Raw genomic sequence first — 72,089 nt, 5'->3', positions numbered from 1 at the left:
AGCTGAGAGGATGCTTTAAGTTTTAGACTGTAGAGAGGAGGGTTTGTATGTCTTAAAAAGAAAAAAAAGGAAACCCTCCTTTTAAGGTTAGATCAAGTAATACAAAGTCAAAATCCAAAATCTGATAGAGAATTAATGCCCCTTCATGGGTCTCTACAACTGTAAGCTTCATAGAAGGAGGTGCATGGAAATGTACTGATGCATTAATTTACTGACCACACCATCCATCTAAACATGAGCTAAGGGAAATACATTTAAAAAATTATGCTGGTAGAAAAAGCAGGAAACACTCTGGCTTTACAGACAGCTGCTGTGCCAGTGGATATAGTGCTTCTGTTTTAACTCTACAACTCTCAACAAACTAAATCATCAGAAACAGTGGTTGTAACTTCATTACATGAATGAATAGAGGGTATTTACACTTGTTATCAGTTTCAATTAGACTCTTCCAGTCTTTTGATTTAGCTCATTAAAGGTGTTCTTAAGATAGGAAGAAGACTGCAATGTCTTGTACTTAAGGTCATGAGTGGTGCCATATGTACCAGTGGAAGCTGTTCCCCATGGATCTCACTATTGGTTCTTTGTGGCTTACCATATGGATAAAATTACTTTATTCTATGCCATTCAAAATACCCAAATGGATTATGTGGATCCTTCTATGTATACTAGTAGTTTTCTGAGTACCTCTCCTGTGGAGAAAGAAGTCCATGTGCTCATGGCTATTGTGCTTTCGGTTCCTCCTAGGATTTAACCAACATAACTCAACCCAACTTCACCAACCTACCCATAGCCTACAAATGGGTGGCTTCCCAATCATCCCACTAGATCAATAGTACCCAAACTTGGGTCTCCAGATGTTCTTGTTCTTGGTCTCCCAGAAATCCTAGCCAGCACAGTGTTGAAGACTTCTGGGAATTTTATCCCAAGAACACTTGGGGATCCAAGCTTGGGAACTACTGCACCAGGTAGAAAAAAGCTAAGTGTGATGCTTATATATTGCCCTCTAGTACTTAAAGCACTATCTGGATAGTTTACAATTTAATTATGCAGACTACACTTTCTCTATCCCCATCCCCAGCATTCTGAGTACTCAATTTACAGACCTGAGAATGATGGGCGGCTGAGTCATCCTTGAGATAGCTATCTGGGTTTGAACCTGGGTCATCATGGGCAGAATTTTAGCTGCAGTACCAAAGTCTGAGCACTGAACCATGAGCCAATGAGAACATATTAGGTGGAACAATTGCCAACCTCATTGGCTTCTTTGTGGGATCATAAAGCTAAGTCAAACCAAAAGTGGTGAACATTGCTTTTACAAAGACAAGTCAAACTGACAGCATTATTACCCTCATTCTGGTTTACCTTTGTGGAAGTACTGGAAAGCCAATGAAATGGGACTGCCTGATGACAACTGAAGTCAAATCAGAAAGCAGACTATGCTTCCTTCCCTAGCCCTGCTGTCTTATGAGTGAAAGGATGCAAAGCAAATTATGTCTAATAAGAGTGAAAAACATGTTTGGATACCTCTGTACCACCACCATCTCCAGGACTATCAGAAAATGTGTGAGCAAACTAGGATTTTACAACTCTTCTCTCTCCAAAGCCTCCCTTTCAGACCAAAACAGTTTGACTAAGAACTTACAGTCCTTGCTTTTCTCTCTGTTTTTAACTTCTCCATTTTGAAGCTATGAAATTTAAGGGTGTTTGAAGATCTGGACTTCACTGAATAGATAAGAGCCAAACAGTATAATCATGCTAGCTAAGGATGATGGGAGTTGCAATTCAACATCTGGAGTGCCACATAAGTCCAACTCCTGCTGTAACATCTACATTCCTGTTAAGTGATCAAACACAAGCCTTCAATGGTTTGTGGCTGGAGGGACAACAGAGATAAAAGCTTTGTGGATGTCCACAAGTCATATCTTCCATTGTATTTAAACACTAAGTCCACTGCTTTAAAAAAGTTACCCAGGAAGTTTGGCCTCTGTTATGCAAACCAATATGGTGTCTTTTTCTCCCCCAAACATATGTACTGATTCACTCCAGTTTTCCAGGAACAATGCCTACATTTGCTTCAGCAGCTGAGTCCAGTTGTACCAGGAGGACTCACATATCTCATAGTTTTGCTTCCTTTTCTGAAGTCATTCTCAAGAGCCAAGATATGAAAGATTTGCCTAAATATCCAACGTTGGCTGCCTTTTATCTGGAAATACCTGGAAAGGGTCCAAAATAGGTGTTCTTCATTTTCCTTTGTGAATAAGGTGATTGGAGGTCTGGCTCTGCAGTAAACCTCAGGACATTAAGAATCCAATTTGGACATTTGCACCTGTTCCCATCAGAAAATCTGGCCCTCACTGTATTTTTAGAGACTAGCTGATGAGCTTGTGACTCATCCTCTTCAAGAAAACACTTCTTGAAAGGTCCTTGTGCAAAATGCAGTTAAAGGGAGGTAAGGATCAATTGCTAAACACTTGACCAGTGCAGAGGGTAAGGCAAAGAAGAAATAGAGCTTTAATTGCAGAAATAAAAGCAAAGGTAGGGTCATTGGTCCTTAATAGTGCCATCGTTTGTTTCAATTAAGACAGTTGTTCTACGGCCCTTCTAAAAAGGAAGCCGGTTGTAATCTGGTGACTCCAATATTCATTTTTCAGAGTTAGTGCAAAGGTGGCATCCAATACAGTTTTTGGAGGGCAATCAACTATGTAAAGGATTACATAAGGGGTTGTGCCACATCTTGCATAAACATTTGTGCGGTAGTGTAATCCAGGACAACTAAGCTAACACAAATTTCTACTTTGCTGTGTGTGCGTGCAAATGTGTAGAATTTTCCTTACTTAGAGGGGTTCGAAGAAATATAACAAGCAACTTGATATTGAATCAGACCAGTTCTCTATCTAACTCAGTATTATCTACACCAGAGGGCAATCTCCAGAGGTGTGGGGTCACATCTGCCCATCTGTAGACTTTAGAGGGTCACATTTCCTCCTACCATGCCCTCTCCATTTTTATTACAGAAGGTTTTTGAAAAAGAGAAAAAGTCCCTTCTACATTCTAGTGCCTTTGTTGCTCTCTGTGGTTTCTAGGGCAATTTTTGAATTTCCATTTTTTAAAAAAGCATTATTTTGGAATTTATTGAGGCGTATGTAGGGCTGAGGAGTGCTGGGGGTCCCACATGTGATCCCGAATTGCATTAACAGCAGTGCTCTTCATAATTTTAGTTAGGAGTCTTTATCAGTTCTACGCCACAGAACTCTTTCCCCATTATACAGGTGGGACATCACCACTCACATGTGAAGAACAGTGGATCTTCATACATATTCATGACTTTTCCCTGCAAGCCTTGAAATTTTAGGCACTTCAAAAACAGGTTACAGTTAGATTAGAAACTGGCTCAACGAGTACAGAATTTTAAAGCTGTCAAATACAGTCCAAGGGCTGAGTGGCTATGGGTGCGAATTCAGATCTAAATGACAACACAGAAAAGACGGTGTGTGTGTAGGGGGGAAGCATTAATTTCCCCCTTGCTGAAGAACAAGACCCCTTATCAGAATTCCTCTCCACACCCACGGGTCCTGATAAAGTTGAAGTCTCAGTTGCGGTTAACAGCAGTAGAGCGATACAGTGAACATGTCTCTGCAACAGGGCGGCCAGGTTTCTCACCACTGGCTGAAATCTCAGAGAATTACTGTGCCTCTCCAGGCAAGCAGACAAACCTCAGCTCCAGCGGCCTTGGATGAGGATACAGTTGGGTTTATTTGTGTTTAGGTGTGAGGCAGTCATCTCTACCCTTTCCTATCTGATGCCTGGGCTCACTGGCATAGGATGAAAATGTCTGCAATGCCCAAGATGGCTCAATGGACCCAAGTGCAAGCACCCACCAACTCTCTTCCCAGACCCTTCACCTAATTCTTGGCTTTTTAGTATGTCAACATAAGACCTAGAGCAGGATCATAGGCATCCTTCAGTCTCGAGAGGCTATGGTAATGTGTTCTGTATGGAGGACTTGGAACAGTGCCTAGTGTTTTGACGCTGTACGCGAAGCTGGAGTGTCCTATCCAGAGCACGGAGCCTGGGTAAAATAATATGGAGGATAGGCTGCTACCCAAGCAGCAAATCCCCCCTCTCCACGTCACTGAAATAGTCCAATGGAAGGGCAAGAGCCAATTCAAATGGTTTCAGCAACGTCGCAGGAGTTGCCAGAACGACACGAACTGCCTCCAGGACTCCGGCTCTGGATTTTGCCTCGAGGTTAGCTCCTGAAGCCTTTTCCATAAGTGGATATAGCCACAAGACAGTGGAGGTTTGAAGTCAGAGTTTTCCTTCTCCTAGATGGGCTGCCTTCCAGGGCTGAATGAGCAGGATAAGGAGTGAAGCTTAAGAATAGAGATCCAGAAGACTTATCCAGGGCCTGGGAAACTCTCCTCCAGCCCTTTGCCATCCTGCCTGCCTGATTTCACAGCTGTCCACCCCTTCACCTCAGGTTTAGGCCTTGAAATCATAGGGAATGGGATACTGCTAATCTGGTAACTTAATCTGCAGGCTCTGTAAAGCCAGGTTTTAAGGTCATTATAGATTTTAAGGAACCTTACTTCACTTCTAGAAATACAAATACAGTATTTTCTGGTGACATTTCACCCCCAAATTCACATCACTCAGACCTTCTTGTAACATATATATCATTTACTTTTCAGTTTTAAAGTAGAGTGCATTGGGAAACATTAGAGCAGAAATTATGAAGGCCACTTGATGACTCATTAGCTCAAGAGAAGTGCATACTTTACTGAATATAATGAGAGATAAAGTCACAAATTGGTTGTTTTAATTAATTTCTTTGACTGATCATTCTGTGTTGAGCATTAAGTTATTCTCCATAGTTAAAAAAACAGAATAAAAACTAATTTCTTTGATATTTTGAATTATTTAAATGTGTAAAGCTATGATAAAGCTATGCTTAATTTCATTTCACTTGTTAATAGTATTTTCAGATTTGTCTATAATGAACCTCTCTTGTCATAGCTGATAAAAAAAGGGAGCAATTAAAATTTCTATAACTATTAAATATAATACAGTATAAAATGCCTTAAAGTTGAGATAAATCAAGCAGCCTAGTATTATTTCCCTAGTGCCACAATGACACCAAAGAAGGTGTCTGAGGGCATCCCATAGCTCAGGTGCCACCACAGAGAAGGCCTCCTCTCATCTATAGGCTCTGCAGCTTTGTCCCCTGCCCAGAACTCTTGTAGATGTTCTTGTTTGACAGTATTAAGTTGTTTGCTGTTCTATATCACTGTTTTAACTTTCCTTTAATGTTTATCTAATGTTTGAATGCTATTCAAAATCCATAACATACTAGTCATTACTGATGTCAACATTACTTCTTATTATGCAAATGCCATGCTAGTGATGCATTTTATTGGTTGTTGTTACTTCTTTTAAAGCCTTAAAGAAATGGCCAGCCTCAATGACCCCAAAAAGGAACATGGTTTGCCCTTCAAACATGGAAAAAAGACAATAGCTAGAATCCTATTGTGTATTTATGCTAGCAGAATTGAATTGGTATAACTTTCAGTGGTGAATTGCTCCTAGTAAAAAAATCAAGACAGGATTTTCCTGCCCCATTCCAAGTCACATGACTGGTCTCTGATAGGTAATTTTGCACAAATTTCTTAATTTGTGACAATTCCCCACTGAAAATTTTGCTGACTGAGTTGTTACCAGTGAGCAGAACTCACATGATTTTGGCCGTCACTTATGCACCAATAAGTAAAGTATGGTAAATATCATCTCTACTTGTGTTACTTCAAAGTTCTGATGGACATCTAGTTACCCCTTCCTCAGAATTTAATTAATCTAGAGCATCTCATTTACAAGTTCTACAATATGCCTAGAACATTATTTATCTATGAGGGTCTCCTCTGTACACACACACAAGTCAAATGTGAAGAACAAAACATTAAAATTTATTAAATAGTGTATTTTTCCCCACAGAATCACCTATGGACATAGAAAGATTTCTTGGTAGACTATCCTATCTGGATATAGTCATTCCAGACAACAGTGGTCATATTCTATGCTTTTTATTTATCTTCATACACAAATTTCCATAATGTACATATTTTGTATGTGACATACCCTAATATGTGTATTTTGTATGGACCTTTTCATGATATGCACCTTTCTGTATGCATTTCCCTTTAAAAATATACATTTTTTGTGCAAAACTTTCCCTAAAATACTCATTTTATATGTAATTTTTGAGCAGAGGGCTGCCATGGAAAAGGGAGGAAGTTGAAGGATAATCACATTCCAATCTATCTTTTTTTTTTATCTAGGAAGTACAAATCAAGTCAGTGCACTTAAAAATCCTTAACCAAATTGCATACTCAGTCCTGTCATAAGGAAGTTCTCATGTCCCTTTTGCTTACCTTTGGTGGCCTCTTCCTTCTAGCTTCCTGCTCAGCAGTCCTCACTGCCCCCTGCCAATGAGGCAGAACATGATTGGTGACAGTGAGGCCTGAGAGAGGAGATAATGCAGGAAATAATGGGGAAGTTAACAGAGAAGAAGTTGTACGTGACACTTCCAAAAGACAGAAGGTAGAGAAAGATTACAAGAGTTATGGATGTTAGTGGCATATGCAAGAAAGCCAAAAGGTGGAAAGTGGCTTCTGAGCTGGTGGATTACCCACCCCTACTCTATCTGCTCCATTGGCTAGTGTAGCCAGAATCATCTTGCCCTGCATATGTATATCACAATTAGAAGTTACGGAATGTAGCTGTCTTATTTAGTAGGATTCCAAACAGAAGAAATGGTCATAAATAAACTGCAAAATGGCCTAAATATTAGGAGAAACTTCCTGTCTGTGCATATAGATCCCATAACTATGTGAAGCTACAGCAGCTTGACTGATATTGAGCATTATGTTACAGCCTGCACTTTGGAGGAAGTACTGCCACTTATTAAAATGTATTCTTTGGTTTAGTCATAGCTTTGGAGTTAATAGTGAATTAATCATCCATGCACCAGGGGAGAGTGTTTTGATCAATACTCAAAATATATTCCCACTAACACATTTGATGGGTATCTGTTGAGTACAATGGTTTCATGCATCAAGTCATTAAAAAACTGCTTGATGCACCAAGTCTTAAAAGAACAAACCAAGAAGCATTAGAATCTTAGATGATATAAGAGTAGCCTCAGCAACACCTTTGACTGGTCTAACCAAAGTGTGCCCACCTATTCCATCCACACCAATGCAGTATGTACAGCTAATCCATTATTAACACGGTGCGCAAATAATAATGGATCTAGGATTAAATTTTCATGAGCTGTGTGAAGCTCTGAAAGCGTGCCTACCACAAACAAACAACTGCATTTATGTAAATTAGTAAAGAGAACGAAAAGAGAACAACACCCTTAGTAAATCAGATGAAAAGAAGAAAAAGCAACACAGCATCTCAGCATGTTTAAATTGTGACATTTAACTCTATGGATGGGTTTTTCCCCCATCTTTCAGTCTCCTACAATCACAGAGAACATAATTTCAGTGCAGATAACTCTCATATGGTTTATTACTGGGTTCTGGTTCTCAGAAAGAATTATTTCACAGGATTCAGATGAACAGTGATTCCAGGACACTCCTGACATGCTTTTGTGAAGGCCAAGGTCTGTCTAAACAGGGCCTGAGATTCAGTTTCACTCGTGTAAAAATCTTTAGGAATTGTTGAATGACTTTCTTAGAGGAACTGTGTTTACATTTCATGCTTCGCTTGTGATATCAAAAATAAGGTGGGTCAGAGGGTCATGGCTGGCTGGATAGCTCAGTGGTTTAGGCATCTGGCTGCAGAGGCAAAGGGTGAGAGTTTGATTGCCCATTGTGCCTCCTGAAAAGCCAGCCTGTGTAGCCTTGGACAAAGTGCACAGTCTCAGGGCATCCCCAGAAGAAAGGGATGGTAATCCACTTCTGTAAATTCTCTACCTTGAAAACCTTGGAAAGGGTCACCTTAAGTCAGAACCAATTTGATGGCATGCTATTATTTATTATTATTGAACGGGACATATGTCTTATTTTGTAACCTCTATTTGACCAGCTGTCTTTTCCCAATGAAATGGGAAATCTCTCTTTGGGGTGGTATTTTCAAAAATTAATCTTTGTTATGTTATGTGTCCACCTTATCAATTCTCCTTCTTGAAGCCTATGCTTAAGCCTTGTCTTTATAATCAGGTTCCAAGGTCCAATACCCAACCAGTTTCTCAGTTTTTCAATATTTGCCAGTTCTTAAAGCAGTTACGGTACACTCTAATAGCATTCACCTCATCTCTTATACCTGTTTGTCCTGCTCATAACTTGGCATTGTACTAACAGCATCTTTAATAGGCAGATACTCTACTTGCTTCCCATCTTGCTTCTATTCTGCACTGATATACACAAAAAAACTTCACATGGGAAACACACACCACACAAGCTGTACATCCTTGAAAGTGAACACCATCAAATAAACTTGAGAGTGTTGATGTGAAATATGCCACTACTTTGTTTTCCAGAAATCTAGCATGTGGACAGAGCTCTGCTAAGCTTCCCTCACAAAATGCTCTTTCCTTCTTCTTTGTTCCTTCCCCAACATTCAGTCACTGCCTTCACAGCCCCATTATCAGTTCCATGTCATGTCTTAGGTTCATAAAAACAAGGACAATCAGGCCTTGTTCAAACAGTTTTTGCATTTGAAATATTGAACAGGGAGAGCTTTGGTTTCCTCACAGAGAAGGACTGTCTGAAGAGGAAACCTGTTGCACATGTAGAGTCTCCTTGTGACTGAAGATCTTGAACACTAGCATTCCCAATCACATGGAGAACCTCCATGTCTAGCAGACGGTCTCATCTTCCACCTGGCCTTTCTTAGGAGATAACAACTGGCAGAGAGGCAAAAACTATGTGCTCAAGCTTTTTTAAAAGTTTGAGTAGGGATTGCTTTCCTTTGGGCTTCCAGGAGCCATGTTCCCTTGGCCCACTAGATTCCTTTGGCCCACTAGTTTCAGACTTCAATTCCCAGAAGCCCCAACAAGCATGGCCAATGTCAAAGGATTACAGGAGTTGCAGGTTAAAACATCTAGAGACTGAGAGGTTCCTTACCCCAACCTAAGAGTATGACAGAAACCCATGTCTAGGAATTGTCCTTTGTTTTCAAAGACAAGTTACACCATACATTCTCATTCAGACTCTATATTTGGGATTTTGTTTTAAGGCTGTATTGGGAAGTTAGGTTTTGATTGCAAGGCAGAGTGGGGTGCAGATGAATGGTGTAATGTGGCTCTGAGCCTGATGTGTCATCTGTTTGTTTAAGAGCCTTTGTGGAAGTAATTGAGTGTTGCTATGCCAAAACTGTGCTGAAACAGAGGGAGACAGTAATTGTAAACTTGTAGAGATCAATTGTCAGAATTCTGTCAAACACAAGAGTGAAAAACGATCATTCATCACAGAATTTTAAGCTGCAACTTATCATTTAAGATGGTGTAAAATTATCTTAACATGATAGGAGCTGTTCATAGTGGCGAGGGCCAAGAGGGTTGGAGGGGGGGAAGGCAAGTTTATGGCTTCACATCCTGCTTTACCCTACCATAAGCTTTGGTCTGCTTGTTTCCTGTATTTTTACTGCTTGTGTGCCCCTTAGTAAAGTGAAACAATTGTTGGAGCACTCGGCTTTCTTTTTACTTAAAAGAACCGTCTATGGTTATTGGCTAGAGAGGAGCTATGGCTCCATAGCAGACAACATTCTTTGTTTGCAGAAGGCCCAGGTTGAATCCTGTCATTCTAAGAAAGAAATGGGAAGTATTACCATCAAAAACCCTGGGGATCCACTGTCAGCTATTGTAGACAATACCATGATAGGTAGATTGCTAGTCCAATTTTCTAAGGCAGTTTCTCATGCTCCTAGCATGTGGAAGCAAAACTATTCCACACTAGCATCAACAGACTACTCTCAGTTTACCCCTGCCAGTCTACCCAGGGGTACAGGATATGATGTTGGAGTTAGCAGGAACAATTGTTTTTGCAATTATCTGGAAAAGAACACATTCTGCTTGTTATACTCCCAATTTTTCTTTAAACCTCAGTTAGGACGACAAGCAGGTTCCCATTCTAATAATTCATTTTGAGTCCTTTTATAACAGCTGCTGGAACCTTGTTGATTGCCACCTTCTACTGAATGGCATGGGTCAGGCCTGCCCTATCATTCATTAGGCATAGTGAGGCAGCTGCCTCAGGCAGCAGGTGCCAGGAGAAAGCAGTGGCTTGTCTGCATTTGCACCTCTTGGAATCCTGAACAGGAAGCAAAAAGCATTCCAGGAAGGTTGCCTTTTCCCACCGTTGACTTTCTGAGTGTGTACTTCCTGTAGCAGATCAATGTCTCTTGGAGTTCAGCCAACCTTGATAGTCTTGTGTACATGTCACCCTCATCTGCCAGCTGAATTTGGTGGGACTATTAGAAAGTCTGCAAGGGCACTCACGTACATGTGTGCTTAATGAGCTCCAAGAAAACATCACCTGTAATTTCTTTGTATACTCAGAACCTTGACATTGCGGATCTGCAGAGAGTTCCATTACACCAGGGCAGAGAGTGGGAGGAGAGAAAAAGAGGTTGAGGGAATTTCCAGTATCACTTAGTAAAGTATATCCAAGCCTCATCCTCTGTATCAGTAGGTAATAAGACAGATAATTTAACTGTACAAGCTTTAATTGGTCTAATTCACTAACTGACCTCTCACCACTTGATTCACTAGTACAATTGAGCTCTGATAAAGCCTTTAATTGTAAATTGCACACAGCTGTGAGCTGCTTCTCATGCTGGCACAAAAACACTATCATCGACTGTTTCATCTCTGCGACCTGCTAATTTGGAGCATATGTAACTGTTTTTAATGCTGAAGGCTTGACATACCACAAACAGCAGCTGTTGCAGCTGCCCCAGAGACGCTTTATTTAATTCAATTACGTCTTTTGGAGATATGTAAAAAAAAAGGCTTGGGCGAGAAGCAAGAGGGCAAGAGAATGTTTCAAAAACAAAACAAAACAAAAACCCAAAAAATCCCAGGGAGCCCCTGGTTGAGGCCCAGGTGGCTCGATAGGCAAATGATTGGGTGAATGTCTAAATGATCTTTTTAATTGAGTAGACTGACGGCTAATCAGGGTCATGAAGTGTTATCACACTGATGAGCCGAGTGGAGCCCTGGGCTGCTCTGCAATTAATGCTGCTTTTGTGAAAGAAGGAGCGGGGTGGGGTGGGGGAAAGGAAAGATAATGTAATACCATCTGGCAATTGTTTATGATAAAAGCAGCCGTTTGCTACAAATGCAGGCTAAATGCTATTCATAACACTTTATTTTTCTGCTGCAAATGCTACTGCTGTGGGGCTCGGAGCCAAGTGGCAGAAGTTCGGTCTTTGTCTACGGGTCATGCTCAATATTTAGGTCCCATGCAGGTTCACTGTGACCTTCCTAATTGAGAAGAATATATTGCCCAACCAGTCAAGAAAATGTAGTCTGACCTCAACTTTAAGGCTAAATGCCGAATCCGATTGCTAGGCTTAATTAGAGTAGACCCAATGGCTCAAACCCTCCTCCGCAGCAATTTTACACACCCTCCAAAATACCAAAAGAAGAGGCATGAGAGGCATGAACTGCAAGTTTTTTTTTTTTTTTTTTTTTTTTTTTTTTTTTTTTTTTTTGCCAAACAGATATTTGGTGCTTCCCAGGCTCGCCTCCTCTGGCGGGCGCCCACTCAGAGCCCATGCCCTGGCTTCCCTGCCCTGCCTCCCCTGGCCTCTGCCTCTGAATGGGTGCCTGCCAGAGAAGGTGTGGCTGGGGGAACCACTGAACCCTGTTTGGCCCCCCAAAAATGAAACATCACAAAATAGTTAAGCCATCAAAAGGATATCAAGAGAGACAAAGAAGAGATAGAAAAAGAATGAGGAGGGTAACTAATACAATCAGACATAAGCAAAGAGAATAGGTCTGAAGATCTTTTTAAATTGTGGAAGAGATGGAACCAACAAGATCTGAAAGAGCAGAAAATTTTTAAAAATAAGGGTGGTGGTGAGAAAGCAAACCAATCTATGAGCTTTTATCTTGTATACCTAACTGTGCAGCAGAAAGGAAACAATGTAAACATCAACAGTGCTTGTGTCTCCTTTGCCCCATCACATGGTGGTTGCTATACTAGCTCCAAGCTAGTTAGCTTCAAAGAGCAAGGTCAGAATGGTTCCGTACCACAAGCAACCCAAAACATGAGTTTTATTGCTATCTAATTGCAACCTGAGCGAAGGCTTGCCTATGTACAGTTCTAAAGTCACTTAAAGGTGACTTCTTAGTAAAATTATGCATGTGTAATGCACAGCAGTTATAAGAGTGCAGTTACAAGGCAGGAGAGCACAATAAGTTTGTCTCATTAAAGATGTCCATTCATCAGTAAAAGGAACCTATAATGACTGCATAATACTGAAGGACAGGTGTGTGCTGTTGAATACATATGCAATGTATATTTCTACTGAGTTATAAGCTGTAACTACATGTTCTGATAAATTGCACAATACAGGTTCCTGGGACTGCATTGCATCACAGTGACATTGAGCTGGATCCAGATTTAGAGAAACCCATTGAAATCAGGGAGACTTAATCAGTGAGCTCTATTTGATTTCTTTTAACATCGGTTCCTGGTAGCCCAGGTGTTCCTGAGATATATCTCTACACGAGAACAGAACATGAAATTAAAAACCTAATATAAAAATTAGAGATGTAAGTTTTGGAAACACAGCTTTGTTGAATATTCTTTGAGAGCAAAACCATCCAATCAGAGATCAGAAGGCAATCCAGGCATAGTTTCTCAATAAGACCATAGAGTTAGGGAGAAGATTCACACCTAACACCCATGCTTTATGAGATAACACAAAATAATACCAGCAGATACTTTCTGTATCTTGTTAAAATCACAGTATTAAGCCCAGGCTTGTACATGAAGGTGGAGAGACTTTATTTTAATGAAATATGACTCTTAGAATACTAATAAAAAACAAACATATTTCTTCAAGTTCTAATGTTACTTTGGTTCTCTTTCAGGATTCACCTTACAATACCAAGGTATAGAAATAAATTTTGAGGTATAGAAGTGACTGACCTAGTAACTGTGCCCCCCCAACAAATACGTAGCCACATCTCTCTGTCCTTCCCCTACTTCATATTACTTTTCTTCTCTTTTATGCTCAAATGCAAACAGGAGCTGGCAATATCTTTATTATTTAGCACACTTCTGGAGATTTTGTATAAGGAATATTACAGCCAGTACAGTGTAGTAAACAGAGTGTCGAGCTTGGAGTCAGGAGACCTGAGTTCAAATCCCTGCTCGGCTATGGAAATTCCTTGGGAGGTAGTAGTAGTATAATCACTCCTTAAATATCTCATGTATCTCGAAAACTCTAGACTCACCAGAAGCCAGAATAGACTTGACAGCACATTACATAAAAAGTTCAGGGTTCCCTCTTTTTGTTAACTTAGAGAAAACTCTGTTTTTAACTCTGGCCCAAACCATGGACAGCTCAGTGAGTTTGGCATCTAACTGTGGAGCCATAATTTGGAAGTTCAATTCCCCACTGCATGTCCGAGGGGAAGAGTCAATCTGTGTCGCCTTAGGCGAGCTACACAGCCCCCTGGGCACCTCCGAAAGAAAGGAATGTTACATGGCCTCTGTGTATTCTATACCTAGAAAACCTTGGAAAGGGTCGCCGTAAGTCAACTTGAAAACTTATAATAATTATTAGTTAAAACCTCATAATAGACAGCAAATAAAATCTCACAATTATGTTCATGGATCAATCTGCAATTCTAGGCCAGTTACCTGGGAGTAAACGCTACTGGACTCAGTGGTGCTAACTTCTCTGTGTGTGTCTGAAAGTTGCCAGACCAGCTGGTTTCAAGAGAATTCATTTCCAGGTCTGGATGTTTAGGACTTCAGGCATAATGCAACCTCCAGATGCACATTTAAAGCACATTACAATACATGTCTATTCAGAAGCTGATCTTATAATGTTGGAGACTTACTTCCAAATAAGTCAGCAGGCTCACAGGCTGGCAAGACATGTATATTGTTTCCTGTACAACACATTTGATCCCACCTTTTTTTCCCCTAGCCAAGGTTAAGAAATCTCATTCATAGGTAGGACAGCTTTTTAAATTCCGGCATCTTGTCTAAGTGCAGGTATTTCCTTTCCTGAAGTTTTCATCCATTTTAGTCTTCTTATAGCAAAATCACTCGTAGTTATAGGAAATGATATCCAGTTTTATTTGGACTTTATAATGTTATAAACATGTGAAAGAAGTAGGTAGGTTTGCATATGGAGGATGACTTTCGGAAGTGGAAACATACAGTATCTATGGAACCCTGGAATGCTATGATGCTCCCCTATACATGTTTTCACATTGTACAGTTCTGAAATTAGGGCCAAGCTATCTCAAGGCCCGCATCTCCCATTATAAGCCTTCTCGGGTGTTAAGATATCAGGTGAGGCTTTTCCCTCAGTCCCACCACTTTCACAGGTACATTTGGTGGAGATATGAGAGAGGATCTTCTCTGTTGCTCTCCCAGAATTTGGAACTCCTTCCACAGGAGGCAAGGTTGACCCCATATTCGCTGTCCTTCCACAAGCAGGCGAAGACCTTTCTTCTCAGTTGCTGGCTGCCTGAATAAGGTTTTTAAACAGATTGTTACGCATTCCCACTTTGAATATGTTTTTGGTATTGCATTTGTTTACTGGGTTTTTTTAGTAATATTTGTATATTTAATGTTTTTAGCTTTAAATGTTTTTAATGATGTATGTTGCCTTGGGTCTCAAATATAATAAATAAATAAGTAAATAAGTAAATAAGTAAATAAGTAAATAAGTAAATAAGTAAACAAACAAACAAACAAACAAACAAATAAATAAATAAATAAATAAATAAATAAATAAATAAATAAATAAATAAATAAATAAATAAATAAAGCAGAGGTTAGAATGTTATTTTCCAAAGGGAACTCATTGTATTACTGTGCATGCCCCTGGACACTCCCAAACCTCCCATGTAGCTACCTTCCATATCTGAATCCATCACTGGAGATGGAGTAGTAGTAATAACTTTATTACGGTCAAAGACCAGTAAGGAAGATGGAGTATGTTTATCAACAATTGTATTTATTAAACTTGAGCTTACCTGTAAAACAGGAACATTATGAATGGACAAATACAACATTTTTTTAAAAAAAATGGAACCAAACACAGTTTCTTTACAGGTCCCCCCCCATCCTTGTAAGTAAGTAAGTAAGGTCTGCTTACTTACTCTCCCCCCCCTCGTCCTTGTCAAACCATCTCTTGTGTCTCCACTACCTGGAAGGCCTGCTTGAGATACACTAAACAACGGGTGTCATAACAGGGATGGTTCTTATTTATGCTTGACTGTTTGGATGAGAGAACCTATCCATCTTTCCCTGGCCTTTTCGTAGAGGGTTTGACAGGCTATCTCCCAATAACTAGGCCAGGCTGAAGGCTCTCACTCCCCACTCCCACAGTGCCTTCCTTTTCTCTTGCTTCTCTTTTTCACCTCCAAAGGAGGGCTTATGGGGTGGTCTCAGTCCTGGGAACTCTAAATGTGATCCATCCCCAGTCCAAGGGTCCTCATGTTTCAGCCCTCTTGAAGATCTGTTACCTTCAGGACTCATTGCAGTCTGGCAAGCCTCAACTTCTATTTTGCATACCTATTCCATCTCTTCAATATTTCTGTTCTGCCCCTTCTTTCCGTCTTGCTCCTCCTCCTCATTTCTTTCCCATCCTCCTCATTCTATGGAAACTTTTTCCCTCTTCCCTCCTCTCTTTTAACTTCCTTTTGTTCCTCCTTTCCTGGGGTCGTCCCTCTCCCTTTGCCCTCTTTCCTGCCTTTTCTATCTCTTCTCCCTGTTCTGTGTCTGATGCAGTTCCTGCTATGCCTATAGGTGTGTCTGTGTGTGTGTGTGTGTGTGTGTGTGTGTGTGTGAAATCTTCCATGGCCATTGGGATGCAAGACGGAGTGTCCTTGCCCTCATGCCTCACAGTTACTAATTATTTTGCTAGGGCATCAGGCTGCTACCATTAGTGTTACCACCATTTAGGATTTTGCATTGTGTGTAATTAACGTCTTATTACCATTGCACCATTCCAAACAAACCAACAGAGACTGTTCTCTCATTATTCCAAGAAAATTCCTCAAGCATCTCTTCCCATCTTGAACAGAAAAAGAACAAACAAAACATTAGCAAATTAACTACTCAGATATCTGCTGCCCTTTCATGACACTGGTTTATCTTGCAAACATCTAGAAGCTTCCTGCAAGAGAATAATGTTGCCTAAGTTAAGCACTTGAATTTACTTCACACAGCTTCATATGACAGACAGCCTGTTGGGTGTATTCCATATTACAGAGTCTACACTGAAATAAATCCCATTACGTTCTGTGGGAGTATAACCTATTTTACCCAATACGTACAACAGGATTTGTCTGCAGCCTTAAATAACAGCCCATCCTTCTAATTCTGAAGGATTAGATGTTTCTGTTAATTCTACTCAGCCCACTCCTTTTTTTTTCTGCTGCAGATGGGGAAAGAGACAAAGAGGAAAGGTCAAAGCCTAAATGATCCTTCCACATAAGCCAGAGAAAAGACCTTGGCGCCTGCCATCTTGTTTTCTCCTTAGTGGCTGTAAAACAACTTATTCATAAAGAGAGACAGGGAAGCAAGGAAGCACCACAAAACCAGCCACCTCTCATGCTTTCTCCTTTCTCAGACCAAACACCCTCTCCCCTCTCCCGACCTGCAACAAGCCAGTAAAGAGCAGGGCACCTATTACTTATCAGCTCTCAGCTGAATCAACTATGCATCAACATTTGTAATAACTCAATTTGAGTACTTCTTTCTCACAATGTTACCTGGAAGAGACAAATCATTCTAGGAATGGATTCTGTTATTAAAGTATGGCTTTAGAATTTATCTAAAGCAAGTAAGCAAAGCAATCACTTTTCTGTGGCTTTTCTGTCCATTCTTATCTACTCATTCACACACACACACACACACACACACACACAAACAAACAAACAAACATACAATTAGCTACCTATAATATCATGGGAATCATGTTTTGAAAGCTTTTGGCCCTTTGGATGAATGCAGGGCTCTTCTACGTTTTTGACAAAGCTGTCCACAAGAAAAGGTGATTGTCAAATAATAAAAAAGCAGCTATGTCACACATGGCCATATAAGGCATGGCACTGAAATAAATCTTCCAGTACAACAGTCCAGATGTGAACAACGTAATACCAAATGGTTTGGCTCAATACTTTGCAATAATTTTTCATAGTTTTTGGAAAGTTCAGTCTAAGATATATGTACATTCTGTCACAGTGATAAAAAGCACACATACAGAGGCATGCATCTTCTAAACTAGCATTTTAAGTTTACCTCAAAGTGAATGACAAAAATGGTCATTTACACAACAGGAATCATCAAAATGAAAAAGGATGCTTCCAAAATTCACCACTGACTGAAAGGGCAAAGGTGTCCTTTTTAATGTATACTCACAAAATTATCTTTATTCATAAATCTCCATTATACATTAATGTATGTGGTGACACTGTGGGTTAAACGACAAAAGCTTCTATGCTGCAAGGTCAGAAGACCTGCAGTTGTAAGATCGAATCCATGCGATGGAGTGAGCTCCCGTCACTTGTCCCAGCTCCTGCCAACCTAGCAGTTTGAAAGCATGCAAATGCAAGTGTAGATAAATAGGTACCACCATGGTGGGAAGGTAACGGCGTTCTGTGTCCAGTCGCACTGGCCATGTGACCACGGAAACTGTCTTCGATCAAACACTGGCTGCATGTATAGTATGCTATAGAAATATTCCAGAATCATTACAGATTTGGTTTTCAAGATACACTGATCTTGCGATCTGTTTTTTGAACCTTGATAGGAGACACACACTTTGTTTTTGTGCTCCAATGAATGTTGGGACTAATAGGAAGAAGTGTGCATAGGATCTGTAGAAGTCCTGAACCAATACATACAGATCTGATAAACTTCCAGATTAAAGTAGGATTCCTCCATAGTAGATCAAAATCGAATTTGATTGTTCCTGATGATTTGGCAACAATTTGAATTTGGATGGACACCAAAACACAGATGCTGTGTCTCAACATTGATACAAGTTCTACTCCCTATACTCTCTATATAAGAACAAGACTGTAAGGCACAAAATGGGGTACACTTTTGTGATCAGACCTTTAACTGTTGATCACAGTGAAGTTTTATCAGGACTTTCATAATTCTTTGGAGGAAGGATGTTTTTTAAAAAAAAAATAGTAGAAAGCAAGGGTTGCCATGTGTCAGGATGGCAGCTGAACTTTCATGCTGAGCTCCCAGATCTCCAAGTAAGATTAGCTGCTAAGATCATCATGTAAAAGGTGTATTGAGCTTGTGAAGGCATGAAGATTATGATTCCAAAAGCATGATTTCGACTTTGACTCAAATTAAATTAGCAAGACTTCCAACTGGACGAATCAGAATTCATCTATTTTTAAAAATGCCAAATCAGCATCTGAGTTGAGTCTTTTGGTCAAAACATATACTTCCTGGGAAGAGAAGAAATGAATAGAAAACAGAGAATGTGGTGGGGTGGGGAAATCATTAGACTTCTGGCAATTTCTGTAATTGTCTCTCGATCTCATGCTCCTCTAAAAGGCAGTTGGCTGAAGACCTTGTGTTTGGAAATTTTAAAAAATGATTAAAATATGGTAGAAGTTAAATTCATTACAGGATTCTGACACATATACTGATTCCAACAACATTCCTGTCTAGCTATGTGTTCCAGGTGTTCTATTTTATAGAAGACAAACATCTGTTTGAAGGACTGTTCAATGAAATCTGCTGTTTAAGGCCCGTTTGTTCGCAGACTAGTGAGAAAATAAAAAACCAAAAGAAAGAAGGGCCTTGAAGCTTCCCACGGGCACTTAGAAGACAGAGATAGTACAATGTTAGTCAACTGGATGCAATTTTCTCCACTATGGTTAGAGCTATTGTTTTTCCATTAAAAGATAACAATTATCTCTGAATGTGTGTGTGTGTGCGCGCACACACACACACACACACACACACACACACACACACACACACATATACAAATTAATACTACTACTATGATTTATCATCATCATCATCCATCAAGTCAATTCTGACTTATGGCGACCCTTTTCAGCATTTTCCTGGTAGAGAATATTTAGAAGTGGTTTCCCATTCCCTTCTTCTGGGGGCACCCTGGGACTGTACAGTTTGCCCAAGGCTGCCAAGGCTGGCTCTGCTTACAGGAGGCACAGTGGGGAATCAAACTCCCAACCTCTGGCTCCACAGCCAGATACCGAAACAACGGAGCTATTCATATCCAGCTAGCTATATATGAATTAGCATATGTAAATGTTATACAAAAACTATCTGTTTTGCCCTCTTTGCTGGTGACATGCAGGTAAGTACAGTACAGAACGTCCGATGCAATTTCATGTAGTTGAACTCTGGCTGATTTTTAGCGAGCCCTTTTAGTCTGAACTTTTGTATCCCTTGCTGTCAACTTTGTTGCAATGTGAGCTTTCGATTAAAGCACCATTTTAAAAAGACTGCAAGGTCTTTTCATCTGTGTTAATCCACCACTTGCAATTCAGCAAAAGGTCACAGAGGAAACAGACCTCCGTTCTGTTGCTGCTTAGCCAAGTTGGCAGAGAAGCTTGGCTGGGCACCAGGTCTCCTTTACTCTTTGGGTGAAGTGTATGTTGAGGGAATGTGTAGATCTCCAGTGGGAAAGAGTCTGTGTTATTAAGCCCACCTCATCATGCTGATTTTATGCCTAATTCATCAGGCACTTTCAAGCGCGATCAGATCATCAACAGTCCCACACTGAATTTTTTAGCTCCAGGCTTGCACATGTTATCTCCCCTGCCAGGCAGTGGCTACAGGAGTTCAGTTGCTTGAGTATATTTAGCAAATAAAATAGAAATCCCACTCCCACAACATCTAGGATCCATTGCTATTTTGTCTGGTTACAGTCCTTCAGTGTAAATGATATTAAGGTACATGTTGAAAATAATCCCCTTCAAAGGCTGACATAAGTGGTTTTTTAATTCACATTACAGTGGACCCTCAGCTTACAGATGGCTCGACTTACAGACTTTTCGAGTTACAGACTTCTCTGACCGCAAAATGTAGGTTCGACGTGCAGCCAGAGAATCGACCTACAGACCAGAAAAAAAAAACCAAAATGGAACAAAAATGGAACAAAAACGGCCGGTTATAGGATTAATCGGTTTTCAATGCATTGTAGGTCAATGGAGACTCGACCTACAGACTTTTTGACCTGCAGCCACTATTCGAATACGGATTAATTCCGTAAGTAGAGGGTTCACTGTACATGGCAGAATATTGCTTTTCTAAGATAATTTGAAATATTTATTTCAGAATATATATTCATCTATTCTGTAACTGGAATGTACATTTTCAGACAGAGACGTCATATATTCACACTGTAGTTCTCTGGTTTATGGCACTATATCCCAGGAGTCACAGGGTATATTAAATTCCCTGCCCCACCCTGAAGGAAGAGACATATGGCTTCACAGAAAGGGATCCAACCCTTGAGCTCCTCTCCCAATGACTTAGATGAATTCTTCTCTAGTCTTGAGGGTCTGATGTTAGCATGGCAAAGACAAAGGCACAGTAGGAGTGGCTTTGGACCTGCAGGACCCAAACGCATCAATTCTTGTGTTTTTATACAAATATGAAAGAAATTGCAAAGGGAAAAACAAAAACAAGACATTGGAGAAGGTGGGAAAATTCACAAGTTACTTCTTCCCTTCCAGCACAATCTGACAGGCTTTGGAATTCTTTGGTCCTCTGATAAATAGGGCTCCTTAAACCACAAGTAGGCTTGCTATGCCATTCCCATGACTTCTCTTTAATCGCAAAAGTTTAGTGTTAGTTTCGTTCTCACCAATTTCACTCCTAAAACATTCTATCCCCAAATCTTTTAAATCACAAATTTCAGGAGGCCAAACTAATGCTATGACTCCATTTTCTTTGTCTTCACAAGTCATTTAGGATTATCTCTATCAACAGAGAAGAACAGTAGGAGGTATGCTTTCTTCTGATTCCAGGTGGGCAAATTCCACTAGTGGCGACAGGCAACCCAAAGTCAACTTGGGAAAGTCATACACACACAACAAGCAAGTTAAGCAGAGAGTATCTACAGTCATGTCCAGAAAACAAAGCCAAGGTCACAACAGGTGAAGTCCTAATGAGCCACGTGTAGAGGAACCAAAGTCAAACTTGGGTGTCAGGCCATAATACAAGGTAATAGAGCAAACACAACAGGAATTGAGGTATTTCAGGAATGTCAGGGGACAAGAAGTGCTGAGAATGGATGTGTGACCTTCAGCAAGCAAACCCTTTAATGCAGAACTGCCAGCCCTACCAAAGTCCATCAGTAGCAGCATCCATGAATCTTAATCATGATTGCCCCCTACTTCTGAGATGTCATCGGCATGCAATGTAAGTGCTCTGCTACCCAGTTCCAGTAGATGTTCCCAGGTATGTAGGCTGTTTTAGAGTCTAAAAAGGCTTCTTTTAGGCCCTTTGTAATTAATATGAAGAGCTCACTTCTTGCCTTCCATGAAAAATGCTCGTTTGCTAAGCTGGCTACAGCAGAGGGCTCCCTAAATAGACTGTAAATTTTGCAGCTAACAAAACCATCATATTAAATAAATGAATTGAATTATGAACTGTCCCATTATATCTAGCTAAATATATATATATATATATATATATATATATATATATATATCAGTTCCTAAGATAATGGAAAATTCTATAAATGTGAGTTTCACTGACTGGGTTCATGATTTTTCAATTATGCCTTTAAGTGTCAGTACATCTTAAGATATCCTTATTTTATTGAGCTGCAATCAAGCACAGCTGTGCACAGTTTCGAGGGTGATGCTGAACCATTACTTCTTAAACTGGAACCTACAGGAACAGTAGCGAAGCAGTCCTATTCATAGGAATATGAATGTGCAAACTTTCTTATATTGGTAGCTTTCCAGCTTACAGTATGTGGCCAGGGTAAAGAACACAGGGTTAACCCTAGCTGTCTCCAATTTCTTTAGAAGACCTATTTCTATGTAGCATGCAATGGTTGGCCATTTTCCTTCCCCAGACTTTGTAAAAACAGAACATTAATAATCTATTTATATTAACATCAACCAGCCTCCCCAGCTTGAAGTGACTGTTCAACATAAGAGTTCTTTTGTCTACAAAATATGACTGATACATCTGCATTATATTGAAGTATACTTAGAACAAGAGTCACAGTTTAAGCACTTTCTGGTTAAAGGCTAAGGTCTAGTCTACAAAACAACAGAATGAGCTGAAGTATTGGATCTTGATTACACAATGAAGAAATTCATGCTGTGAGTGAAAGAGTGCTTTTTGCCTTGTCCTTCTTCATTCCACTCCAAAACAGGGAAGTGAACTTTGCAGCCTTTCACCTCCGAAGGGGTGGGAGTGGGGGGTGGCTTTCCTTTTTCCTGACAGAGATTTCTCTGCATGAGATTTTTTTCCCCTTGAGAAATCTTCAGGGATTTCTCAGAAGTTTTGAAAGTCTTTTTTTTTTCAGAAGAAAAATCAATCTGTGCAGAATTCTTATAATTCCTACACAGGATGTATCCTTCCTGCACAGGATTCTTCAGAGAGGGCACTAGGCTGGGCTGCATTCTTCAGAATCCTGCACTCAGTTCTCCAGAACATTACACTTTATATGCAGAATGGCATATTTCCTTCACAGAGTCCTCTACCACCATGCTTAGGATTCTCCAGGAAGGGTACTGAGCTACAAAGAATTTGGCACAGAATTTCCTGCTTGGAAGAAGCAGAGGAAAAAATGGCTATAGACAGAAGGAATGAGATTGAGGTCCCATTATTGCAGGAAGTCAGGAGATCTCTCTGGTGATGTGGAAGTTTCATCATGGTGAGAATTAGAAATCTGTTATGTGCTTGTCACATATCTGCTTCAGATCTTATGAAAATCACCATGCTGGATACTTAGCTCGGAGCAACTTACAAGAATATAAAGATGCTAAAAAAGATCAGAGATGTTTTACAAAAGAAATATTGTATATTCCTGTACATTATAAGGAGTATACAAGCTTCTTTCCAAAAGGACTGATATTTATCTGTTACACTGTCCTCTCAAATACAGTGGGGTCTTGACTTGAGAACTTAATCCATATTGGAAGGCGGTTCTCAAGTCAAAAAGTCTGTAAGTCAAGTCTCCATTGACCTACAGTGCATTGAAAACCGATTAATCCCGTAACAGGCCGTTTTTGTTCCATTTTGGTTTTTTTTCTGGTCTGTAAGTCAAATCTCAGTCTGCAAGTCAAACCTAAATTTTGCAGCCAGAGAAGTCTGTAACTCAAAAAGTCTGTAAGTCAAGCCGTCTGTAAGTCAAGGGTCCACTGTACCAGGGATGGGGACTTGAGTTGGACTTAAGTTGCACTAGTGACTTACTTGGATTCCCCCCCCCCCGATTCAGAATCAACTCACAACTCGGAACCCACCCACCTTCCTTTTTTCTGGGGGAAAAAGCTTGTTTTTAATAAAGATTCAGACGTGGGGCTTGGGATTCAGGACTTGGTGCCAAAGACTCAGAGACATGGACTTAGGACTTGGACACAAAGACCTGCCAACATGCCTGTCAAGTACTATTTCATTTACTGAAGATGATGCTGATCCAGCTTCACAGTTTCGTCTTCTTAGAAACAGATCCAACAGATTAAATGGGACATGTTCCCAAGTAAGTGTGAAGAAGATTACATTGTTAAGAATTTTGGCATGGGATTTTTCCAATGAAATTAAACTGGAAGAAAATGCATGAACTATAAACACTAGATTTTCACTTTGTAGAAACAAATTACTTATGAAGGAAAAGCATACACACACACACAGACAGACACACAAAGACACACAGAGATATGCATCTCCTTTCTCATTAAGAGTCTGTAAAATATTCTAAATGTCAGATTTCTTTGGAGAATTCTCCTTTGAGTCCCCTATATAATATTTTTTTTTCCTGTTTAGAGTTCTGAAGAAGAGTAAAGATCTCTCTGTTTAAAAGTGAATTGTCTCTATCAAGCACCACAAATTTCTGCTTAGAACTGTCAAGCCATACATAAAATATTGATGCCTCACATTGGCAGGGTTAATATAGTGTTATTTTAATTGCAAGCACACTGTGGGTGATTAGTCAAGCTTGGTGTGTCTTGAATTCTAAGATAAAAATTCCTTCTGGCTGGACCACCTATGTAATTACAGTTGTGACCCTTCTCCATTAAGAAGATTGGTCGAGCCAAGGTATTAGAAACCTTTCATTAACCTGTTCTGAACCATTCTGCAAACTGTTCTTGAAGAAAATACTCAGCCACTTGTCTTTTGCTGAACTGAACAAGAGAGTTTGAGGACACTTAAGACCTAAAAGAGAAGCTGTGAACAAGTATGTGTTGGACTACAAGCCCCAGAATCCCCATCAACAAGGGCAAATTTCCCAAGACCTTCCTACATTAGATGTCATGCTAAAATTTTAGATTAGGCATCCTTCAGTATTGAGAGACTATGGTAACGTTCTAAGAATAGAGGTCTTGGAACAGTGTCTAGTATGGCTGAGAAGGCCAATTCGAGAGTGAAAATTCCTTCCACACTGAAGACAAATACAGTCTGTCCCCTGTCCAGCTCCCTGATTTTGCTGGTTTTGGGGCTGCCTCTTTGCCTCGGCCTGCTGGACAGGTTCTCTTCAAAATGGGTGAGGCCTCCAGGCTGAATGCTTAGATGTCAAGGTTTCCCATCTGTTGAGGTCCATTCTAAGGCCTTCTAATCCCACTTGTGGATATCCTTGTATCACAGCTGTGGTCTCCCTCAGGGGCAATTTTCCTACACTAATTCTACATACAGGAGATCTTTTGGAATTCGACCATCAGCCATTCTCATGACATGCCCAAGCCAACGTTGACGTTGCTGTTTCAGTAATGTATACATGCTAACAATTCCAGCTCATTCTAGGACAACTCTGTTTGGAACTTTGTCCTGCCAGGTGATACCAGAAATGTGTCGGAGACAACACATATGGAACGTGTTCAGCTTCCTCTCCTGCCATGCACAAAGGGTCCAGGACTCACTGCAGTACAGGAGTGTGCTCAGGACACAGGCTACATAGACCTGTATCTTGGTATATGCCATAAGCTTCTTATTCAGCCATACTCTCTTTGTGAGTCTAGAGAACATGATAGCTGCTTTGCCAATGCGTTTATCCAGCTCGACATCTAGGGAGAGAGTGTCAGAAATCATTGAGCCAGAGTACACAAAGTCATGGACAACCTCCAATTCTTGCGTAGAGATGCTAATAGAGGGAGGTGAGTCCACGCCCTGGCCCATGACCTGTGTTTTCTTCAGCATGATTGTTAATCCAAAGTCTTGGCAGGCCTTGCTAAAACAATTCATGAGTTGTTGAAGGTCTTCAGCAGAATGGGCGACAATGGCTGCATCATCAGCGAAGAGGAAGCCCCACATGCATTTCAGCTGGACTTTGGTCTTCGCTCTCAATCTAGAGAGATAAAAGAGCTTTCCATCTGATCTAGTCTGGAGATAGACACTTTCTGTTGCAATTCCAAAGGCGTGCTTCAGCATGGCACCAAAAAAGATCCCAAACAGGGTCAGCACAAGGACACAGCCCTGTTTCACTCGGGTTCGGATGTCAAAGGGATCTGATGTTGAGCCATCAAAAACTACAGTACCCTTCATTTCCTCATGAAAGGACCTGATGATGTTAAGGAGTCTAAAATAGTGTTTTAAATATAGGACCATTGTTTGCTCTTAACAGTGTCCATTTTAGGATAATTTGGCTTCTTTTTCTAGGATGCAGTTCTATCTGCAGCTGGGAAGGAAAGAACTCATTGCAGTTCAGGATTTTGTTAACTGACACAGCTGGAAAACACAAGCAAAGTACATCTGGAAGTACTCTCTTGTCTTTTACAAAAAGACATTTTTCAGGGGGGAGTCTTTGAGATAGGAACCACAGTGGCGTGCTTACTATTCAAGCAAGTTTCACTTTCAGAGTAATCTTTCCAGATTTCTATGAATGAACAGAGAACAGTCTTTGTATTGCCAATGTACAGGAAATTTATCAACTCAGGGAGTTCATAACATCAGAAAGAGGAACATTTGTTATCTATTAACACACTTTAAACATCTTTATTACTCACACTATCAGGATGGTTAAAAAGTAGGTTGCTTTTTCAAAGAGTTTTTCTTTCCCTAAGGATGATGCAAATCGATGTTAATGATTGTGAGAGAACTCAAGATAAATGGGTCGAGTGGAGACTGGTTCCCTGTCTCATTCTTTCACTCTCCTCCTCCTCCTCCTCCTCCTCCTCCTCCTCCTCCTCCTCCTCCTCCTCCTTTGTTGACAGACATTCTACCCTGATGGTGACAGCCTAGCTGGGATTCCTGCCTGGGATTTTGAGGAATCCATAAAGGAATTTCTGTCCAAACTCTTGGAAATGGCTGTATAAAAACAGCCAAGTTAACCTGGGGTTTATGCAAAGGATAATTAGACGGGAAGGGGCTTTTGTCCCCTTAGCCCCCTCTGCCAGACACTCTTTTGACACACCCTCTCGGCAGTGGTAATTGGTGCCCATTGTAGAAGGTGGGTAGAGGTTACAGCAGTCAATAGTGAGTGGAGTCAAGGATAAGTGTGGATATCTGTACATACATAGTGAAAGAGAAAGGAAGAGAGGCATTGTCTACCTCCATCCACCAATGAACAAACACATAGAAGTCATGTAGGCCTTTGCTCATGCACTGCCTCATTCTCTCCACTTCATTTACAAGTCAGCTGAGGAGCAGAAAAATACACATTTCCTTCCTATTGGTAAGCTAGGCTGCCAGATCAGCAGCTTTCCTCATTCTGAAACTTCAGGGACAAAATCTGAGACTGGAGGCAGACACTTCCAATGTCCCTTGTGTGGCCTTGTGTAACAATTGTAGATTTGTGTGTGTGTGTGTGTGTGCGTGTGCGTATGCGTGTGTGTGTGTGAGAGAGCGAGAGCGAGAGAGATTTCCTATAATAATTTGTAGCTACAAATCAATTCCACCTTATGGTGAACTTTTCCACGGTTAGGTATAAAACAAAATGTCTTCTAGGGATATTTTATCCAGTCCTCTGATGAGTCGGCACGGGCTGCCATTATCCCATGCCCAGGATAGCGCGAGACATTCAGGTCTCACAGGAGCAATTGGAAACATGGGGGGGAGTGTATTTAAAGAAGAGCTCCTCCTACCTTGAGCCTCTTCCTCTTCAGCAGCCCACCCGCCTGCCCTGATTGCTAGTGTAAGTTTTACTGGTTGCCTATATGGGGGCCGGATAGGAATTTTTGACCCGCATCCTGATTGGCCTTTGGAAGCAGGGATTTTTCACCTATCCCACACTGGCTAAGGTGTGCTGACATAATGAGGTGGTCAAATTAGTCACACAGGCAGGTAGTGTGGATAAAACAGGTTTCGGTGAGTCCCATCACAAGCACAGGTAAAGTATAGCTCATCTGATCTCCTAGCGCTGCGGTTCATGCGATTACAGTGATTGGGAGAGAAGATCTGCTGGGGCCACGCCCGGACCAATAGTCAACAAGAAGAAAGGGACTTGAGGTCCGGGGGTGGTCAAATTTGGGATGGCTGGGTTCTTGCTGTCTTCACGACTGCAAAATCTTGGGGCTCAGGACTCACCCATAGTTTAGTAGGGTCCGTTGAGAACCCTCTGCAGAACCTGATTCCGTACTACTGCAGGACACCCCCCCCTTTCCTTTGAGGATAAATATGAATATTCAATAAAGTGTGGCCCATGTTTTATTCCATAACAATCTTCTCATGTCTTATTCCGGGGTAAGGGGATAATGCCACTGTGCACAGCTCACCCAAGGCTACACAAGCTGTCTCTACTTCCAGGAAAGGCAGAAGAGGGAACTGAAACCCTACTCATTGAACTATTCATCCTGCTCAGACTTCTTGTAATCCTTCCTAAACATTATGTACATAACATGCATATGAATGCCTTTGCATTAAGCCAGGGAACCAAGATGCCATTTGAGAGTGGGAAGAAGTGTATCAGCCGTGGCCACCACACACAAGAAAATCAAGCTTTGTCATCCTCCAGCAGTGCTTTCTTTGTGTCTTGCTTCAAGACTGAGGGAAGCACAGCACTTTAGATAGTACTCTGAGACCAGAGAGCCCAAGGAAGTAGTTGTTCTTTTTAAGTGAACAGCACCTGGTGTTTGAGGTCCATTCATGTTACAAATGGAATACTAAACTGTACAAAGACTTCCCATGTGCTCTCCTATCTAGGCATCAAGCAAAGAGTAGCAACAAGCTACATGTTTTGGTGGTTGTACAAACAAGCTCTATTACTACTAATTTTACTGAAGTAGCACTGCTAAAATTATAAAAACAGTGTCTCAGCAGTAGCTTTTCTTCCTTATCCTTCCCAATCCTCCTTTCCTTTTGTATAGTGCCTTTTAGATGATAAAGCTGCAAGGACTGCCTTGTTTTAATTATATATCACAGGATGCCTTCAGAAGAAGGGAATGGTAAGCCTCTTCTGAGTATTTTCTACTTAGAAAACCTTGAAAAGGGTCGTGGTAAGTCAGAACTGCAGGGATGTGGTGGCGCTGCGGGCTAAACCGCAGAAGCCTGTGCTGCAGGGTCAGAAGACCAAGCAGTCGTAAGATCGAATCCACGTGACGGAGTGAGCGCCCGTCACTTGTCCCAGCTCCCGCCAACCTAACGGTTTGAAAGCAAGCAAATGCAAGTAGATTAATAGGGACCACCTTGGTGGGAAGGTAACAGCGTTCTGTGTCTAAGTCGCACTGGCCATGTGACCACGGAAGATTGTCTTCGGACAAAACGCTGGCTCTATGGCTTGGAAACAGGGATGAGCACCGCCCCCTAGAGTTGAACACAACTGGACAAAAATTGTCAAGAGGAACCTTTACCTTTAAGTCAGAACTGACTTGATTGCACACAGTTAATTAGGCCACACTGTGGTTGTATAGATAAAACGTTTTTAAATGCCTTACATAAATAGATAAATGCCCAAGCCTAGCTCCATATTTGACCTAAATCTCATAATCGAACCTGTTGGTCTAAAGCAGGATAATGAAAGTTCTTCTCTTCTATATCCATCCTACTGTCTTGTTCTAAAATGATGGCTGACAGCAAAACAAGTTTCCACACTTCCAGATTTACAGGCCCTGTTTAATCAGATAGATGTTCTACTTCCTTATTAAGTAATCTGAGTGTACCTTACGTTACCTCCAGAGAGGTCAGTGAGTAAAGACTTAAAACAATTGTTAATCATCTCCTAATACCCCCAAAGGGCAATTCAATTGTTAGAAATTCTAAAGTTGTGATGATTACCATTGCCCTGAATTATTAACAGGCTTGTATCAAAGCATGAGCTTAAGTTGCTTTGGTCTTGTGTAAAAATTCCTCTGATCTTTGGCAATCATAATTTATTTATGGCTTCCATACGTCCCACTCTTTGCAAAGAAATAGGGGCATCTTTTAACTATGGCCAGAAGGCATTGCATTGTGATACGCAGCACTGTCTCAATATGGGAGCGTACAGCCAGCTTTCCGATGTGAAAGGCAGGTTATCTAAACATTTTCTTCCCTTGAGAGAGAGAGATTCATAATATTTATTCTAAAATACAAATATTGGGGCTCTTTGCTCCATGCGAATTGTCCTTAGGTATAGTAAATACAGTTCAGGTTAAAATGAAATCAGCGAATAGCAATAGCTAATGTTTACATTTGCAGGGAGGATGTGTGAGGGTGACTTCGGGAATATGTCATAGAATTAAATCACAGTTTCTCTCTCCGACTGGGAAAAAGAGCCTCTTGGCATTTGGATTGCAGCTAAAATTGGCTGTAAAGTTTTAGTGTAAGCTTATATGGAACACATGTGTGTTTATCATGGATCTTTGCCCAAAAGCCGAGCTTGATTCAGAAGAGCAAATTAATACCAAATGTCTTTTAAAAAATACATATCTGTGTCTATAAATTAAGAAGAAAAGAAATTGAGCAGAAAGGAGGACAGGAGAGAGAGATTCTGCTTACTTCAGTCAAACTGCACCTTGCTGGTCATTTTGTTTTTTTGGACATACAAGGTGGGGTGCTGAAAAATGATTTTGACTTCCTGGCTAGTAGAATAATTTGAATGATCAAATCTTGGCTTAGTATGAGACTTCAAACAACCATATCTCCATTTACAACTTTCTATTTTACTCACACATGTAGCCCCTTTGCATTATGAACAATCAAACCAGGAATGAATCTATGGTTAACAAACCAGGATATTAAGCTTACTTCAAACTTTGATATCTGGGTTTGTTAAACTACAGATTTTGGAGCAGTTGTTATTTCCAGGAATTACAATATAACAAATTCCCTTATGCAGCAGGAGTAAAGGATTTAATAGATGCTGTCTAAAAATACAGCTTCATCAGGTTTTAGTTAAGCATCATTTCCTGGTTTGACAACATGGGGCCCTGTAGCTAATGAAAGCCTTCCCAGTTTGCCTACAGCAAAATATAATCACAGTAAAATGAAAAATTTACCATTGCTGTGCCTTGATGACAGCTCAAATCTGTAGTCTGAGGTTGCCTAACAGTATGGCGAATGGTAGGGCCAGCCCTGCCTGTTTGGTTAACAAATGATACCAGTTTAATTCCAGTGGCCTTCGCCTTTGTCACACACACCCCAATACTGTGGCTAACTAAGCAACAGCCTATAATCAAGCTGTTCTTCTCCCATTTCATTTGGTAGTGTGCAGCCAGCTGCATTTCAGTCCCCTGACCCAAGCATTTTGCATACCAAGCTGTTATTGACTTCAACAAAAGTTCAAATGGTCTTTTAATGCAAAAAATAATCAACAGCATTGTGTAGCTCTGAAATGGTGCTCCTCTGTTAAGGATCACAGAAGGCATCTAAAGAGAAACGGATGCGGATGTGGATGAGATATATTTCACTTGCCAGGCAGAATGGTCGTCTCTTATCCACTTCATGAGATGCTCCTCATTTTGATAGATTTTAGATTAGGCATCCTTCAGTCTCGAGAGACTATGGTAACGTGCTCTGTATGGAGGACTTGGAACAGCATCTAGTGTGGCTGAGAAGGCGAATTCGAGAGTGACAATCCCTTCCACACTGAAGACAAATACAATTTGTCCCCTGTCCAGCTCCCTGATGTTGCTGCTTTTGTGACTGCCTCTTGCCTCAGCCTGCTGGACAAGGGTCTCTTCAAATTGGGAGAGGCCGATATGCAACGCCTGTCCCCAGGCTGAACACTCAGATGTCAAGGTTTCCCATCTGTTGAGGTCCATTCCTAAGCCCTTCAGATCCCGCTTACAGATATCCTTGTTTTGCAACTGTGGTCTCCCTCTGGGGCGATTTCCCAGCACTGATTCTCCATACAGGAGATCTTTTGGAATCCGACCATCAGCCATTCTCACAACATGCCCAAACCAATGTAGACGTCACTGTTTTAGCAATGTATACATGCTAAAAATTCCAGTTCATTCTGGGACAATACGTGGTCTTCCTTCCTTTTTCTTGTGATACAATCTGTTTGTTCGCAATTTTACTCTACTACACACCAGGGAGTGATCAGTATTGCAACCAGCACTCTGGTAACTGTGTGTGATCTTAATACTAGGAAGGCTAGAATGTCTAGTGAGGATCAAATCGAGCTGATGCCAATGCTTAGATCTTGGATGTCTCCAGGAAACTCTGTGTTGAAGCTTCGTCTTACGGCTGTTGCATTGTGCAGGGTTATCGATCTGCTTGTTGGCTTTCACCCCAAACCCCATGCACCTTGTGAGGTTAACAGACTGTGGCGAGGTAAACCTTACTGGCTGGGGGCAGCCCAGCTTAAGGCAGGTGGTAGCTACCTAGTGAGGTGCGATGACCTCTCCCACCATCAGAAGTAGCCCCTGACGTCATGCTCTACACCAATCGAACAAAGACTTATAACCAGTAACTGCTACTTCCTGTGTTGTTTCGATACTGTATGCAAAGCTGGAGTGTCCTCTCCAGAGCACGAAGCCTGGGTAAAATAATATGGAGGACAGGCTGTTACCCAAGCAGCAAATCCCTGCTCTCCACATTGCTGAAATAGTCCAATGGAAAGGCAAGAGCCAATACAACTGGTTCCAGCGACGTCGCAGAAGTTGCCAGAATGACACGAACTGCCTCCAGGACTCTGGCTCCGGATTTTGCCTCGAGATTAACTCCTGAAGCCTTTTCCATCAGTGGATATAGCCACAAGGCAGTGGAGGTTTGAAATCGGAGTTTTCCCTCTCCTAGATAGGCTGCCTTCCAAGGCTGATGAGCCCCACCTATACCACCAAGCTACAACACTACCACAATTCTTCTTCTGTTTGCTGCAACATGCTTGAACAGGGAGATGGCCTTGAAGAGTGTGCATAAACTTTGTTGGCTCAAAATAAGACAGTCTGAATGCTGTCTGTAGTTGGTTGTGGAGAGCAAATAACTCCATTTCCAAGCCTTTGTTTTAGATCTTTGGTGAAAACCCTTCTCTCAGCCCCACCACTTTCACAACAGGTTTGTGAGGACAGGAGAGAAAATTGCTCACAGGCTATGGGATGCTACCTCTTGTGACCTTCCAGTGACAGAGAAAAGCCTTCCTTTTTAGGTAGGCTTTTAGCACTTAAATTGGGCAGGAGAAAGGCAGAATACTGTACATTTATTGTTCTTTTCATGGACTGCTGCTGCTACTGCTACTAAGAATAAGAATCTATCAAGTCAATAGTGTTTTCATATTAAGATCTTAATTTATTGTGATGACAAACACATCTATTTTTAAGCTTTTGTACACTGCCTTGAATCCCTTTATTGGGAGAAATATGAGATATAAATAAAGTAAGTAAGCAAATAAGTATTTTTGCTCACCTTGGAACAAGGCGGTCTCAGTGGTAGTTGTGGCATATTTTACAAAACTAACATTCTGTGTTAATCTTCTGCTAATTACTTACAGAAATGTACTTTGCAGACAAAATGTTAGGAATCTCATTTGAGGTTTTATCAGTTCAAGTTCCCATGTTCCTGTGTAATGTGATTTTATCTATGTTGACACATGGCTGCGTGAAGTGGTATCTATGTGGGCTTGTTTTATAAATATGTCTGTGTTTATTCTAAACAGTTCTCAACTCATGCCCCCCACCTCCCCAGAAGAGTTCTTTGAAAAAAAAAACACAGAGTGTGTGATTATACTTTACCGGCGTCCTGGACTTTCATTGTTATGTCTGATTTCTAATCAGTTTGCAAGCTTTGGTATAACGAAATATGTGTGGAAGTCTCCGTTGGTATTGTGCAATGTAAAGATCCATGCAACCCGCACAGTCTTTCCCTAGCATTTCTGCTGCGTTTGCACGAACGCCATGTATCTGGACTAAAAACACTGGCACAGAACAAGTCGTTTTGTAATGCATAGTGAAGTTTCACAGGAGTTTGTTTCGAGGAACGCTGAACAGATGGCACTGGAGAGAGGACTTTGCTATTGCCTTGCTTTGCAGCTGTCATTGATAGGCTGCAAGCCACCAGTGAATGGCACACACCGAATGAAGAACCCACATTATTTCAGTTTCAGATCTCAGAATGGTCCCATTCTGTTCTCTCCTTGAGATTTGGGAAGGGTGAAAATATCATCTGATCTGATTCCAAGCCTATCAGTTCACTTAACAGTGCAATCCAGTGACTGGCTAATCGATTGCCAAGATGGTTTTTTTGAATGGCTAGTTTTAACAAGATAACTGGCACTGTCAGTATTTTCTGCATGTAAATTCACATTGACTTCATGCTCCCTCCCATTAATAAAGCCTCTTTCCACTGGTCCAGTGTACCCTGCCCTGTCTTAACCAACACCAGTGGAATTAGGGGTCAGGATTGCTTCATAGGTTACACTAAATTAGTGTCATATGTTACTACCCGACCACTGTTATGCCATCAAAATTAAATTGATTGCAACATTAGAAATCAAGGGTGACCAAGACATGAAAAAGGAGGTGGAAGTCTGGGATTGATTTACTATTTGCAACTTCAGGCCAGAGTACCTGTAGTGCTGTAGACTGAATGAGATTATACATTTCACTGATAAGGACAATCTGAGGCAGTCCTCAGATGAACCAGTACTCCCATTGAGAAATATGGGCTTGAAACTCATTCAGTTGATAATGGATAGAGTGCTTCTCAGACCTCTGTATCCAATGGGGCTGTTTAGCTCCGTAAAAGTGTAACTGATTGAACTTTATAAGAACATAAAAAGTGTCCTGCCAGCTCAGATTAAAAGCCCATAGAGTACACCCGTGACATTTTCCATCACACAGATGCCCGTGGGAATCCTACAAACATCACAAAGGAGATTACCAAGAAAGGGGGATGATGTTGAAATTTCTGAAGGGCCCATACTGAGATCAGTAACCAAGTACAGTGGTCCAATAAAACTCCTTTCCATGAGAAGTAGTTGAATTTATGTGATCAGGTAATATAACTGATGAACCAATAAGAGTACAATCTTGATTTTAGCCACTTGTGCATAACAGTTAAGAGTCCTAGATCTTACTCATGCCAGAACAAATGCAATGGTACACCGCTAGTTAGAGTCATCACTTACATTCTATGTCTCAGGCCAAGTCATGACAAAGAATACAAGCAGCAACGCTTTAACCAGTTGCAATTTACACCATTGCATTTACACCAGGGTAGTCAATATGATTCTGGCCATTGCTTTTCAATTGTAGTTAATGTTTCCCTGCCTGGGAAAAGGATAATAGCAACATTTACTTATTTTATTTATCTATTTGGCTTTGATATTAAAAATACATGTTTCTGGCCCTTATGAATGAAAGGAGCTTTCAATTCAAAGCACTGGAGCAACATCCTACCCTCAACCCCACTTCCCAGAGTTTGTAAGAATTACTTTTCTGGCTGCAGCTCACAGAAACACACAGTTAATATAGCTGTGACATTTGGAAATTATGGTCCAAAAAATAAGTATTGCAAGCCAGGGTATTTCCCAAGCATGTCCAGTTGCCAGTCCCCAATGAATGCCAAAAGGTTATTCTTATATTTTTGCATAACTGTGGGAATTTTAAAAAAGCTAATAGGTTTGTATGAAATTTTCTGGATTCATTAATTTGAAAGTGAGGTTTTTTTCTTTAAAAATCAAGGGAGACATGCACTTTGAAATATGCTAGTTGTTTAGGCTGTTTAAAGTGATTAAAACCACATTTGCAAATATATTCTGATTGTATAGCTTACTCAGAGGGAATCATCAGCTTGTCTGGTGAGATTCTAATCATTTCATTTTTAATGTAAATATTTGGCTAATAGATATAAAAGGTATTTATTCTCTCTACAGTTGGCTCTTCTTCCTGGGATTAGTATAACGTGACAGATGGCTGATGTCATCTTTGCTTGGAAGAACTCAGCTGGCAATAGGAACATGGTACATTTCTAGGGATTTGTGATGCTGTGTGCATAAAGCTAGCTTTTTAGCAACAACAACAAAAGTACCCAAAAGGGAATTCCCAAAAGTAAATATCTTCCTGTGCTAGTCTACTGTTCCTCATTCAGTGTTTCAAAAACAGAAAGATGACCTGCTAGAGAAATATGGAATCTAAATAAAACTCCATCAATATTGACATTATTGTTTATTATTCTATATTTTATCTATTGTTGTAAATTGCCTAGATTAGTGCTTTGCACTAATGGGGTGGTATATCAATCAATCAATCAATCAACCAATCTTCTGGAAGGTGCACTGTGAATGCTATAGATCGCAAATGCTGTGTGGGTCTTTTGGCTTCAGCAATTTGGATTTCAATGTTGAGTAAGAACAACAAAAGCAATGTTTATGTATTGATCAAAAATATGTTATGTATATAACAAAATATGTTATGTATGTTATGTATAGTTTGGAAGTCTCTCTCTCTCTCTCTCTCTCACACACACACACACACACACACACACACACACACACACACACACACACACACACACACACACACACACACACACACACACACACACACACACACTTCCCACCTTCCTACATGGAACACAAAGTAAAGTACACATCTCTCCATTTCTGGCTTTATTCTTGTGACACATTGCCAGATCAGGTTACTTTTAGAGAGAGTGATCACTCGAAGGTTATCCAATGAGCTTCAGGGCTGAGTGGGGTGAATCAGAATTTATTCCATGTGGATTGTTCATGTAAAGAATAAATGTTTAGGATGCTACTAACGGAGCTCGTGGCCTTACTTCAGAATAGAAGATGGAAATGTTATGTTTTTGGAATTAGGCTCTACGAATCTCCTAGCCAAGATGGCCACTGTTTATGCCAGCTGGGGGAATGGGGAGTTGTAGTTTGAACATGTAATTTTTCCAGGCTCTGCTTTTGCTTGATGCACAGTGATCTAGATCCTACTGCTGGTCCCAACTGAAACAGACCCATTGAATGACTAGGTTTACAATTATTAAGTGAGTCTGCTCTAGTTGGACTAGTAAGTTGAATTTAGTTAACTGTCATGAGGAGAATAATATCTGAGAATTTTTAAAGAAGAAAGACATCAATAAGGTGTTCCCATTAAGAAGTGACATCGGCATACTTGAGGGACATTGTGTCTCAACCACATGAAGTGCTGATTATAAACTGACAGTATGAGTAAGGGTCAAAAGCAGGCATTAAACAGAATGTTTATTTCCTGTAACTCATTCACCTTTCCTCTCACTACATGATCTCCTCTGAGCTACGTGCCTTGGCAATCATACCTGCAAATTAAGCCCATGATTACTCTCCAGTGATCAATCACAAACCAAAACATGGCTGAACACGGTACAGAGCTGAGTGAAAGTACACACTACATAAAACAGGTACCTTGCATTACATGAAAGAGCACCTCTTCTGAACATATTCTTCTGAGGATACTGTCTTCTATGACCTTACCTCAATCTCACCCAAAAGCTGTCATTCTTTGGCCTCTAGGAGAACTGATTCACTTTTCTTCCTCTTCATCTTGATGGTGGCAAAGCTAAGAGTGTTCCAAAGCTGAAATATTTCATGGTTCTTCTGAGAGCCTCAAAAATGGGGTCTCAAAAGAGATAATCCAAGTCATTCAGGCAACCATCACACTGTTCTGTGTCTGTCACAGATGTCAAGTCATGTGAGTCATGATAAACCTCAGGGTCCCTTTGCCCCCCAGTTCAATCTATGTTTCTAAACTCTAACTGCTCAAAAGAGTCTTCTTAAACCTGCCCTTCTGGCTACCTTCATATAATTCCTTCACATTAGTGTCCACATTTCTGTTTGGTTTTGTGCCTCTCAGATTTGTTTGCTCTTCCACATCAAAGACAGAAATATAAATATGGTGTATGTATTTTCTCACTGATTGAATACCTCATAAACTATGTGCTAGATTTACACTCTTCCATGTAAAAGCCGCTGATGAAAAGAAAGCTGTTTCAAAGTGGCCCACCATCAGAGAGACGCTGTCCATGTTTCCTACTTTATAGAGGCTAGTCTTCCATTTGAAGGGCTGTCCAGTTTAATTCTGATGTAGAAATACTTTCTCCTGAAACTTATGTTTTCGGGGCATTCTCCAGTTGTAAGGACTGGACATTTCAGGTAATGGGATGGCTAGATCTTGGGGTTCATTCTCATGGCTTTTGGGCATGCCATTTAGAAAGGATCGAAAGGACCTTGTGAGTTTTCATTATCTTGCATGCTCTCAAGCTGCTGCTACTGCTGTTTGAATTAACCCATTGGCCTTAAATTTTACTATAACCGCTGCATTATTAATCTTGCTCCCCTCCCTTTACACATAGCATTTTGCAACTGTTTTATAAGTACCTGCTCCTATGATATCACAAGGATCCATTCCTTTTGATACCATAAGGTTCTACTTCGAGGTCTCAGGCACTGGCCCTGAAAACGGCAGGAATATGGGATGCTGCTGACCTGGCAAAGCATCTCGTGGCACCATACGGCCTCCAAGGTTTATTGGGCAAAAGTTTTAATAAACAGTAGCCCATTTCATCAGATATATTGATTGTCCATGAAAGCTAGCCGTAAAGGCTCATGCCACATGCAATTTGGTAGTCTTTAAGGTGCCACAAGAGTTTTAATTCTTTTGCCTGTGACAGACGAACTTATCTCCCTAATCTCCTTTAAATGTTTAAATTATAACATTGTAATTTAGTGCAATGTAATAATATATTTTCCCTCATGTGTTTTCCAAATTGAGTGCCATTTGTTTTTTTGGATGATCTTTTCCCTCCTTTTGGAGAAATGGCGAAATGGCCATCCTCACCAGGCACAACAGGGCTGAATTTTGTTGGGACAGATTCCTGCATAACCTACTGCCAAACCAACACCAGATGTGAAAGAAAATACAGAAGGAAAAACATCATTAAAACACTGAACCTTTTCAATGAAAAGGGAAACACATGCATTGTTTCTGCAGTACATTTATTCTGACGGTTCAAAGACTATGTTTTTGTTCCAAAGGGGATCATATTACAATGATGTATGTGGAAGGCAGGGTGTGAAAAGAGGCTAATGCCTCAAGACAAATGCTTTTGCTTGTCATATTAAGCTCTCTTTTTATACCTGAGAAACTCACAAATAAAATATGGGCATGACATTTATTGAATGATGTTATTCCTTTCCCATTTAAAAAGAAAACCCCACACAGCTGAGATGTAAAATGAATATCCTGCATGATCTTTTATTAAAGAACATATTACGGGAGATATGCAAGTATATTATAAACAAATGAACAATATGGACTTCCCATCAAAATTCGAGCCATTACACTAACAAATTTTATAGGGGTCAGCTTTATAATCTGCAGCATAAAGCAGTTGTGATCTTGTGCCTTCATTGCATTGGACGGTTCTTTGAAGAAACCATCACAGAAGAGAGAATTCTAGTAGGCAGACGTTAAACACACACACAAAATCTCCTTTAGTGGCACAGTGTAGTTCTTTTCGAAGTGTGATTAAATAATCATAAGAATGCCTCTGAGGGCTAATCTGCTTTATTTCCCAGATTTTCACCTTGGGGACATATTGTCCCTTGTCACTGAAACCTCAGGGACAGAAGGGGACGCCACAGGATGGCTCAGCAGGAAGCTGCGATCCTGATGAAACAGTGTTCAGTTAATGAAGGCATGGCCCATGGCCTCTGCTGGTATGCCATATGTTTGAAGAAATGCTAATGAGTACAATTCAAATACCTTTTTCATCTTAACTGTATGTAAATGTGTTTATAAATACTTGCTTATAAATATACTATCACATTTTGAAAAGCTAAGTGCTAATGTTGCTTTCAACATCTATAATACACAATAATTAAAACTTTAGCAATTCTGCTTAATTATACCTTATGGGGAACTGTACAGTAATTTATAGAAATTAAGCAGGGGGAAAAAACACAAGAGATCAACAGAAAAAAAAGCAGAGGAGGGAGAACTGAATAGCAGTTCTTTAGATTGTTAATACACACACATATATTGTTGAGAGAATAGTGACAGAAGGCTTGTTTCTCATATAGCTGAGATCTGGCCAGAGAATTTGGGGTAGATACCAGATGATTTATATATAATTTATTGCATATATCACATGAGAGGCAGGATGCTGCAATGGACAAAGTTAGACTCAGGAGACTTCCTCACTTATGGAGGGGGATGACGGCAGACCACTCATTGAACATCTTGCCTACTTCGTAAACTGATTAGGCAAAGTATAAGTGAGAGATGACTTGATGGCACATACAAAGTATATTTCACAGCTAGCTAGCTAAATGGGTGGCTAGATAGCTCAGTGGTCTAGATATGGAGTTCAGTTCTGCACTGTGCATAGGAGTAGAACTAGTCTGTGTTGCCTTGGGCAAGCTGCACAGTCCTATGGGGCCGCTAGAAGAAGAGACTGGTAAAACACTTCTGAGCACTGTGTATCAAGAAAAGCCCAAAAATGGCCACCATACAGTAAGTCTGAATCAACTTGATGACATGTAGTTATTACTATTATATTGTATAGATAAGTAACACAGAGAGAGAAGGTATAAATTTCACTCACACAAAGCAGAACAAAGATTTGGTAACCGTTGAACACAGAGTACCCATTCCTCACTTTTGCTTGATATTCCCCAAATTTTATTTTTGTATCCTGCCCTACAGGAGATCATTAGATGCAAATGGTACTTTGTGCAAATGATACTTCTAACAAAACTGGCCAGCACTGACTTCTCCATTGCAAGCAGCAGCAGCAGTGTTGTTTTGAAGGAGCATCTGGTCATTCTTTTGGAATACATGATATGCAATGCTTCTACTGGCATGCACATGCACAGACACACAGGCACACTCTCTCCCACACACACCATCACTGACCTAGGAAACATAAATTGTATCTGTGTACAGGTGATATTGGCCACACCGCTGTCTGCCTCTTGGCTCAAGAAATGTTCAGGAGTACCTACCTGACATGTCATTAAAGAAGTCAACAGAAATCATATGCTTTGCAGCTACTTTTGGGAATACTTGTTTCATGAAGAAATGGCAGAGTTGGTGAATAACTTGGGATATGATTCAGAGACTGCCTATTACGTGCCAGAGTAAAAGATAAAAATAGTGAACCAAACAAGAAATGTCAATAATTAATAAGAGAAGGCATTCAGACCAGCTGGTAAATGTATCATGCTACTTATTTTAGCCACATGGCTAACAGAACATATAAGATGCTACTTTATGCTCATCAGTTCAGTATTGTCTATACTAAAAGACAGTGGTTTCCCACAGTTCAAGGACATGGTGGTGCTGTGGATTAAACTGCAGAAGCCTTTGTACTGCAAGGTCAGAAGACCAGCAGTTGTGAGATTGAATCCATGCGACAGAGTGAGCTCCCGTTGCTTGTCCCTGTTCCTGCCAACCTAGCAGTTCGAAAGCATGTAAAAATGTGAGTAGATAAATAGGAATGACTTCGGTGGGAAGGTAATGCCATTCCGTGTCTAGTCATGCTTGCCACGTGACCACGGAAACGGTCTTTGGACAAATGCTGGCTCTATGGCTTGAAAACGGGGATGAGCACCACAACCTAGAGTCGGACACGACTGGACTAAATGTCAAGGAAACCTTTTCCCACAATTACAGGTAGGGCATCTAGCTTTCCCTACAGATGCCAGAGACTGAACTACCAGTCATGCTGCCTGGAAGATTCTGGAGCTGAAGTCTATAAAAGTAACTCTGAAATGAGTGGCTATGACATGTTAATGAATGCATAAAACATTTTGCATCTTCTTTTGCTTCTAATGGGGAGGCAGATGAAGGCAATAACAGGTAGCCTACAGTCTACTTTAAATCAGTTCATTCATTCATTCATTAATGTAGGAGACACTTGAGCTTCTGCTTTCAAAGACACCTGCATGCGGCCCTTTCTCATCGTTGCAACATCCAGTGTTAAACATCAGAGCTTGTGTCAGTGGAGGTACCCTGGAAGCTAATTATCTCCTGAGAACTTGCTAGAATCTTAAGGGTTATGCACAAGATGTTAACTAATCACACAGCTCCCAGATATTTGTAACATGCAGTGTGACTGTGAGGTTGCATTTAAATGAGAACTAGGCATGATTACTGATGTGTTGTTTGTTAGTGCTGCACAGCAAGCAAAATGCTACATTACATAGTGCCAAATTCACAATACTTGCTAGTTTATGCTTGAGAGAGAAAAGAAAGCATAAAACAATTAATCAGGGTGCAGTGTTCCATGGGTGGTATTCAATAATAAGAATAATAAACTATGAAGTACTTGGGGAGAAAAGAGACTGCAAAATTAATTACAAATTGCAAATATCATGCAAATGAATGCAAGGCAAAGGGTGAGATGCACATGTTTCTTTTCCTGCAAAATATGATTCAGTACCCAAATTATTAGTTTTTTTACACTCACAAGAGCCATTGTGAATGTTGAGGTCTCCTTAAGGATTAATAAGTATCCCAATTTTGTGTTAGTCTAAAGGTTCAACTTTCAGCAGATCTGACATCACTGGTTAAATCATGTTGTGAATGAGTGATCAAATATGCATTTTATGAGGAAATCAGCCAGCAGAGATGATCTTCCTAGTAGAAGTAATACGAACATTTTCATTTGTATGTAAGAACAGAAGTATTATCTTGTATTGTGATTAATGACAGGCTTTTGAAAAACAACAAGAGGTCATTCAAGTGACGGGCATACAGTTGGATCCAGAAGAGGGCACATGTGGCTAGAATTCTGCAAGTGTATTTTCAAGCAGAAATTGACTTCTTCACAATAGTCTAATCCCCGCTCCCCCAAAAAAACCTATTGCTCTGCAGTTTAGTGTCCTACTCCAGACCAAATGAGCCGGCAGAATCTTTAAAGGTTGGAACACTTATAGCAATAAGCAGAGGTCTAACAAACAGAATCTTGGCAGATTGTACCATAAAGTATCCTTGACATTGCAAAGGTCAGCATACCAGGACTATGACTGGTGACTCTTACCATGGGAAAATGGCTTATATGTCAGGGTAAGCCAAGTGTGGTAGATCCAAAGCTAAAGTTCAAGAGAATGATCCAAAAATAAAATCAGCCCAGTTGTCACCCGGCCTTACATAAGAGGGAGTTCCAGAGTGCAGGAGCAGTGACAGAGAAGGCCCGTACAGATTTAAAAATAATTAAGCTGCAATAATAATTAAACATCCATTTTAATTAATTAAAAGTATTTTAAACTTCAAAAACATAGGGAAAAAAACAGCTTCTGGGGCTCAGTCACAGTTATTAAAAGCTTATCTGAAGAGGTGGGTCTTCAGCTGTCAGCAAAGGAATAAAGGGGGCTGACTTAACCTCCCAAGCGAGAACATTTCTCAGTGGAAGCAGCCACAAAGAAAGCCCTCTATCATGTCACCATCAGCTATGTCAACAATGGCAGTGAAATCAAGGGACTGCCCCCTCTGGAGAGCTTAAGGCCAGGAAGGCTTATACGGACATACTGTATACAGTCTTTCAAACAGCCTTCATATGTAATCAGGAGCAATAATCAGGATACATGGTAGGCAAATGCTGAAACCAAAGAGGCATTATCTCCCGCAAAAACACAAGGCCAACTTGAGGTTTATTTAACTGCATGCTGAAGCTTCACTTTGGACTTAGCTGCAGGCATTCAGCCAGCTGGTAGGGTAGCTCAGTTGCAGGATTTGGCCTGCTGATCGCCCTGGAAAGAAGAGATTTCCCTCAAGAAGAACCCTGAGGAAACCTCATCTCCAAAGGAGTCTTACCCTGCAGCGAAGTACTTTGCCTTAGGACCTTTGTCCCAAGGATGGGGATACAGTCAACCCTTGACTTACGAACTTAATCCGTTCTGGAAGGACGTTCGTACATCGAAAAGTTCATAAGTTGAAGTACCATTTCCCATTGAAGGAAGCCCTTTGAGACCTCTGAAGGCGCCGACCGCTGCGTTGGCATCGACTTGCGAACGGAGCCTCGTCCGTAGGTTGATGCTCCGTTCATAAGTCAATGCCAATTTTTTCCAACGGAGTGGTTCGTAAGTTGAAATGTTCGTAACTAGGGCCGTTTGTAAGTCATGGGTTGACTGTACAAGACATGGGATTTGCTGTCAAGGCAGACTTGGAGAAGGACACAGGGATGACAGTCTGATTTCACTCAGATTAGACTTGTGGTTTTTTTTAATGACTCAAACTCAACTCCTGACTTGGAACCCACTTAACTCTCCCTTTTTTCTGGGGGAAAAAGCCTGCTTTTCTTCCCTTCAGTATTTTAAATTTTATTTTCCTTATAAAGGTGGGGTAAGGGTGGGGACAGCTGGTAAGGGTGGGGACAGGGATACCCTCAGAGGGGGTGGATTTGAACAGATACATTACAGATCAATATTTTTCATAGCAAATCTATACATTCTCTTCTACTAATATTTCCACATATCAGAAAAAGGAAAATATAAAAAGTGTGAGAGAAGGGAAAATCAAGTTCAGACAAATATGTTGTTAATCTAATTACAGTGGACCCTTGACTTACAGACAGCTTGACTTACAGACTTTTTGAGTTACAGACTTCTCTGGCCGCAAAATTTAGGTTTGACTTGCAGACTGAGATTTGACTTACAGACCAGAAAAAAACCAAAATGGAACAAAAACGGCCTGTTACGGGATTAATCGGTTTTCAATGCACTGTAGGTCAATGAAGACTTGACTTACAGACTTTTTGACTTGAGAACCGCCTTCCAATACGGATTAAGTTCTCAAGTCAAGACCCCACTGTAATGATTATATAGCTGATAATCTTTATCAACCATTTATTTTGTCTCTTCTGCAGCCATACATATAACTATATATCAGTCAACTATTCTATATACTTTGCAGCCATGTATATAAATGTGACCAAATTTTCTGATGGTCTTTTTTCTAGTCAATCTGATAATATGTCCATTTCTGCAGTCTTGAGAATTTTGTATACCATATTTTTCGCTCCATAAGATGCAGGTTTCTCCAAAAAAGTGGGGGGGGCAAGTATGTGTGCCTTATGGAGCAAATACTGTAAAAAAAGGGTTCAGCCAGCACCACCCAGAAGCCTCCCACTGCCATGCTGGGAGGCCTCTGAACTAGCACCAGAGGCTGCTCGCCGGGGCAGCTGCATTGGACCTCGCCACTCTGCCATCTGCGCTGCTGGCTTTCCAGGATCTGCCTCCTGGAGCCCACCTGGAAAGCCAGCAGGGGCAATGGACCTATGGCAGCAAATTTAAATGGCAGAGGGCCGTGAAAACAGCCAAGGACCAAAGCGGAAAGAGTGATTCTAGAAAGACCAGGGGAAAACAGAAACGCAGTCCCCCACTACCACAAATTATGCAGTTGATTTTCCCACATTTAGGGAAATCACAGGAATCAGCCCACCCGAAGTGCAATGGATGAGCCTCACCCTGGGAAAACCACTTTCATGATCATGGTATCTCCCCTGCCAGGTAAGTATGAGTTGCAGTGGCCCCTGCACCTCCTGCCCCCTTCTCTGCCCTGCCCCCCAAGGCATGGTGACCCCCGGCTGCACCTCCCGCTCAGAATAGGGCTGCACAGCCCCAGTCCCGCCAGAGGCCAAGAGAGCTCCTCAGTGTTTTGGGGTTACCCAAGGGACTCCCATCAGGGGCCGGGTGTTCCTCCCACAATTCTCCAGTGCACAGATATTAGCACACCTAATGTGCGGGGAAGGCAGGGAAAGCAGGAAATTCAAATTTTCAGTTAGAAAAGAGGCTGCTTGTCTGCTTCCTCACTCGTCCAAGTGGTTAGAGAGCTGGGAGAGAGACCTGGGACTGCCTGGGACTGCCTGGTATTGTCATTTTAAAATGTAAAATTTTGTTTAAAAGCTGCTTGTTTCGGGTTAAACCATGCTTGAGTGAAAAAGTGCTCCATTTGAGTTGAAACCTGCTTGTGTAGAAACGTGCATGCTTGCTTTAAAACCTGCTAGTTTTGCTTTAAAAGCTGCTTGTTTGGGGTTAAACCATGCTTAGGTAAAAAGGTGCTCCGTTTGAGTTGAAACCTGCTTGTGTAGAAACGTGCATGCTTGCTTTAAAAGCTGCTAGTTTTGCTTTAAAAGCTGCTTGTTTAGGGTTAAACGGTGCTTGGATGAAAAGGTGCTCCGTTTGAGTTGAAACCTGCTTGTGTAGAAACGTGCATGCTTGCTTTAAAAGCTGCTAGTTTTGTTTTAAAAGCTGCTTGTTTGGGGTTAAACCATGCTTGGGTGAAAAGGTGCTCTGTTTGTTATAGTTTATTAAATATTTTATTACACGATTTGGTTCAGAATATTTTTTTCCTGTTTTCCTCCTCTAAAAATTAGGTGCGTCTTAAGGTCAGGTGCGTCATATGGAGCGAAAAAACAGTATCACTTCATCTACTTGCAGTATTCTACGTTCCTTCCAATGTTTCCAAAAACTATTCTTGCTGCTGTTATAATATCAATAGTTAAATATGATTTTTTCAGAGTCTAGCACATCTGGCAAGATATTTAATAGAAATAGTTCTTGTACCATCAGTATTGAAGTTTCTAATATCTCTTGTAGCGACTGGTTCACTTTACTCCAATATCTTTGGGCATCTTTTCAGATCCACCACATGTGGTAAAATGTTCCTTCCTTCTGTTTACATTTCCAACATATATTTGAAATCTGGGTACTTATTTTAGCCAATGTTGTGGGGGGTAATATACCACCTGTAGAACATTTTGTATATATTCTCTTTAAATACAAGAGATTTAGTTAATTTTATGTTTGTTTTCCAAATTCATTGCCATTGATCCAGTTCCATATTATGCCCTACATTCTGTGCCCATTTGATCATACATGCTTTTACCACTTCATCTTGTGTATCAAAATCTAACAGAAAATTATATAATAACTTAATACATTTTCCCTCTGATTCTAGAAGAATTCTGTCAAAGGGTGTATTTTCTAAATAAAAGCCCTGTTGATTATCTTTAGGAGATCTTGATAGTAACTGTGATCATGCCCACCAATCCATTTCAATGCCTTGATCAACTAATTCTTATTGAGTTTTAATAGAACCATCAAAGTTTAAGACCTCACTGTATTTTACTATTTTCTTATTTTCTCTCCGATATGGTAGAGTAAATGCTTCAATTGGCGTCACCCAGTGTGGTATTTTAATATACATTTGGTTTTTCACTTTATTCCACATACATAGAAGTGCCTTCCTTAATATATAGTTGTTAAATTGTTTAAACTCCACAGTCCTGTTATACCATAAGAATGCATGCTGGCCCCATTTCAGTTCATATCTTTCTAATTTCAAGAACCTTGTATTTTCCAATGTTATTCACTCCTTAATCCATACCAATGCAGATGCCCTATAGTACAGAAGTCAATTCGGAAGCCGTTCCTCCTCTTATTTTTACATATTGTAGATGCTTAGTTTTAATTCTGGGTTTTTTACCCTGCCAGATAAATTTAGAAATGCATTTTTCAAGTTCCTTAAATATTGTTTGTTTTAAAATGATCAGAATTGTTTGAAAAGGGAATATGGGTTTTGGTAGGATATTAATTTTAATTGTAGCAATTCTGCCCATCATTGACAATTGTAAATTTGTCCAACAACAAAGATCTTTCTTGATTTCCTCTATCAGTTTCAAATAATTATCTTTCAGGAGAGTCCTTGTTTTCTTTGTAAACAATAAACTCAAGTATTTTTCTTTCCTTCCTGGAAGTTTGTAAATTGTAGTAATTCATTAATCTTGATTCTTTGGCGTTTTCAACTAATATAAGAAAATCATCTGCAAAGGCCTGAACCTTGAATATTTCTCCTTGTAGTTTGAGACCTTTAATTTTATCTGATATTATTATCTGCTGCATTAGAACTTCAAGTACAGTTAAGAAAAGTAGTGCTGATAGTGGGCAGCCTTGTCATGTTCCTTTCTGTATTTCTATTTCTTGTGTATGTTCTCCATTGATTACTATCTTTGCTTCTGTTTGGAATAGATAATCTATATTATTTCAACAAAATTCTGACCTGTCCTCATTTCTTTTAATTGGGATATCATGAAGTCCCCATTTATATTATCGAATGCTTTCTCTGCATCAATGAATAGAATTGCCATCTGTTTAGCTGGGTAGACTTCCTAATATTCCAAAAAGTTGATGAGGTTCCTCACATTAAATCTTGAACATCTCTTCGGGAGGAATCCTACTTGTTATTGATAACTTTTATCAATACTCTCTTTAATCTTGTTGCTAATCTTGTTGCAAATATTTTATAGTCCACATTCAAGAGAGATATTGGCCTATAGTTCAATATTTCCTCCACTTCTGTGTTTTCTTTATGTATAAGAGTAATGACCACCTCCTTCCATGTTTTAGGTATTTTCCCCTCTTGATGTATTTCATTTATCATGTTTTTAAAAGGGGGTAGCCGCCTAGAGTGGTCGCAATGACCAGAGAGGCAGGATATAAATAGAATAAATACATAAATAAATAAACACAACTTGAAATTTTCTATAATATTTGAAGGTATCCCATCACTTCCTGGTGATTTCATCAATTTCTGTTTCGCAAATGCCTCTGAAACTTCATGCATGGAATATACCTGGTTCAGAATTTCCTGTTGCTATTTTGATAGTTTAATAGCTTGTTTTTAAAAGAGTCTTGGGGCTTGTGATTCAGGACTTGGCACCAAAGACTTGCCAACATCCTTGCTCTGTCCAGGTTTTAACCTTCAGTCTGTGGTGCTGACCTGGGTTGGGATAAGTCCGTCCTACTCTGACTAGTCCCCTCAAGAACTTTGAGGATTCAGGATCCTAGCTTCCAAAGGGTGAGGGTTGGGCACAGAAATACAATCATGGAGGTGGGGGTGACCTTCTGGATCTTTGAGGGCATAGGGTTTATTGGATTTGGCAGTTCCTCTTGCATGTCAAGAGGCTCTGGCTGATATTTGCTAGAAGTCTCATCTGGTCAAACTATGAGAGCTAGTGGACTGTGGTGTAAGCTATGGTGGTGGGATGGTGTTGCAGAGAATTCCCCAAAAATATTGGAGGTAAATTAGTGGAGAAGGACACAGGAACAACCGGAAAACAATATCAAATAAAATGTCCCCCACTTAGAGTCTCTGAATCATCCAATTTTGTCTGACAGTGAGGAAGCATGGTCAAGATATTTCCAGAGTAAAGATCTATCTGCAACTTAAGAAGATCTAAATTCTAGAATTCCCTGATAGAAATAATTCATTCTGACAAACTATCAATTTCAAAAAATGGATTAAATATCACTATTAGTAATTAATCAATTATCAAGTCAAATAAAGACTGCAGAAGAAGGCTGAGACTTGGAAGAGCAGCAATGGAGGAATTAGAAAATATAATCAAATGTAAGGATGCATCACTGAAGATCATAAACACTGTTATAGTTCACTATATACAGGTGTGAATGCTGGCCAGTGAAGAAGGCTGACAGGAAAAGAACTAATCCATTTGAAATATGGTGTTGGAGGAGAGCTTTGCGGATACCCCTGGATCACCAGAAAGAAAAAGAAGTGGGTCCCAGAGCAAAATTAAGCCTGAACTATCTCTGGAGGGAAAAAATGACAAAACACATCATGATTCTCTGGAAAAGACAATAATGCTAGGAAAACTAAAGGCAACAGGAGAAGAGGAAGACCAACTATAAGATCGGTTGATTCCATAAAGGAAGTCACAGGCTTGATTGAGCTTACAAGAGTGAGCAAAGCTGTTGAGAACAGGACATTTTGGAGAACACTCATTCATAGTGTTGCCATAAGATGGAGGTGACTTATAATGGCACATAACAACACAATAATATCAATGTTGTTGTTTAGTCAGTTAGTCCTGTCCGGCTCTTCGTGACCCCGGTGGGTCAAATTCATGTTGGTAGCTTTGATGACACTGTCCAACCATCTCGTCCTCTGTCGTCCCTTCTCCTCTTGCCTTCACACTTTCCTAACATCAGGGTCTTTTCCGGGGAGTCTTCTCTTCTCATGAGATGGCCAATTATTAGAGCCTCAGCTTCAGGATCTGTCCTTCCAGTGAGCACTCAGGCTTGATTTCCTTTAAAATGGATAGGTTTGTTCTCCTTGCAGTCCAGGGAACTCTCAAGAGCCTCCTCCAACACCACAATTCAAAAACATCAATTCTTCGGCGGTCAGCTTTCTTTGTGGTCCAGCTCTCACTTCCGTACATCACTAGAGGGAAAACCATAGCTTTGACTATTCGGACTTTTGTTGGCAAGGTGATGTCTCTGCTTGTTAAGATGCTATCAAGGTATGTCATCGCATTCCTCCCAAGAAGCAGGCTTCTTTTAATTTTGGGGCTGCTGTCACTAGTAATTAGTAATATCGGCATACCAGTAATTCCCAGCTGACAATGGATAATGCTAGATTTATCAGTCATTTTGAGGTCATTCAGATCTCTGATTTTAGAGTATGGTATTAATAATACAGATGTCATGGGTTTAATCTCCATATAGTCCAAAACATTTCCTTTACCTTTGCTTTTTGCTTTATTAATTGTCCTCACTTTTAATAGATAATAGATTGAAGACAATTTTCAAAAGAATAATTTTTAAGATCATGCAAACAAATGTCCATTTAAAAAAGCTTGCAGCCAAAATATCTGAAGGGCCACAGGGCTGAGTAGTAAGATAACCTTTGAGGCTTGTTCTAAACATCCCATCTTCCAAGAACATGCCAGGTGGTCAACGTAGCAGGGTCTTCTCCTTAATCGTGCCTTGCCTTTGTTACATCCTCCACCATTAGTTCTCCATGCTTCAATCTCGATGCCTTTCAGAAAGATTGAAAACAGTCCTATTTCCCTCAGCCTTTAACATGCATTGATTCAGTTTCCCTCCATTTTTAATTTGTCAATGCAGCTGATGCTTTTACTTTGCCTTATTTTGCTTTTTTTACATTGTTGCTTTTATTTTTATTTTTTAAGATTCTTTTTCATTATTATCCACCTTGTTGATCAACCTTTGATCAAGTGGTGGGATATAATTATTTTTATACAAGTATCCTACACTGCATAGGAAATACGATACTTGTCAAGTATATGCCAGATTACCCATCTAGCACTTTTTTATAATAGATGTTTCATCAACAATTACTTTCTTCAAATTATTTTGTCATTCTGAAGCTTGGCACAAATTAACATCTCCATGAAAATAACTAATTTAGGTAACTACAAACAGGAAGCATACAGAGAATGTGTTTTTATTACTATTTTAAAAATTTATTTTTCTTCATTAGATTCCCCCGTTCCCAAATAAAACCCCAGTCCTTTATAAGTATAAATGTTTCAGAAAGTCAAAGAGATCTGTTCTGAAGTGCCAGAGAAAATGTTTACACCAGTAAATTGGGACTGTGGGATGTGGTAATATTGAGTAGATTGCTTACGGTGAAGAAATGTGGGATGGTGTCCACAAGGATCAACATAGCAACATCTCTTCTTGAATGAATAGCTAAGACTGTGTCACCGTGACTCAACAAAAAGCACTTTTAAAAAAATCAAATAAAAATCTGATCCATCAATAAGTGCATTCTTAATGGCAGAGCACAGAACCAGAACAGAAACTCTACAGACTGATTTATCTTTACCCTTATGTCAGCTTGTCAACCTGGTAGTCCCAGAAGGGGAAATCAGACAATGTATAAATTATTCTCAGCAGTGTTGACAGCTGCTGCCCCTTGTCTCCTGATGTAGGCAAAATTCACAGGTTCTGTGTCATTATTATTTAAACAACAAACAAGGCTCACACGATTTCTTCACAACTGAGGTGCAAAAACCCAAATGACTTAGATACGCATACACACATATGAATGCACAAATGTAAAAGCCTATGGCATCAGTCAAACCCTATACTGTAAGCTTTGAAAGTGCCTAGGCCAAATTTCTTAAAAATTAAAATATCCCAAAGGTCAGACCCATAATGAATAGCTCCTTGTCCGAGTCAAGCCATGCATAAATAAGTCAGTCTGTGTTATCTGTAAAGTGCTATGATTATTTGGTATTTCTGCTTGCAAAGCGCAACAACTAAGTAGTGAACATGTGACTGTTTAGGGGGAAATAAATAGAAGTAACAGTAAGTAAGTGATAGCGCAATATCCCCTTCTGCAGCCTGCTTGGGAAGGGAAGAGCACATGATGGCTGATGACACCAGTTTCATGGTATGTGTGTGCGAATATACTCTGGGTTTTAGCCTAAAACTTACAAGGGCCATCCAAGGTGCTGAACCAAACCTCAAAACAGGTTGTTCCTGGACAGCTCTTATAGAGTTCAGATTACAACTTGTAGAGTTGTCTCTGAGCCTGGATGCCCAAGGTTTCAGCAGTGGCCAGGAGTGCATTTGCACAGTGATGTGCCAGTTGCACCTGTTCCTTGAGAGGTCTGATTTGCATTAGTAACATCCCACTTGGATTACTGGAACATGCTATATGTGGAGCTGCCTTTGAATATGGTTTGGAAACTTCAGCTGGTTCAAAATGAAGCTGCCAGACTGTTGATTGGGACGAGTTCTAGGGAGCATATAATGCTCCTGCTACAACATATGTACTGGCTATCAGTCCATTTCTGGGGCCAGTTCAAAATGCTGGTTATTGTCTATAAAGCTCTATACAGTTTGGGTTCAGGCTATCTGAAGGGTCATAGACCATATCGCCCCATGTGAGACTTCCTGGCCCTTAAGATCCTCAGAAGAAGCCCTCCTATTAATCTGATTACCATTGAAGGTATGATTGAGGGGGACATGAGAGAAAGCTGCTCCCAAATTGTGGACTGCTCTCCGTCGGGAGGTTATGTTGGCTCCATCCCCTTTACCCTTCTGCTGACAACTGAAGACGTGCCTTTTTTAGGTAAGCTTTTAATAACCATAACTAAATCCTTGAATGCTGGTTTTTAGCTAAGTAAGTTCACTTTTAAGTATTAAATGCTTCTTGTTGTTGTTGTTGTTGTTGTTGTTAAATTGCTTTTAATGTCTAACTTTATTGTGTTACTATTTTTAGTTTAAAAGAAATTTTGTGTGATTTTACACCACTTTGTCTCCCCTCATAATGGATTAATAAAGTTTATGTTTCCTGACTTCACATCTGAGTTGGGAGAAAGGTAGACTGTATGTATGTATGTATGTATGTATGTATGTATGTATGTATGTATGTATGTATGTATGTATGTATGTATGTATGTATGTATGTATGTATGTATGTATGTATGTATGTATGTATGTATGTATGTATGTATGTATGTATGTATGTATGTATGTATGTATGTATGTATGTACATGGAATATTCAACTGAATACTGTATACCTATTTAGGTGAATATTCCAAAGTATTAGATGGGCAAACAGCAAATGTGTGTGAGTGTAATAGGGAGAGAGAGAGAGAGGAGAGGAAGAGAATGATAGACAGGATCATACACAAAAACTTAAACATGCATCATATAAAATAAAATAAAATCAACTCCACCACGACTAGATAGGCGGGATATAAATTAAATAATAATAATAATAATAATAATAATAATAACTTTGGACAGGTATAAAAGAAGTTTGGTCAATTTGCATAATAGCCACAATTTTAAATGGAGAGGAGAGTAAAAGTCTGCTTCAACACAGTCCCAACATCAAAAGCAGCATAATGCCCCAAAACAGGGTATAATGCCAGCATCACAGGCAAATATAGTGGTATTAATGTTTAAAACTAGGGTGGGAATAAAAGACAATTTACTGGCATTAGTAACAGTTTCACAATCTCCCTGTTATACTTTGTGACACTGTTTGTGCTAATCTGATGGATTCCGAGCACTGTTAAATTGGCAGAGGTGAAAAAAGAGCAACACCAGCTAAAGTAATTGAGAGGCAGCCTGCAAGCACAGAGGAGAAGCACGTTATTAGTGAGATGCCACAGCAGGACTTTTACAAAGTCAACAATTTCCTGGGAAATATTCTCTACAGTATAAGAAGAGCCATAAGGAGAGGGGGAAAAGCATAAACAGAAGGGAACAAGAAGCAGCACTGATTGACAAATTGGGGGAAAAGAATTCTATATTGAGAAAGACTTCAAAAATCTGAGAAAAAAATTGAAGGAAGGGAATCCTCTTAAGGTAGATTATGGATGTGTGCCATTTCTGGACCAGTGTGTAAATACTGACTGAATCAGGATTGTTTATTTCCAAGGCAACTATGAGGCAGATAAAGAACCAGGGGCATTCACTGGATGGAATAGTACCACCCACAGATCCGTCCCATTGCATTCAACATTTGTGGGGTTGAAAATATTAAAATAAATAAATACACTATGCAGTCGAAAATGAGGAAAATGGTATCGAAAGTATCAATACCTTATAAGGAAGACAGGGAGTGATTGCTGAAGGAAGAGACTGGCAGCTTCACATTTCCAACCACTAAAACCTAAGGTCTGTCTTGTTGATGTCAATTGTTGAAGCTCTCTGAATTTTAGCCCTTTTTCTTTTAGCTGCAATGCAAAGGAAGAGATTTCCGAAAGTATACTGTATTGCCTGGGTTTATATCCTCAGTCCCCAGAAGTCTTCATCACCAGCTATGCTGGCTAGGGTTTCTGGGAGTTACAGTTCAAGAACACCTGGGTTACCCAAGGTTGGGAGCCATTGGTCTAGAGGATTACAGGCATGGCACAGTAAAACACCAAGATTCTCTGCGTACTTTGAATACATATGAATAATCTGAATTGTTCCAGTATGGACAGTCCTAGCAGAGAATTTTCACCACCATGACCAGCGCCACTTTGAATGCTCTCCACCTCCTTTAGCACTCAAGTCTTCATTTGCACGGCACAAATTATCCCTAGCAGCAGATGGGAAGCAATCAGCTTGGTGTAGCTGGCAATAGGTCTGCTTTCATTAGTGGATGAACAGAGCCTGGGAACATGACATTTTCATTAGTGGATGGATTGATCCAGGGGGCATGACATTTGTCCCGTATAGCATGGGAGGACTCTATTAGGAAAATCAACTCTGGAGAATTGTAGGCTAGGAGAGGTAAATGGAAATGTAGAGGCGAAGACACACAAGAGAATATAAACTTCCTGTTCTTTTCCCTTCCCGAAACCAGCTTGGTTATAAGGAAAATAAAAAAAGTAATACCCCTGAGGCATTGTAAAATGTTCACTAATGAACTGTAGAATTATGTCCAGTGGTGTTCTATCAGCAAAAAGCTTTGCCTATTTAGCAGGAACTTATTTTCATTATTTCACTAGTGTAGAGTTCAATACTCAAGATTCGACTTAGACAAGCTGTTGCACAAATTGTTCCACAGACTGGGGCACCAGCCATTTCACTAGCTATTTCAGAAGCCCTTTCACGAACTGTTCCAGAAAACAATCTGCAAATTGGTCCAGAGACCTTTATGCATCATACCTTATCTGCCATGCAAGCCATTTCATGCACTGTTTTGCAAGCTGTTCTAGAAGGTGTTGTGCCTGCTCTTCTCACCATTGTGTCTGTTCTTTCACAGGGGAGCATCGTGTGTACCCTGAGGCCATTACACCCACAACAGGCCATGGAATCAAAGTATAAAAGCTTCAGGTTGACCTTTAATAGAAAATAAAATTCTAAAATCACAGGTGGGTAACATCTTCATCAGGATCAATAGGATATGCCAAAAACATGTAAGATTTCTGTTTCTCTAGAACTCTTCACTGTGCTAAATTAAACAGTTAAAAAAAAGATGGTAGGGAAACAGAGAAGTCTAAATATTTGGCAAGATGTTCCAAGCCATGGAGAACTGCCATCAGACTGAGTCCCAAGATGGAAGGTGGGGTTTGATGAGTCATGTTGGTCTCATGTGACCTCTGGCTTCAGCCACTGGGAAGGAAACAAGATAGAGATTCTCCTTCTCTGCAAAGATGATGGGAATAGCAATATCCATCTACATCCAGCCAGGTGTGAACTACCTCTGGAGGCTTTAGTAAGAGGTTGAAAGAATCATAGAAATGTAGAATCATAAGGTTGGAATGGACCTATAAGGCAATTAACCCCGACCCCCTAATGCAATACAAATCAAAGAAATTATAGTCCTTATACAGAAAAATCTGGGATTAAATTTTAGTTAAAGAAGTAGCAGAGGAGTCAAATAAATAGAGAGAATTTTTACTTGGTTTCTGATTCTTCTGTACAGTCCTTTCTATGTAGAAGAAAAATTTATTTCTCCACTGCTCCACATGCCCATGTTTTTTTTCCGAAACAGAGTGAGGCCATGTTGATTCATACGCATTTTGTTATTTAAAGCAAGAATTTGTTTTATTTCTTGGGATCGGCACAACCTCATTCTTTTTCGGAATTTGTTTTTGGAATTGCTTCAGCACAAAATTCTACATCAAAAATATTTCAGAGGATAATTGGAAATGTTCCTTTTCCCCCTGACCTCCAGCATAGCCTATTTTCTTCCTACAAGCAGATCAAACAAGAGCACAGATGTCAAGGCAGGAAACATAAACTTGATTAATCCATTATGAGGGGAGACAAGGTGGTGTAAAACCGCACGAATTTTCTTTTAAACTTAAGAAAGTATGTGGAAAAGTTATTTTCACTGATGAAATGAGCTCTTTACATATAAATTATATTGTAATAACACAGCTCCCTGGTGGAAAAAGAGTTCCTTCTCCTGCTGGCAAAAATTAAAATAATCACAGATGGCTAATGATCAAAAATACTGACTGACAGCTCTGAAGTACAAGGCATGCAAAATATTCTCAAACCTGCCATTTGCTTATGGCCTGGGTTGGCTCGAGGCAGTATCAGAATCTGTGGGTGGCTGCGATGGTCTGCATCTTTTATTCACCACAGTGGTATGTTAGGGTAGCGTGTTCTCATGATTGTACTGCCTTTATGCATAATCGCTGAGGTGTAGTGGTGAAAAAAGGCTATTTTTTGCATGACATTAAAACAAAACGTCAAAAAGAGTTTTTTTTATGTAATATGTTGCATTAGGCATAAGTGTAAACTTGAGTCAAATGCTGAACAATACACAAATTAGCTGCCCCATTCTGCCTGGTTGGTCCAAGATCCAAAATCAAGTGTGATTCCCAATGACTAAGGGTCCCAAGGCGAGTTTTCATCTGAGCAATGAAATGGGGCACTTTAGAAACAGACCATTGAGCTTTGGATACATTGACTAGAATTGCATTGCATACCTATGCAGATATCAGCTCAAGCAGCATAAATTACGGTGGTGAACTATCACTAGGTAAGTCCAGATTTGTATTCTTTGTTGCACACTTATCACTTGCAACACAAGCTCTTCTCAGTGGTAATGCACAGGCGGCTGCGAAGTTCATTGCCTTAGGACACCCAGTTGAATTCCTCCCTTTTTTGCCAGGTTTTATGTTCATGAAACAATACTGTTAAGAGACACATGTTATCACGGTACTCCCTTTGAAGCAGTGCAGCTCTTTGTATTTAACATTTATTGACCTATTATTATTATTATTATTATTATTATTATTATTATTATTATTATTATTATTATTATTATTATTATTATTATTATTATTATTATTATTATTATTATTATTATTATTATTATTATTGTTGTTGTTATTATTGTTGTTGTTGTTGTTGTTGTTGTTGTTGTTGTTGTTGTTGTTGTTAGCAGCAGCAGCAGCAGCAGCAGCAGCAGCAGCAATATCAATATCAATATCAATATCAATATTAATATTAATATTTATTTATTTATTTATTTATTTATTTATTTATTTATTTATTTATTTATTTAACTTATATGCCACCCACACTACCCAAAGGTTTCTGGGCAGCTTACAGCAATTTAACTACAGTAAGTTGTCAATTTGTACTGTCAAGTCCAGTCCAGTCAATGATGTGTTCTGGTTCTCTATTATTTTTATTTTATGCTGTTGTTTGGGTGTTGGGTGGGTCCATCAATCAAGCTCAAGGGCTTTTCTCACTCGTGTGACATTTTGAGCCTCAGTCTTGCAGCAGCAAAAGCAAAACGCCAAGAAAGTTGTTCTCTGGCCATAGGGGTCTTTGTACATCTACATTTGATGAGTTTTTAAATACATAATCCAGTGGGAAGAAACACAGGTACAAATCTCCAGCCGTAATGATATTAACTTCCAACTGTAAGGCCAGATTACACGTTACAGATAACCCATTGCTAGAGTTGAAATCACTTCGATAAGGATCTACCCTCTCATCTTTTGACAGCCAGTCTGGAGTACTGGATAGAATGCTGAACTAGGATTCAGGAAACTTGGGATCAAAACTCTCTCAGCCTACGGAAACTCCATAAAGGACACCATTGGTAAAACCATTAGTTAAATATCTCATATACCCTATTAGGGTTGGCATAAGTCAGATGTGATTTGATGGCACACAGCAGTAAGAACACTGTCATATCCTTTGGAACCTGCATGTTCACTAAATCCTTTCAAGGGAGGCAGGGTGCATTTGATTCTTAGCCCCAGAAGGGGAAGGGGCTCAATACTTTTCAACATGTCACAACAAATGAGGGTGATGCACCAGGTGGCATGGATATTACCAGTTGAGGACGGAGTGAGAAATCATTTTGATAATTAAAAATGAAAACAAAATTGAACCATATCCAAAATAATGATGATGTATGCAGGAGGCTTCCAAACAGGAAAGAAGGAATGAATTGGAATAACAAATGTTACCCAGAATTACTGGAGGGTATGCAGGTACTAGAAGGAAGAGAACAAAACCTTCTTTCTCCCTCTTCACTATGCCATATTCCTCTGATTGTTAATACATGATTTTTTTTTAAAAAATGATGTATTCCATATTCTAAAAAATGATTCCACTACATATCTTGTGGAATTCTTATATTCAATATTCCAGTTTAGGCCTAGCAAAAAAAATTGTTTAGCTTCCACCCTGCTTGACAGATTGCTCTGTGTAACTCAAAAGGCTGCAATCATGCCTTTTATCTACCACCATTTGCTTGATAAAGGATGATACAGCTCATTCGGCTGTTCATTTGTTTGTTTTGATCATGGAAACAAAAACACACATTACCTTTTGCTAAAAAAAAAAAAATAGAAACTCTGTTTTCTTTCTTTTCTAGTGGCACAAAAGAAATAGATTAATTTCTTCAAAAAGTCTCCAGTTTATGAATGTGGGCTATTGTGCTTATGAATCCACAACTCAAAATGGCCTGATATTGCTGCACAATATTGTACTGTACCTGTGTTGCCAGCAGGAAAAAGGTTGGCTATTCCCCCAACCTCAAAACCACATTTGCATTATGGATATACTGCTGCTAACATACTTCATTGTAAGGACTACTCAGATAATGTACCCAGATCACCGTGAATAGAAAGCATTTAGCTCAGTTAGATTCAGAGTTGCTCCTGTAAAAACTGGAACGTAGCTGAAGATGCTAGTCGGAGAATGTGGCAATATCTGCTTGTTCTTTCTCCCCATCTTCAGTCACCCTCTCACAACCCCTTCTGTCTTCCAACACTCCAGAACAAATTTGCAGATGTTTTATAGCAGTGGTCTCCAACCTTGGGCCTCCAGATGTTCTTGGAGTACAACTCCTATAAGCCTTCACCATCACCTCTGCTGGCCAGGATTTCTGGGAGTTGAAGTCCAAGAACATCTGGAGGCCCAAGGTTGGAGACCACTGTTCTAGAGCACTGGAGTGAGAAGGGAAAAGCAAGTTCCATCATGCCTTCCCTTTCCTGAAGCAGGCTCATATAGTTCACAAACTTCCACAAGTGCCCAACTATCACTGTTAAGTGTGATGTATCTTTCAATCACCTTGTGATCTATCCTAGCCACACAGACCAGATCATTCCTCGCAGAGAAAAGTGGTCAAATTTGTGCAAAGAGAATATTCTCTAACAGGGGAAATGCTTGAACACCAAGTTAAAAGATCTGAACTGTGTCTAAAGCTAAATATTGCTGGTAAGATATATAAGTAAACTGGTCATAGTTTCAGAAGTTACAGTCCCTTACGCTTACCAAATATTTTATGATATGCATACATGAATTTATCAACCCCAAGTACCTGCTCACCTTATGTATTGCTCTATATTCAAGTTATACATTTTTCTCCTGTTAATAGAACAGAATGGATTCTAACTTTGACCTTCTACCTCCTGCAGTGAAATACTCAACTTGCCCATCTCCACTAACAAAGGGGGGGGGGCAGGAGAAGTTTACAAACTTCTGTAACATTTCACTTACAGAGAAGCTGTTCAGGCTTACTCTTAGCATATAATAGAAGAAGTAAATGGGCCATGTTTCCAGTTATGCTGTAAGACGTTCTCATGAGCTGAAGGACAGACTTCTCTTTTGATTTGCTTTTTTTCCAGATGGGTCATGCACATTTCATTTTTGACTGGTAACTAAAAAACCATTCAGGGAAGAAAACCAAAGATGAATGTCAGTCATCAGAACAAACCCTCAAAAGCTAACGAGCTGGCAATTGGAGATCACAGTGAAAATGTTACTACAGTTAAAGCAGTGGAGGTTGGGGAATGAGGAAGCTATGTTGAATCTGCTGACGAGCCATGCTTCGGCAGCATGGGTCACCATTGCCCTCTTCCCTGGATATCGCAAGATGCTTAGAGCCTTGTGAGAGTGATTCTGGAGGGGAGGGGGGGAACGAGTGGCTATTTAAATGGTGTTCTCCCTCCCTCTGTCCTCTTGTTGGCAACCTGCCTGTCCACCCTTTGTTCTAATGTGAGTTTATCTGGCTGTCTTTGGGGCCGGATAGGAATTTTTGACCCTATCCTGATTGGCTTTTGGATGCAGGGATTTTTTGCCTATCTCACATTGGAAAAGGTGTGATGGCATTTTGAGAGGTGGAATTAATTGGTCACACATGCAGGTAGTGTAGATAGAACAGCTTTTGGTGAGTCCCATCACAATCACAGGTAATGTATAGCTCATCTGACCTCCCAGCGCTGCGAATCATACGCTTACAGTGCTTGGGGGGAAAGATGCACTGGGGCCACACCTGAACCAACATGCAGAAGGTGGCTTGAGGTCCGGGGTGGTGGTGGTCAAATTTGGGCCAGCTGGGTTCTCGCTGTCTTCACACCCGCAAGAACTTGGGGATAGGGAATTGCCCATTTGTTTGGTAAGGGGTCCATTGAGACCCCTGTGCAAAACCTGATTTCACACTACGGCAGTACCCCCCTTTTCACAGAGGGCAACAATGATTATTCAATAAAGTGTGGCTCATATATATCCCATAATATTGTCTCGCGTCATTATTCGGGGGGGGGGGCAATGAGCAGCTCATAGTATGTAGACACTAAAGGCAAACCATAGTTTTGTCCTGAATTCTACACCTTGTTTTCAGGGCAAGTGCAAAGCATAGGTTAGAAAAACGTAAAAGGTCCACATTAGTAAATATCCAGGGCATATTTGCTAACACATATGTCAAATATTCAGTAAGGTACTCCCAAGTACGTAGGGGGACAAAAGATTTCAGCAAGCCCTACTGGATAAGACAAGTGCTCTACCTAGCCTTTTCTCTGAGTCCCTTTGAAATATTATTTTATTTATTTGTATGCCATTTTTCTCCCAATTCAGGAACCCAAGGCATTTCACAACTTCTTAATTTGGAAATAATAGCTAAAGCCCTTGAGCACCGATGGGAACAGCATGGTCCACCAAATGACATTGGACTGTAATGCCCATCAGTTCATGCCAATAACTGGGATTTGCTGTCCAAAACCAACAGGATTACTTGTCCTCTGCCCACCCGCAGCGTACATCTACAGCTGGGGGCGGGGGGGGGGAACATGACAGGTGAGAAAATAGAGTTTGGATCTGTGCTAGAGGGGTTATGTTTTTCCTAAAAACTCACATTTGCAATTTGGGTGTACTCATCTCTAGACTGCATGGCCTGGATTTGACAGTGGCCAAGAGTGTCATTAAAGCTACCAACATGAATTTGACCAAACTCTGGGAGGCAGCGGAAGACAGGAGGGCCCGGTGTGCTCCGGTCCATGGGGTCACAAAGAGTCTGACATGACTAAACAACTAAACAACAACAACAACAAGAGTATGATCATACAGTTACAACTACAGTACCTGTACCCATTTCTGGAGACATGGGATCTGGCCAGGAAAGGGATTTTTGCTTTTCCTTCCGATTTCCCCTCCCTGAGGAATTGCTATGAGCACTCTGCTGGACATGTAACAAATCATAACTCACAAAACTTTTAATCAAAGATCATATCCTAGAGCAGCCTGATCCCATGGCACTAACCTTAAAACACTTAATAAAATTTGGGCTTTGCGGAGAGAGGCTAGGTGTCTGCCAAAAACATATCTCTAGGGTCATCAAGTCAAATGCTCTGTACTTTGGCAAGAAAATAACATATGCTTCAGGTGTTTAATATTGATGTGACACATTGCAAACCTTTTATCAACACTGATAAGTAAGGCTTTATCATTTAGTTTAACAGAGAAAAATCAATTTAAATAATGTGTCTTCAATTGTATTCTGTGGAGATAATCAGCAGCTTATTAACCTTAATCATAACAACACATTACCACTATTTGGTTTCATGTCACCTAATTTGCAGAACAATGGTGAAGAGCATGCTCAACACACATGAATATATTCTCAAGATACTGGCACTGCATAAATACAGTGACCCTCACTTGAAATGTCAGGGACTTCCGCAGAAGCTCTATCACATAATAAACAGAAACACAAAGAATAAGGAATGGGAAAGAAGGGGAAGAAATCAAGTCATCAAAGTTTGTGAAGAGACAAACACTTGATAAGAGTCAGAACAAAGTGGGATCATAATCAGAGAGTCAACCGGAATGCAGAGCAAAGGTCAGCAACTCTTGAACATGTTTGTGTAGCTTCAATTAAACTAACAGGCAGTGAGGTCTGCTTAGGTCAGGTTTAAACACTGAGGGTTGATAAATGACTTGTACCTACATTGCGAGCATTCACTTGTGACAGGCAGAATAAAAACCAAAAGCACATTTGTATGGAAAGTGTCATGGCAGTTCTTGACAAGAGTCATCCCTCATGGTTCTTTTGGTGGCAAAACTCTAGCATGGACAACCACAAGCCCAGCAATACAGTAGCCACACTGTAAAGAATCCAGCTAGAGAGGTACGCGTGGGTAGATGGGGACTCCTTGAAATCAGAAAGTAATACCAAATCAGATGTACAGCAGAGAGTGGCAGTGACAAAGGGCACTTCTGAAGTGACCGAATGAATGTAACAGTAGAAGCAGTGTAGCCCCCAAGAAAGCTGCAGGGACTCTCTCAACCAAATGTCTGCAAGCTTTGGCAAAAAATAAAAATTAAATTAATTTTTTTTTAAAAAAATCCTCAGTCCTTTCAGGTGTCTCTAATCAATTTCAGCTGAGAAATAATGGCTTCTCTTGCACATGATGAAGATGGAGGAAGTGCCTGGACAAGGCTATATTCTATAGGAACGGCAAGATGTCATGGATCTGATAGTCTCCCTGCCTATTACGCTGAATAGTGATTACGGATAACTGAAAGAAACTGGTGTGTGTTTATGTTCTTGTTTTGTTTTGCTAAAGTTGTCAGAAGTCTGGCTGGGAGAATTCCTGCAGAGTTCTGGGGGCAGTAAGTTTTTTGTTTGTTTGTTCAATGAAAATCCCATGCCTACTGGTGGAGTGCAAACCTGGGCATGCTGTTAATCAGTCTCCACTTGGAGCTATCCAAGGTGCTGAACCTGATCCCCCAAAAGAGATTCAGCATTTTGGACAAGTTTCGTGAGGTGCAGACTGAAACCCAGAGAGAATTCAAAAGAGAGTGGGGTCCTTCAATCTATCAGTCTTTCTGTATTTGCTGGATGTACCTGCTTTGCTTCCTAAGGGGAAAGATTATCGAGATCTTAAAGAAGAAAACATAAGTCTTTTATCTTTTAGGAGGTGAGGAATTTTGTCAGTCTGTCAAATTCTTTGGACAACTTAATCTGACAAAGTTGAGGAATTCTGTTAGTATTCTTTACAGTCTCAGTAATCCTGTTGAGCAAGTGCTTCCTTCCAGCTATCTTAAATCTGATTGGAGAAAATAATCTCTTGATGTCTTCCCAATGGTGGAATGCTGTCTCCCAAGAGGACCATTTTAATGCCCTTTCAAAGCTTGGGAAACTTTATTTTCTATTTTCCCAGTGATAAAAATCTCATTTGCTTAATTGTTGCTCATAGTGACCGGAATCATATAGAGATCTGACTCTCGGGTTAGTGAAATTTTGTTAAGTTGTGGTGGCCAATTGGAGCTAATAAACAAAGTGCAGATTGCAGGCTTGGACACGTGCCTAGTTATGTGACTGGCACACAACCGGGAAGATGATTGGCACTTTATTAACTAGCTTCAGTTTGCCACCATGACATAGGCAATTTCATTATTCCAGAGTAAAATCAGAAGAGGATTCTATCCAATGTTTTGTTCATTTTTATCTCAGCTGACTATATGTATACTTTTCCTTTAAATGGTATAACATGTTTTTTGTATTGTATCCCATCTCCTTTTATTTTAATTTTGACTGTTCATAAGCCAGCCTGGCAAGTCATTGAAGAATGCCATGTATAAATCCTTATAAGTGTATATATTCTTATAAATTATTATAAAGCAATAATCTGTCAAGGTGCAGTAAAAACCACAAAAGCATATTCAGCTGTCAGGAACAAAGCATGCTGCTTATATACTGCATCACAGCAATTAAAGCACAAGGCAATTTACAGTTTAACTATGCAGGCTACTCATTGCCCCACTCCAGCCCAGCATGCTGGGCGCTCAATTTACCAACCTTGGAAGGACAGAGTGTACCTTGAGCTCGCTACCTGGGACTGAACCTGCGTAGCAAGCAGAGATTTTGGATGCAATACTGCCGTTCAACCACTTCACTATGAGTCGCCTGTTCCACAAGGAACAGATTGTCTTCAAATGTTATGACAAAGATTAGACACATTATACTATTAGAATTTCAGATGCATGACCACATGTGTCTCACTATTGCTTACTGGCCAGTGGCCATACTAGCATGGGAATTTTAGCAGCCTCAGTCCAAAAAAAGTAACTTGTCCAAACTCTGCTGAATCCCAAAGAGGTTCTCATTCTCAGTGGCCACCACCCATTTTGCTCGACTCCATTAGTTAAGAGTGGAAAATTCAAGCACTGAAAATAAATTTGTAATTCTTTGAAATATCTGACATCTGTCCTTCAGTCTCTTAATTATGTCACATTGTTATCCATTTCAATAAAAAGCTGATTCCTTATCAAATTGTAGCATATCTCAGCTCACTAGAGAAATTATGTTTTTATTCAGTGTTTCTGTTGATATCTTAACTATCACATGCCTACGTAGTGACAGGATCAAATGCACTTTGGCAGTGACTCCATATAAAAATGAGGACGTGTTGATTTTATTACCGTGCCGGCAATATATTTGAAAGTGTGCTAATATCTATTAATGGCTTCATGCTCAGTCAAAAGAAATTTTGAAGTCATCCATAAAGGCATTTTTCTCTGATCTTCAACATAAGAAACAAATTCTGATATATTTCTAATCAGTATCAAGGGGACTCTTTTTTTAAAAAAAACCCTCATATACAAACATGAATCCCAATTAATTGAGCTTTCATTTAAAGTGGAATGAAATAAAGCTGAAAGCTACACAGAGGGGATGAACTCAGCATTATGGATATATGGTTAGGTCACAGCCAAGAAAGAAAGATATGGCATCTGGATTGTTTGAATGAATTATAGCACAACAAAATGTATATTTCACACTAGGGAACAGAAGAAGAAAGGAAGAAACCTGGATAGGCAGTGGCATTTTAATGGCTTGCAAAACCTCTATGTCAGCTATTAGCATCTGGGAATAAAATAAAACTTAAAATTGTAATTTAGCCTGAAACTAGCTTATACAATTTTCATGTTTTTAGAAGTGGAGAGGTAAAATATAACTATTTATCTTACCTCTCCCTCTGTGCATTGGAAATTGATTTAAGCCCAAACATCGGCTTAATTTGGAAGTCCAATTGCTCAGGCACAGAGAGAAGACATTGTTATAGCAGGAAAAGATACGTTTCCCCTTATATATGATTTGACTATTAAGGAATAGGTGAGTGGATATCAACCCCTATAAGATCTACTTTGTGTTTTCCTAGAATCCCGAGATCTACCAATTGAAGCCAAATGCAGTACATGGCTTGAAAAGAGGGACAGATGCAGAATTAAGAAACAGGACATAGCTGAGTGCATCTAAAATACTATAACATTTTTTTAAACAGTACCAGAATTGAGATCCAAATCCTTTCCTTTCACATAAACAGTAACGGTGGTGATGGAGTGGGAGAACTGTTGCTATTGAGTAAGGGGAATCTGAAATCTTTGGTGATGGATCACATATTACTGAGACTTTTACCAGTGGTTCCTAATCCATCTTCTGCTGATTTAGAGGATGGGAAGATGAACTTGCAAAGTTTTTCATTTGTTTCCTCCCTTATATTGGCCACAATCATCTTGTGCAGTTACGCTGGCATTAACCAAAACAATGTAATTTCTGGAGATAGATCAGATGAAGTTAAGAAACCGCAGTAGACACACTGAGTGGCATGATTTGTTGCACAATAGATAATGTCTGCCCTGATTTCTTAACTTGAGGCAATGCACCTCCAAAAGCGACGTTGTTTGTGTTACAGAAGCGTAAATGTACAAGAGGATTTTGGCCACTGAGTTAGAACATTGATCCATCTAGTCCGGGCTGGATTCTTTCTTTGCCTTTCTCAATAGATACCTGGTATTCTCTTGTGGTCTTTAAATCAAAGATTAATCAACCTTGCTGAGTGTTTGAAATCAGATGAAATGGCTTCTGCCCAAGACTGTAAGCTAGTGGAGTTTAGTGTTTTGACAAATGTTGTTTTCAGTCAGGTTTTTCTTACTGAACAACTCAACTGTAGTTACAGCAAAACAAAATGGGATGCCATTTTATGGGGTGGACTGATGTTAGAAAAAAAAGACTATGAATCACAAGAGTGGGCAATTTTATCCAAAGGTGCAGGGGCCACACACACCCATGCACTCTCTCTTTCTTTCTCCCTCTGTCTCAGGACCCATGACCCCCTGACCCCCTAAACTATTGCTTCAGTGTCATAGAAACAAATGTTTGTAAACTACCCCATTCTTTTTGCAATGAAAATGTAACTAATTGCTGGGAAACAGTGTAACTCACTGAACCAGTTCCTTCTCAACCAAGAGGTGCTCAGCTTTGAGCTACCTTCTAACTGGCTGCATTCCCAAAATATGCAGGCAGCAAGAATCACTCTTTACAGAGTTTTGCTGCTTTAGCAGGTGTCACCCTTTCTAGAGAAGATTACACTGATTTTAGGTATGTGTCTCCTTCTTATTTCCAAACCAGGTTACGGTCAGGTACATTCAGAAAGCAGCAATGACTTGAAATGACTTCTGGTGAAAGTGAAAGAAGAAAGTGCCAAAGCAGGAGTGCAGTTGAACATTAAGACGACAAAAATCATGGCTACAGAAGAACTACAAAACTATAATTTTGACTAAGAAGAAATTGGAATTGTTAAAAGATTTTGAAACCCTTGGTTCATTCATCAAATCCAAATAAAAACTGAAAATAGAAGATTGAGACTTGGAATGACAGGAATGAAGGAAATAGAAAAGATCCCAAAGCCAAGACCATTTATAGACTGTAACCCCAGTCACTATATACAAGATGTGAAAACTGGACTGTGAAGAAGGCTGACAGGAAAAGAATCAATTCATTTGAAATATAGTACTGGAGGAGAGCTTTGTGGATACCCTGGACCAGAAGACAAACAAGTGGGCCCTTGAGCAAATCAAGCCTGAACTACATATTTCTAGAGGCAAAACAACTAAACTGAGGCTATCATACTTTGGGTACATCATGAGAAGACAAAATTCTCTGTAAAAGACAAGAATGCTAGGAAAAGTTGAAGGCAACAGGAAAAGAGGAGTCTCTTTATGGAGACTCCATAAAGGAAGCCGCAGGCTTGACCTTAAAAGAGCTGAGCAGGAGTGTTGAGCTCAGGATATTTTGGAGAACACTCATTCATAGAGTCTCTATAAATTGGAATCGACCTGATGGTACGTAACAACAACATTCAGGAATGCCACTTCTGTACATAGAATGAGGCAAGAAGACATGAGGTGTCCTCAAGTAGGAACTGCTTTCTGATGGAAAACTCTCACCCTGCCTTTCTTTCCAACCTTTGGGGGACTAGAAAGGCTTTAAAAAACTTATGCTAGCAGAAACTTGCATGGCTCTTCTCTGATAGCTTAGTGAAATATTCCATACTGTTGCTTCTTAACATTTCAGTGTTCACTATTTTAGCTGGCATGGAAGGGTTAGCTCCAAAAGGTGGGATGAAAATGTTGACTTAAATAAATAATTATTTTGTTGATTATAGTTTTAATAAAAGTTTGTGTACTCTATTGCTACAGTGTATTATCTCAAAAGCTGCATTACAGTTTTAATAGGAAAGTGGGTTATGGAAGAAACCTAAGCTAACTGACTGGAAGTTTGGATGTTTTTGATTCCACCCCTCCCTGCTTCAAGAAGTTCTTTGATTCCCCACAGGACCTGAATCAACAAGGAAATAATTGAGAAAATGGAAGCTTCTGTTTTCAAAAGCACAACTGCTGCAAGACAACAGAAAACAGATGCCAGTTATTTGCCAATGGCTGCTGAAGAACAGAATATTTTATGACATTTACTTTGCCTTAGCAGAGCTCAAGTTCATGTGAGAGAAACATAGCCCATTAAAAATAACCCACCAGTAGCTTCAGAGGTGGGTAGATTTCACGAAATATCATGGATCAAAACAGTGTGCTTTTTTCCTTGACCACGATGTGTTCTAAGAAAGTGTTTAGTTTGAAGAATAAACTGCTGGAGAGCTTTGTGGTTTAGATATCTGGCTGTGGAGCCCGAGCTTGGGGGTTAAATTCCCCATCTGTGCCTCCATGACAGGGGCTGGACTCAATGATTCATAGAGTCCCCTCCAGCTCTTGAGTTTTGAGATGATGATGACAAAGAAGAAATAGATTCATTAGTAATAAAAACAGTGCTGAGAAGTAGAACAGCCTGTTAGATGGTTCATTTGTGAATGGCTATGTTTTACGGTGGAGTTTTTAACTGGAGTTTTAGCTTCATTGGGTACAAATATTAACAAAGCAGGCCATATACAAATCCTGAAAAATGACTTATGAATTATCCTGTGGCTGTGGCTACGAGGACTCTCAGAATATGTACATGCACCTCAATATTGTGCTTTATTACACCAGTGAGGATGAAAACTACCACAATTCCCAGCAACAATAATCTTGTAACTAATGAGGGGCAATAGTAATTAATGAATTTGGGGTGTTAATTAAGGTGTTGAGAACTTAAGAGAGTCAAAATGGTGTAGCAGATAGAATGTCAGACTAGAAGTTACTGGGTTCATATCTCTGTTCAGTAATGGGGCAAAGGCTTAACATCTCACATACCTCAAAGACTTTATTAGGCTCAACGTAAGTTGAAAGCGATTTGCCAGCACATAAGAATGACTAACACAATGTAATGGGGGGGAGGGGGAGAGAAGGCTCACCAACAGAACACTGCAAAACTGAGCACAGATTTTTATAGATGGACACCCAGAAAGGACATTTGAAAAGGATGACAACAACAATCTTAGAAATTCAGAGTTGGAAGGGACGCTATGGATCATTGAGCCCAACCCCTGTCAAGGAGACACAGCTGGGAATCAAACTCCTCTGATTCCATGGCTAGATGTCTAAGCCGCTGAGGTATTAGTATTTACTGTAACAAAAATATAACTCATTTCACCATAGCGGAGACCATGGAAACTTTGTGCTGTCCAGTCTGCTGTTAGAAACTAGCTGATGGACAGCTCCAAGGTCCTTGGTCTCCTTTACATAAGAACATAGAATCTAGAGCAGGGGTCTCAAACATGCAGCCCGGGGGCCATTTGCGGCCCCCCAGATGATAGTTTGTGGCCCTCACCTTGCCTGCCCCCCCCCCCCAAAGAGCCCACACATCCTCTGCTGTCAAGAGTTTAAAAAAAGCCTTGCCTTGCTTGCCGGCTCTCTCTCAAGACAGCACCTCTTGCACCCTCCATCCAGAACTGCAGCCTGCCAGCCAGCCCACCTGTCTGTCGGCTAAGGAAACTCCTGGACGGCTTCCTCGGGCTCTTGCTCCGCTTGGCAGAATATCTGATGCGGCCCAGCCTCACCCAGACTCTGCCTCCAGCGCCCCCAGGCAAATTGAGTTTAAAACCCCTGATCTAGAGGGAAGATTCAGAGCTGGAGCCAAAGGAGATTGAGAGCCTCAATACCAAATGAAGCCAAAGACCTCTCTCCTATATGGCCCACCTGCTGGAGTGCTGGCCAGAGTCTCCCTATGAGGTCACTAGGAGGCATATAGCCTCCTGTAGCTCATCCCAGCGGCATTTTGCTTAGCAGCAGTACAACGTGAGAGACTTTTATCAGTATAGTACAATGATTCCCAGCTTGAGTAACCCAGGTGTTCTTGGACTGCAACTCCCAGAAACCCCAGCCAGCTGTCAAGGTTCCGTAGAAGAGGCACCAGGGCCAGCTGCAGGGAAAGGGCCCAATCCTGCAATCCTTAGAGCAGTTCTCCCCAAAGAGATGGGGGTGATCCTGCCTGCATTAAGGTTGCAGGGTTCCGGCATGACCCCTGTCCTGACACTAGCACAGCTGGTGGTGAAGGCTTCTGGGAATTACCTAAGTAATTGTAGCATATTGACCTTTTGTTGTAAAATATTATTTTTCCCCTTTCTTTCTCTTATAATTACTGCACTGTTAGGACTGCGTGTGCATCAGTATTAATGCTTGTGTTTTTGTATGGGTTTTCTGTGGTTAGTTGAGAAATTCACTTCAGGATGTTAAGATCTGTTTTGTCCCCCTTGCCTTCCCCCTTCGGTCTCTCTTTTCATGTTGGCCAAAGTTCATAATAGTTGTATCCTGCCCCATTTCCCCCTCCCCCTGTTTTCTGAACTAGAATTTGACAAATAATCGTTCCAAAATAATTCTGATGGTACTCAGCCCAAGTCAGAGCTGTTTGATATGTGGCAATGGGAGTTTTCCAGAAAGACACAAATGCTGGCATGAAACTACAAGTGTTTCTAAAAGTGCTCGGGGGGAAACAGTTACTGATCTGCATACAGGTATTCAGACCAAATTGGCGGAGCAGTGCACCGCCCTTTAAAATATGTAATGTTATAGAATCAGTAGAATAAATAGATAATACAGTAATTTCCATTAAAAAGTGAATTGGTGGTGATTGGAATTCAAGAAAATAAGAAATCTCAAGTTTTAACTAAGATGCAAGGTATTCTAAGTTTTTTATTGCAGCCCCCCCCCCCCCCTGTTTTCAGAAAAAACAAAACCGTTTATCAAATTACCTCACTGTGTCCTCCACAGGACGCAAAAGGACATGTTAACTCCAAAAGGCAGGTAAGATCATGGGATGCCCATATACTAAATTATGGTGAAGGCTGACCATTGTTTTGAATCATTATGGCTCTAAAGTACACTATTTTGTGATTCAATTGACTTGTAAGTGGATACCTGTCATCTCTTGTCAGCACAAGAGTAATGTTCAACCTGGGAACAGAGCAGAGTGAAGCAAAAAAAAAAAAAAAGGGGGGGGGGGAGGAATGCTTATAAAGCTCTAATAGAAGGTTTTTCTCTCTCTAGCCATGAAGAACTAGCAGACTGGAAAGCACTGAGGATTGATTGTTAGCTGTAGGAATGTTCACTTCTAGATAAACATTTTGAATATGCCTCGTCTCTACAGTAACATGACAGTTCTTCTTCTTGGTCTTGGAGAAAATAAGATAGTAATCTCCTTCTACATGAATGATTGCAAAAATACTATCAGAATTGCCATTCATGTTAACAGGCTACCATGGAGAATGAGAGAGAAACTTGCAAATCACTGACAGAAGGGACAGCATTACCAGATCTTCAGTGCTCATAACTGGGCTCAAACTCTGCCTGTTGTGTGGAAATCATATCACTAGTCATCTGGACATTCGTGGTAGGGCTCCCTACATTTGTTCAGAGAACCCCATTATCCCTCCATCTGTTATTTTCCCTCTTTATCTTAAAAAAATGAAATGTTTTCCTCTTTCCCAATTGGTAGCCACATTATCATGTTTCCGCACACGCCCACACATTGTGGTACCTTAAAGATTAACAGATCAACTTCAGGGACTTAAATCATCTTCTGTAACTTCTGCCTGCATGAAGCTGATG

At 40.3% G+C, this 72,089-nt stretch overlaps 1 non-coding gene across 1 annotated transcript; it reads right to left on the bottom strand.

Annotated features, from left to right (window-relative positions):
• Positions 1–45,087: 45,087 nt before the first annotated feature.
• On the bottom strand, positions 45,088–45,251 carry LOC140701476 (U1 spliceosomal RNA). Its single transcript, XR_012080406.2, has one exon. It is a non-coding gene; the product is annotated as a U1 spliceosomal RNA (small nuclear RNA).
• Positions 45,252–72,089: the final 26,838 nt, after the last annotated feature.

Source organism: Pogona vitticeps, chromosome 6 (assembly GCF_051106095.1).
Source record: "Pogona vitticeps strain Pit_001003342236 chromosome 6, PviZW2.1, whole genome shotgun sequence".
Classification (NCBI taxonomy): domain Eukaryota; kingdom Metazoa; phylum Chordata; class Lepidosauria; order Squamata; family Agamidae; genus Pogona; species Pogona vitticeps.
This window is presented reverse-complemented; position numbering and strand designations above follow the sequence as displayed.